Here is a 72,089-nt window from a genome sequence, read left to right on the forward strand (position 1 = left end):
CATTGTAGTGTCCTCTACTTCTTGTTATGATATGCATTGGTATGAGTCCTAATGGATCTATATGATGTGGTCTCTTCTTATGTGCATAATGTTTGTCTTATTGACTACATGTAAATGTCCTACTTTGTATGCATGTAGTGACTATAGTAACATGATTGGTGTGAAGTACATGTTAAGGCTTGTGGTCTCTTGATAGGTTTAGTTAGTATGTGGTAGGCTATGGGGCTTCACATGTACATTGTACTAGTAGACTTAGATTTGGGTTATGAGTAAGGTCTTATAAGAGTCTATGTAAAGTGAAGTTAGTATATCTGCAAATTGACTACGATTTACTGTAATGGTTTTTGTAGTCTTGAATTAAATGTGTCTTATGGTATGTTATTCTTATATGAATGTATGTGTTGAGTTAGGAAGGTTATGTATGAGTACCTTGTGGCCTTAATGTCACGACCCAAATCGGGCCGCGACTGGCACCCACACTTATCCTACTGTGTGAGCGAACCAACCAATCTAACCCCAATCTTTTACTAATAATAACAGAAAATAATGCGGAAGACTTCAAATCATTAATGAAAAGCAATTAAATAACTTCTAAAAACTCAACAACATTTATTATCCCCAAAATCTGGAAGTCATCATCACAAGAACATCTATCCTCAAATTACTAAAGCTAAGAGTATCTAAGAAACTAAACATAAATAATAGCTAGTCTATGCCAGAACTTCAAGGCATTAAGACATGAAGAAGAAGATCCATTCCAAGCTAGAAGCTTTAGCTCACCCTGAAATCTGGTGTGACGAAGATTGGCTAGAGTTGCGGTTGAGTTGAAGATGACGGTACGTTTGCTGCACTCCACAATGAACAAAAAGAAAACATATAAGTACGGGTCAGTACAAAACACAGGTACTGAGTAGGTATCATCGGCCAACTCAAAATAGAAAACACTTTATATTAGATAACATCATAAAATCAACTAATATCCTCAGCATGCAGCATTTACAATTACCATAACCCTTGGTTACAACACCAAGAACATCAATGAGGACTCACGCCTCCTCATCATAATAATTTGGGAATTAGGTTCATTAGATTGTATATATTAACATCTTTCAAGATTCATTATCTTTATTCCTCTTGTGTCGGTACGTGACACTCCGCTCCTCAATATACTATCCTGGTGTCGGAACGTGACACTCCGATCCTCCTTCTATCCTGGTGTCGGAACGTGACACCCGATCCATATTCTATCCTGGTATGGGAACGTGGCACCTGATCCATATACTATCATGGTGTCGGAACGTGACACTCTGATCCTCATATACTATCCTAATACCGGAACGTGGCACCCGATCCATATACTATCCTGGTGTCAGAACGTGACACTCCGATCCTCATATACTATCCTTGTACCGGAACGTGGTACCCGATCCCCTAATCTCACTACTTTCGTTCATCAAGACTTCTTTTATACTAAGGCATCATCATTATACAAAGTAGATTAGGGTTTCTTTTTCAAGATTTAGAATTCAATAGCTTCATCATGCTTATCTCATCACAATTATATAATCACAACATGCAAACACACAATTAAGCATATAGAAGGGTTTACAACACTACCTAATACATATCATTCGCTATTAAGAGTTTACTACGAATAGTATAAAAACCATAACCTACCTCCACCGAAGATTAGAAATCAAGCAAGCAAGTTCCCAAAGCTGCGTTCTTCTCTCTCTCTCTCTCGCTCGATCGTTTCTCCCTCTCTCTCTCTATTATTTTTCTTTTTCTTATTCAAACCCTCTTTCTTTTACCCTAATTAGCATATAATTAAGAATAAAAGATGACAATAAGAACCCACTAATTAACTTAAGGTTACCTCTTTTAACCCCCAAGTGATTAGACTTATTAGAATTAACCCACTAACTTTATAATTAAAGTAGGAATAGTCCAAAATGCCACTTAAAATAATTACAGAAATCCGACCCAGTCTGGGATTACGCATCCTATGACGGGCCGTCGTGCCTGCGACGGTTCGTCCTGCTGTTCCGTCACAGAGTTCAGAGACTCAATTCTCTGAAGAGTCTGTGACGGTCCATCACACCTGTGACGGTCCATCCTGCCGTTTCGTTACAAAGTTCAGAGAGTCGATTTCAGTACCCAATTATCAAAATTTCTAAGTATTTTGAAAAGAGACCGCCTCGACGGTCCGTCGTTCCCATGATGGTCCGTCATGGGATCCGTTGTTTCTGCCTATTTTTCCAGAATCAAAGTCTGCTGCTCAAAACGACAAAACAGGTCGTTACAATATATACCAATTTACCCATCGTTCGTCCTCGAACGATCATAAGAAGAAAAACAAGGGCAACAAGAAGTACCTGAATCTGTAAACAGGTGTGGATATCTTTCTTGTATATCAGTCTCTTTCTTCCAAGTGGATTCTTCAATGGGTCGATTCTTCCATTGAACTTTGATGGATGCAATCTTCCTTGACCTCAGCTTGCGAACTTCTCTATCTAAAATGGCAACAGGTTCCTCCTCATAAGACAAATTTTCATCAAGCAGAACTGAATCGCAACGAATGATGTAGTTTCCATCCCCATGGTATCTTTTCAACATAGACACATGGAATACCGGATGTACTCCGGACAGCCCTGGAGGCAAGGCTAACTCATAAGCCACCTCCCCTATGCGCTTCAGAACTTCAAATGGACCAATATACCTCGGGCTAAGTTTACCTCGCTTACCAAACCGCATCACCCCTTTCATGGGCGAAACTTTCAGCAAGACTTGCTCACCCTCCATAAACTCCAAGTCTCTAACCTTTCGATCTGCATATTCCTTTTGCCTGCTTTGAGCCGCTAAAAGATTTTATTGAATAGATTTCACCTTCTCTAATGAATCCCTCAAAAGGTCAGTACCCCAAGGTCTAACCTCAAATGCATCAAACTAACCAATGGGAGACCTACATCTCCTCCCATACAATGCTTCGAATGGAGCCATATCAATACTGGAGTGATAGCTATTGTTGTATGAGAACTCTGCTAAGGGTAAGAAGTTATCCCAATGACCACCAAATTCTATCACACATGCACGAAGCATATCCTCCAACACTTGAATCGTTCGCTCACACTGACCATCGGTCTGGGGATGGAACGCAGTACTAAGGTCCAACCTAGTACCCAATTCCGCATGCAATGTTTTCCAAAACATAGAAGAAAACTGCGTACCTCTATATGATATAATGGAGAGTGGAACCCATGCAATCGCACCACTTTCGAGATGTAAAGTTTGGCTAACTTCTCTGCATTGTAAGTCACCTTGACCGGAATGAAGTGACCAGACTTAGTTAACCTATCAACAATTACCCAAATGGAGTTATACTTACCCATTGTCTTTGGAAGACCAACTACAAAATCCATTGCAATACTTTCCAACTTCCATTCAGGAATGGGCATTCTCCGAAGTGTTCCTCTGGGCCTCTGGTGTTCATACTTTACTTGCTGACAGTTTGGACATTTGGCAATAAAATCAACAATATCACGCTTCATTCTACTCCACCAAAAGTGTTGCTTTAGTTCACGATACATCTTGGTTGCACCAGGATGTATAGAATACCTTGAACTATGAGCCTCTGTCAGAATAGTGTTGATCAAATCATCGACGCGGGGTACACATACCCTTCCCTTTATTCTCAAAACACCTTCCTCATTGATTTGTGCTTCCTTAGCCTCTCCTCGCAATACTTTATCTTTGATTCTGCTTAGTTTCTCATCCTTAAACTGTTTTCCCTTAATCTTTTCAAGAAAAGAAGATCTTGCCTCCACACAAGCCAACAATCCTCCCTTTTCATTTACTTCTAACCTCATACAGTCATTAGCTAGATTCTGAACCTCTCTAGCCAATGGACGTCTAGAAACTTGCAAGTGAGCTAGACTTCCCATGCTCCCTGCCTTTTTACTTAAGGCGTCTGCCACAACATTAGCCTTTCCCAAATGATACAAGATAGTGATGTCGTAGTCCTTCAGTAGTTCCATCCATCTCCTCTGTCTCAAGTTCAAATCTTTTTGAGTAAAGATATACTGTAGGCTACGATGATTCGTGTATACTTCACACTTAACCCCATATAGATAGTGTCTCCATTGCTTTAAGGCAAACACTACCGCAGCCAATTCCAAATCATGGGTCGGGTAATTGCGTTCATGCACCTTTAATTGCCTTGAAGCATAAGCAATTACATTCTTCTCTTGCATTAGCACCGCACCCAAGCCAGAATAGGATGCATCACAATAGACAATGAAATTCTTACCTTCCACTGGCAAGGTAAGGATTGGTGCGGTAGTTAACAAAGTCTTGAGCTTCTAGAAGCTTTTTTCACATTCATCCGACCATACAAATGGAACATTCTGCTTAGTCAAGTTCGTTAATTGGGAAGCAATGGAAGAGAATCCCTTGACAAATCGACGGTAATAGCTAGCTAAACCAACAAAGCTCCTTATTTCTGACACATTAGTAGGTCTTACCCAATTGTTTACTATCTCAATCTTAGAAGGATCTACCATCACCCCATCCTTCGAAACCACATGCCCCAAGAAGGACACTGAATCTAGCCAAAACTCACACTTGGAGAATTTGGCATAGAGCTTCTTCTCCCTTAACATTTCCAGTACAATTCTCTAATGCTCTTCATGTTCCTTCTTGCTCCCTGAGTATACCAATATATCATCAATGAATACGATCACAAAGAGATCTTGATATGGCTTAAAAATCCTATTGATCAAGCTCATGAAAGCAGCAGGGGCATTCCTAAGACCAAAAGACATTACTACAAATTCATAATGCCCATACCTAGTTCGAAAAGCAGTCTTTGGCACATCCGTTGCCCGTATCTTCAATTGATGATAACTGGATCTCAAGTCAATATTAGAGAAGACACAAGCACCTTGTAACAGATCGAACAAGTCATCAATGCGAGGAATGGGATACTTGTTCTTAATAGTTACCTTGTTAAACTGTCGGTAGTCTATGCACATCCGAAAACTCCCATCCTTCTTCTTCACAAATAACAATGGAGCACCCCAAGGAGATGCACTTGGTCTGATGAAGCCTTTGCTCAACAACTCTTAAAGTTGGGCCTTTAACTCTCGTAACTCCTCGAGGGCCATCCTATAAGGGTGTATAGAAATGGGACGAGTACCCGGTTCAAGATCGATGCAGAAGTTAATATCTCTATCCGGTGGCATACAAGGAAGGTCTGCAGGAAACAGATCTAAAAACTCACAAACTATCGAGATCGACTCAATCGGAGGTACTTGGGTAGCATCATCCCTGAGATGTGCCAAGAACGCTAAACAACCCTTACTAAAAATTTTCTTAGCACGAAGGAAGGAGATGATACGAACCGGATTGGAAGTCTAGTCGCCCTCCCACACTAACGGATCTGTCCCAGGCTTGGCTAACATCACTGTTTTAGCATTACAATCCAAGATCGCAAAATTCGGAGAAAGCCAAGTCATACCCAGAATTACATCAAAATCAACCATTTCTAAGATAACCAAGTCTACATAAGTATTGTTTCCCACAAAATTCACCAAACAAGACCTATATATCCTTTCAACTATTACAGACTCACCCACCGGAGTAGACACACGAATAGGTATGTCAAGCAATTTACAATGTAAATTAAGACCATTAGCAAATGAGGAAGATACATATGAAAATATGGAGCCAGGATCAAATAATACAGAAGTCATGCAATCACAAATCAAAAAATTACCTGTGATAACATCATCCGATGTCTCCGCTTCAGACCGCCTAGGGAAGGCGTAACAATGGGCCCTGTCACCTGTTTGTACGTTGCCCCTAACATGTTGTGTTGTAGTGGCTACACTTTGCCCATCACCCCGGCCGTTTTGGTGACCACCATTACCTCGACCACCGCGTCCTCTAGAATGACGACCTCTTCCATAACCACCTCTCCCTCTAACATTTGGAGGTCTGTAACTTTGTTTTGGACAATACCTCTTAATGTGTCTAGTCTCCCCACATCCATAACACTCTCTGGATTCAAGCATAGGTCTCTCAGAGAAGTGTTGACTGGTCTGGGGTGGACCCCCAACTACAGTCTGTAGTGAAGACTGAATTGGTCGGACAGAGTAACCTCCTGAACCCTGTCCTCTAGAGTAAGAACCATTAAACTCATCTCCCTTTCGAAACCATTTTGATGTAGATGCCATGGTGAAGTCATCTGGCTTCACTCCATCTACCTCTATCACGAAGTCTACCACTTCTTGAAAAGATTTCGCCGTAGCCGCTACCTGTAAGGCTAAAATTCTCAACTCTGATCTCAACCCCTTCACAAAATGGCGAATCCGCTCTTGTGGACTGAAACAAATTTGGGTGGCATACCTGGATAATGCATAATACTTAGCCTCATAAGCAGTAACCGACATCCTACCTTGCTCTAGGCTCAAGAACTCATCTCTTTTCCTATCCTTCAAAGTCCGGGGGATATAGTTCTCCATAAACAAGCTAGAGAATGATGCCCAAGTCATAGGTGGTGCCTCGGTTGGTTGACACTCAACATGTGACCGCCACCACATTTTGGCGTTCCCTTGAAACTGATAAGTCACAAACTCAACACCAAACCGTTCTACTATACCCATCTTGTGTAGTAGCTCATGACAGTCAACCAGAAAATCGTAGGCATCCTTAGATTCAGCACCCTTGAAAACTGGAGGTTTCAATTTCAAGAACTTACTGAAAAGTTCATGCTGATCATTTGTCATTATCGGCCCTGTAGTAAGACGAGGAAACGTGCCTATTTCCAATGAGGCATCCATGTGGGGAGCCACTGTAGCCGCATGTTGTACCTCCGGAACCTGAGGTGCTGGTGCAGAAAACACTGGAGGTGTCTGGCCCTGATCAGATAACCCGCTAAGGTAAGCAAGAACATGATTGATCATCTCTGCGGTAGGTTGGGGTGGCAATCCCTCATTCTGTACTTGCTCAGTTTCCCCTTCCTCACCCTCTCTTACTACTTCTTCAGTCGGTGGAGGAGTCACCGCCCTAGTACTATATGGGACGGGCGCTTGTCCTCTTCCCCTAGAGGACGTCCTCCCACGGCCTCTTGCCGCTACTCTTCCTCGAGCTACAGCCCCAGTGGCTGGCTCAGACGCTTCTTGTCTTGCCGGTGTTGGTGTTGGCACAGTCGTTGCTCTACTTCTAACCATCTGCGAAATAGAGTGAAGATTGTCAGATACCAATTTGTATCACCTAGATACCAATTGGACCCAAGTAATAGCACGAAAGAAAGAATGAATGGAATTTTCCTAAAGTCTTATAGCCTCTCAAAGAAAAGTAAAGGCGTCCCCCTACCGTTCCTTAAGACACTACTAGACTCGTTCTTGTGTGATGACACCAACGAACCTAATTCTCTGATACCAAGTTTGTCACAACCCAAATCGGGCCGCGACTGGCACCCACACTTATCCTACTGTGTGAGCGAACCAACCAATCTAACCCCAATCGTTTACCAATAATAAAAGAAAAGAATGTGGAAGACTTAAACTCATTAATGAAAATCAATTAAATAACTTCTAAAAACTCAACAACATTTATTATCCCCAAAATCTTGAAGTCGTCATCACAAGAAGATCTATCCTCAAATTACTAAAGCTAAGAGTATCTAAGAAACTAAACATAAATAATAGCTAGTCTATGCCAGAACTTCAAGGCATCAAGACATGAAGAAGAAGATCCAGTCCAAGCTAGAAGTTTTAGCTCACCCTGAAATCTGGTGTGACGAAGACTGGCTAGAGTTGCGGTTGAGTTTAAGATGACGGTACGTTTGCTGCACTCCACAATGAACAAAAAGAAAACATACAAGTAGGGGTCAGTACAAAACACAGGTACTGAGTAGGTATCATCGGCCAACTCAAAATAGAAAACAGTATATATCAAATAACATCATAAAATCAACTAATATCCTTAGCATGCAACATTTACAATTACCATAGCCCTTGGTTACAACACCAAGCACATCAATGAGGACTCACGCCTCCTCATCATACTCATTTGGGAATTAGGTTCATTAGATTGAATATATTAACATCTTTCAAGATTCATTATCTTTATTCCTCTCGTGTCAGTACGTGACACTCTGCTCCTCAATATACTATCCTGGTGTCGAAACATGGCACCCGATTCATATTCTATCCTGGTACCGGAACGTGACACCCGATCTATATACTATCCTGGTGTCGGAACGTGACACTGCGATCCTCATATACTATCCTGGTACCGGAACGTGGCACCCGATCTATATACTATCCTTGTGTCGGAACGTGACACTCCGATCCTCATATACTATCCTGGTACTGGAACGTGGCACCCGATCCCGTAATCTCACTACTTTCGTTCATCAAGCCTTGTTTTATACTAAGGCATCATCATTAACAAAGTAGATTAGGGTTTCTTTTTCAAAATTTAGAATTCAATAGCTTCATCATGCTTATCTCATCACAATTATATAATCACAACATGCAAACACACAATTAAGCATATAGAAGGGTTTATAACACTACCCAATACATATCATTCTCTATTAAGAGTTTACTATGAATAGTATAAAAACCATAACCTACCTCCACCGAAGATTAGAAGTCAAGCAAGCAAGTTCCCAAAGCTGCGTTCTTCTCTCTCTCTCGCTCGATCGTTTCTCCCTCTCTCTCTGTTCTTTTATTTTTTCTTATTCAAACCCTCTTTATTTTACCCTAATTAGCATATAATTAAGAATAAAAGATGGCAATAATAACCCACTAATTAACTTAAGGTTACCTCTTTTAACCCCCAAGTGATTAGACTTATTAAAATTAACCCACTAACTTTATAATTAAAGCAGGAATAGTCCAAAACGCCCCGTTACGAAGTTTAGAGAGTCGATTTCAGTACCCAATTATCAAAATTTCTAAGTGTTTTGAAACGAGACCCCCTCGACGGTCCGTCGTGCCCATGACGGTCCGTCGTGGGGTCCGTTATTTCAACCAGTTTTTCCAGAATCAAAGTCTGCTGCTCAAAACGACTAAACAAGTCGTTACACTTAAGGTGATGCATTTCACTAAGTATCACTAGAGGGTTACTAAGGAAGTTAAGAAGTTAAAGAGAAAGAAAGTTTACTGTAAAATGAAGTTGTACACCGTAATTGAAATAATCTTACTGTAAAGTGGTGACTAAAATGTCTTAAATGCAATGTATGATTTTAAGTGATCTTGTGACCATTGAATATGCCTATATGAAGAATGTTAATTGTATGATGCTTGTTGTATAAAAGTTTTAACAAAAAGGCATAATGCATGGTTTCAAAGGAAAATGTCCCTTTTAAATGTTTGTTTTCACATGGTTAACATATTTAGTACATTCTTTTACTAACATCAATCTTCTCAACCTTTTTTCATAAAGTGTAGGTTATGGATGCTTAAAGGATTTCTCTATAGTGAAAGGTATTTGATATGTGTTTCCCAAGCTCTAGGAAAAGGGATCCTTAAGTTCAAGGTTCCTATGTCATTGATTTAAGTAAAGACTTGTAAAAACTTAGTTATGATATATGTTGAAAGGGTCATATCCCTATTATACTCTAATGATGTTGAGTCTAAGTTGGCCAAAAGACATAGAGTCTTTAACTCTGTATTATGATATTTTATATATATTGGAAGTGATGTTTCTAGCATATGTTGTACTATGAAAAGTTACAAAATTTTCTGCTAAATTTACCTATGAAAATGTGATGAATGATAACGACGGGCTTGTACAAGACCTCAAAAAGATCAATGTAACATTCTGGAAAATCAATATATCCAATGAGGAGACCAGTATGCCCTTAGGATAACCTATTAGGGGTACAAAGGCACCCCAATTCCCAATATTGAGAAATATTGGGTATAGTATAGAAAAATTGGCTAAGGGACATTAGCCAATTTTCCATATACAAATAAGAAATATAATTTTTAGGTAGTCACACCCCAATCCAAGATTGATGTTCAATAAATGTACCTGCAATGAAGACCCTAAGATAAATTGAAAACCCATTTAGAATAGTATCACACAAAGTACTAGGCATCCAAGTGTCAAGCCTAGTACCATAGCACATGATCATTTAAATCGATCATGTAAATTAAGCAATTCCCAAGGACATAGATAGGGTCCTTGGGACTATAAGTAAGCATTACCAAATGGACCAGAAATTATAGTGAATTAGGGAAGTACAACCAACCCATGTGCAAGCACATGTGAAAGACATGTGAAGAAGTGGTCAAGGAGAGGACTACCATAAACGAATTCAGTTAGGGTAGTTACGGGGGAACGTGCTCAAGGGACCCCTCCATGTAGGGCCTAACTTCCTAACTAATTATTTATTCTAACCTACTGCCCTAAATAGCTAACTAACCTAGTACCAAACTAAATAAAATAATTAGTGCACCCGACAACCTAGGACCAAAACCGGGTGGACACTTACCTAGTACTAGTTAAAAAGACAAGCTAGTACCTAACCTAGGATGGTTTAAAATGTTAGTTATAATCCTAAAAACTTAGGGATACTTTAGTATTTTCCATACATTACTTAATTAATTAATTTATTAAATTAATTAAATGATTCAAAGGGCTAAATCCGAAAGTAAAAAGGAAATATTCAGATTTTCGTTAAGATAAGAGAGGGATAACCTAATACCTAACCTAGGATGGTCCAAAGAATTAGTTAAGGTCCTAAATACTTAGGGATACTTTAGTAAGTAACCTAGGATACTTAATTTATTAAAGGTTCAAAACCGAATAACAAAGAAGTTTCAAGATTTCGATTGTCACCAGAAAAAGACAACCTAGTATTTAACAATGGATGGTCCAAAGGATTAGTAATGGTTATAACGACGTAAGGGTACTTTAGTTATTACCCTAGCTTACTCATTTAATTAAATTATACATTTAATTAATTAAATTAAAGGGTTCAAAACAAAATTCTTATGCAAAAACTTGTAAAATGCAAGAAACATCTTAGTACTTAACCTAGAAAGGTCCTAAAGGACTGATTATGGTTCAAATGACTTAGGGTTACTTTATTACATACCCTATGTCCTTTAATTAATTAAATACTAATTAAATTAATTAATATTAAGTCAAAATATTGACCTAAACCGTAGTCAATACAAAAATTTCAGATTTTAGGTCAAGTCAACATTCTCCAAGGAGGGATTTTTTAGTAATAGTTAATTAACTTATTTGATTAACTTATTAAGCCCTAAGTTTAATAAGTCATGGTCAATTCCTAAACCTAAAAACCACGTTCAAACTCAAACAAATACATGAGTAAAACTAGAAAACAAGCATGTGAAAAATAGTGAACAAACCACAAAAAAATAGAAAATTTCTTAAACGATTTTCAAGGTTTTATAAGGTTCATTAAAGGTGGTCTTCATATATTATGTTCTACTTAAGGAATGGTTTTATCTCCTGGACTTCTTTATCCAAGAAAACTTTCTTTTGAACGATTCAAAGATCTTGAAATCTAGGGTTGTTTCCCGCCGTTCTTGTCGAACTCCTTTCCCTAGTATCCCTTTTACAATTTCAATGTTGAATAGGTTAGCAATCATGTTGTTGGTATGTGGTGCTTGGTTTTCTTAACATGTATTGTTCTTGAATGATGAGTATTGATTGAACTTATGAACTTGTAATTGTGTGAAGTTGATCTTATCATGATCATTAAGGATTAATAATATGCAAAATTAAGTATGTGATATGTTAAGTGAATATGTGTCTTTGGCTGAATGTTGACTTGCTGTTACTATGATGTAATTAAGATTTTTAAAGCCATCAAATTTTAATATAATCATGTCCAATATTTTCTCAAAATGTAACACTAAAATTCATAAACAAAGAATTGGCTCAAAGACATCTATTAAATCATATCTTGAATAAATTAGCTATCTGGTTCCAATAAAGCTGGCTAACTCTATGTGGTTAAAATTAATATATGCTAACGGATAGGAAATTATATAAATGATTAACAGATTGGCTAAGATTTCATTCATTTGGCAATTTAAATATGAACGTACATAAAAACTGGCTTATGCCAAAAAGAATAAATTTGCTAGTCTAACATCCCAAATCTTGAGCCAATATTTATGATATGACAATTATTGTGTAGTAAGTGTATCAAAAATATATATTGAGAACTTCTAAAGTAATATCAATGAATCCATAACCAAAGGAAGGAAATTCATTGGTCAACTCAAAACATGCCCCACAAGAATGAACTATGAACACATGAAACTCATTGAATGAGATGCTCATCGTCCATAAAGGTGATATGAAGCTACTACACTAAAGTAAGCAATTAAAATGAGTTATAACATAATTAAAAGGGTCTATATTAAGTAATTGACCATAAAGGGGTATTAAAGGAAGTGAGACAAGTTTTACTTACACAAAAGCTAATTTGTTAAAAGAATATTCAAGAATGAAGGTGTTAGAATGTATGAAACTACTCTCATTAACACCTAAGGATGATATGTAAGGAAAATTTATATTCATCAATGTAAATTAAGGATGATATAAAAGAAAAATTCACAAATGACGAGACTAGTCTCTATGTACACTCTAATGAAAGTATTGAGAATGATGTATACTTAATACTCATGATGAGATGAGAAATAATTTATTGATCTATGATGTCCTCATACTAGAATCTAGCTTCCATGACGTATTAGTTGAATCAAACAGAACTTTATACTGAGCATCGATAGGCTAGCTATGAGCGATAATGTCTTCTTTAGGGAAGGGCGGATATTCACGTAACTCTCATGACATGAGACTTTCCGGCATTCTGGGTATTGGTATACTTATATCTCGTAGGTTGAACCTATACTGGCAATATAGGGAACTAGCAGGGTTCGACTCCATATATACACTAGCATATTGAGGTTACTTCGGGCGGTTATCCCACCTCTTTTCTGTTTGGGGAAAACACTGAATTTCATGATGCTAACATGATCTATGTTGGTTAATGTTAAATTTACCTAAGAAATAATGAGTCCAACCTCAAAGGATGAAAAATAATGAAATGAACTATATCGAAGATGTTTGTGCAAGACAATCAGGAGGTGAAGTCAGAGTCAAGTAATTACATTACGTCATTCTTGGTCATTTCACTTCATAATCCCGATGAGAGTATTAAGATTCATCCTTGGTATAGATGGTGATTACATCAGCCTACGAATAAAGGAAATGAGTAATGTGAAGTATGAATGAACAAATGAAGCAAATTCTGTGTTTTCTAAAGAAGGCCCACAGGTTTAGATCCCATATGTTGGGCCCTCACTTGAGATGTCTTAGTGCTACATCATCGATTCCAAAGTCTCATGTTTTTGAAATTTATAATATATAAAACATGAAAGTAATGAAATCAATGGCATGATCAACAGAGAATTGCTTACGAAAGGTAATGAATGTATAGTCTAAAGAATGATTCACTATAATATAGGGAAATCATTGCTTAGTCCTTGGATTACTTACTTCGATTAATTGTAGGTATGGGACTACAATGAATCGTTGCACTTGTAAGTAAAACATAAAGAATTATTGAACTACACAACAAGAAGAAGAAAAAGACTGAAAAATAATCTAAGTGTACAAAGAGTAACTCTCAGCCTAAGAGGATCAAAAATCTCAAATCTTCGCCCAAGTTGTTCCAAAATTATGTTGATGATACTAATGTTTTGCAGTCATATAGAAAATGAGTAATGATCTTTGAATGCATTAAAATACGTCATATTTATACCACTATTCACAACTAACGAATTAGAAAAGTCTAATGACTAGACTTTCCAGAAATGGCATGTTGCTTAGGAAGAGCTTTCATTGATCATGCATATATTTATGTGTATGTGTGAATACACCCATACTTAGTACAAGTGGTGTACTAACCCCCTACTATTCACTATTTTTATAGGTGCAGGTCAGAGGACAGGTTGACGACGCTTGCAACGGTTTGGACTTCAGCATTTATCCAAACCATTTGGTAGGTCCTCATGATTTCTAGGATGCTACAGCTTAAGTCTAGCCTTAGTTTTAGACATAAGTAGTGGTTGTTGTCCCTAGCTTTCTTTCACACTTTCATTTCGATGTTTAGTAATAAGGTCTTGTTTGGCGAACTATTTATGATATATTCATCTTAAGTATTGAATTGATTCTTTATGTTAGACGATTATTCTCATATGTTGAGCTTAGTATATTATGTATCTCGTTAATAATTATATGAAGTCTACGTATACTTCATACATATAAAAAATTTAAATTTTCCATAAATTTAACAAGATGAATGTGATGAATGCAAGATGAGGCTTGTCTTCGACCTCTGAGAGGTCAATGATGCCGGTTGCGATCCGGATTCCAGAATCTTGGTCGTGAAAAACTTGGTATCAGAGCATGAGGTTAAAGTACGTAGGAACTAAATATCAACACAACCACTATAGTTTCTAGATTATGGTTTTGAAGCGTGCCACAATCATGACTTAGAGACTACGCGATGATAGGCAATTTTCCATTCTTCTACTCTTTATCATGCTATCTAGAGCTTTGACACTTTGTGTCATTTCAAGTATCTAACTTCCTTCTTGATTAAACGCGTAGAAGAATACAAACAAAAATTAGGATGGTCAAGTGGTCTAAGGCTCCATGCTCAAGATGTGGACTTCCCAGGAAGGGGCCATAATGGAAATGCCCAACATGGATAAAAGATGTGTGGTGAGTTTGGTTGTTTGCATGGAGGTTAATGAATTATAATGTCTAAAATCCTACTATGAGAATTGATGAGGAGGAGAAGGATAAGTTGACTACATACCAACTCAAGAATATGGCTTAGACATGGATTTGATTCATAAGTGTTATGCTATAATACACTATAGAAACACGGTTGTAAGGCTTTTGTTTCCAAAGAATATGGACTAAAATGAGAAGGGTGTGGTTCAAATCCAACAGGCCAAGGCAGATGCTCATCCTCAACAAAATGTTGTAGCCGAACCCCCCCCCCCAAAGAAATCGGTTCTATGCATTGAAAGGAAGAGAGGAACAAGAGAAGTCCGCGGATGTGGATAATGGTAACTTGCTTGTCTTCTCCGTTCCTATTTATGCATTATTAGATCCAGGATCTACCTTGTCTATGGTATCTACTTTTGTTTCTAATCAATTGGACTTACTTCCTAAGATCTTACATGAACCGTTTCTAGTTAGTACTCCCATAGAAGATAGTGTTAAGGCCGAAGGGGTATGTAGAGAAATAGATGGCATAGTGGCAAGTCCCTTTGAAATTAAGTTGGGCGTCATTAGGTTCAAATCTTAAGGCCAACAAGATGTTATCTAAGAGTTTAGATATATTCTTCCTAAATCTGGTTTATGTTTAAGAAACTCTATGTTTAAGTACCTTAGTGCATTTGGGGTGGTAAGTCCCTAATCGTATGTGTTTTAATAGCACTATGTGAGTGAAAACGCAGTTATGTTTGCATTTTATGTTGCTGTTTTGTGTAACATAGGCATGTTTTCTGTGTTGCATCATTTGTGATATGTATTAAGTTAAGTGTGATTAATAAGGAAATTTCTCACTCTCAAATATGAAGCTTCAGATGAACTTGAATGATATGAATCATCAAAATAACTATGAATCAGATATTAACAAAAGAGAAACATTTAAGCATGACAGAGTAAATTTTGAAACTCACCCTCTTGTTTAAGTGACGTGTAAGTGTCATTCGGGGACGAATGTTCCTAAGGGAAGGATAATGTAACATTCTGGAAAATCATATGTCTAATGAAGATCCCAGTATGCCCTTAGGATAACCTTTTAGGGGTACATAGACACCCCAATGCCCAATATTGAGAAATATTCGGCATAGTATTGAAAAATTGGCTAAGGGATATTAGCCAATTTTCCATATACAAACAAGAAATATACTTTTTGGATTGTCACAACCCAATCTAAGATTGATGTTCAATAAATGCACCTTCAATTAAGACCCTAATCTAAAAGAAAAATCCGTTTAGAATACTTTCACACAAAGTACAAGGCATCCAAGTGTAAAGCCTAGTAACATAGCACATGATCATTTAAAATGATCATGTAAATGAAGCAGTTTCCAAGGACATAGTGAGGGTCCTTGGGACAATAAGTAAACATTCCCAAATGAACCATAAATAATACTTAATTAGGTAAGTACAACCAACCCATGTGCAAGCACATGTGCAAGACATGTGAAGAAGTGGCCAAGGAGGGGACCGCCCTAACTAAATTCGGCTAGGGTAGTTGGGGGGGGGGGGAATGTGCACATGGGACCCCTCCATTTGGGGCCTAACTTCCAAACTATAGACACAAACCTACTGATCTAAATACATGACTAACCTAGTACCAAACGAAATAAACTAATTAGTGAACCCGAAAACCTAGGACAAAAATCGGGGTTACACTAACCGAGTACTAGTTAAAGAGAAAAACTATTACCTAACCTAGGATGGTCAAAAAGGTTAGTTATGGTCATAAAAAATAAGGGGTACTTTATTATTTCCCATATTTTAATTAATTTATAAAATTTATTAATTAATTTAAAAGGGCTAAATCGAAACTAAAAAGGAAATTTTTAAATTTTTGTTAAGACAAAAAAGGGACAACCTAGTACTTAACCTAGGATGGTCCAAAGAGATAGTTAAGGTCCTAACAACTTAGGGTTACTTTAGTAAGTACCCTAGGATACTTAATTAATCAATTTAGCATATTAAGTAATTAATTTAAAGGGTCAAAACCTAAATCACAGAGAAGTTTCAAGATTTCAGTTAGGACAAGAAAAAGACAACCTAGTATTTAACATAGGATGATCCATAGGATTAGTTATTGTTATAAATAATTAAGGATACTTTATCAGTTATACTAGGTTACTTAATTAATTAAATTATCCATTTAATTAATTAAATTAAAGGGATCAAATCGAAATTTTTATGCTAACCTAGTATAATGCAAGAAACATCCTAGTACTTAACTTAGGATGGTCCTAAAGGGTTGATAATGGTACAATGACTTAGGGGTACTTTAGTAGTTACACTAATTACCTAAATTAATTAAATTAAGTATTTAATTAATTAATATAAAGTGAAAATGTTCACCTAAACCATAGTCAACACCGAAATTTCAGATTTTAGATCAAGTCAACATTCTCCTATGTTTAGTCAACTTAGGAGGGTTTTTTTAGTAATAGTTAATTAACATATTAAACCATAATTTTAATAAGTCAAGTTCAATTCCTAATCCTATAAACCACGTTCAAACTTAAACAAATACACGACTAAAAAGAAAACAAGCGTGAGAAAATAAGTGAACAAAATGAAAAAAAAATAGAAAATTTCATAGACGATTTTCAAGGTTTCTTCAATGTTTATTCAAGGTTAGTTCAAGGTGGTCTTAGTAGATTAAGTTCTACTTAAGGTATGGGTTTCTCTCATGGACTTCTTTGTCCAAGATAGCTTTCTTTCGAATGATTCAAATATCTTTAAAAGTAGGGTTGTTTCCCATCTTTCTTGTCGAACTCCAATCCCTAGTATCCTTGTTAAAATTTCAATGTTGAATAGGTTAGAAATAATGTTGCTGGTATGTGGTACTGGCTGTTGTTAACATTAATTGTTCTTGATTGATGAGTATCAATGAAATTATGAACTTGTAATTGCGTAAAGTTAATCTTATCATGATAATTAAGGATCGATAATATGCTAAGTTAAGTAAGTGATGTGTTAAATGAGTATGTGTCTTTGGCTTAATTTTGACTTATTGTGGTTGTGATGTTATGAAGATGTTAAAGTTGTCAAATGTTAATATAATGCTATTCAATGTGTTCTTAAAAATTTACACTAAAATCCATAAACTAAGAATTGGCTGAAAGACATCTATGAAATCATATCTTAAATAAATTGGCTATCTTATTCCAATAAAGTTGGATAACTCTACGTGGTCAAAATGAATATATTATAATGGATAGGATCTTATGTAAATGATTAAAAGATTGTCTTAAAGTTAATGCATATGGTAATTTAAATATGAACATATGTAAAAATCGGTTTATGCCAAAAAGAATGAATTTGCTAGTCTAACATCCCAAATGTTAAGCCAATACTAATGATATGCCAATTCTTGTGTAGTAAGAGCATCAAATATATATTAAGCACTGATAAAATAATATCAATGAATCCATAAACAAGGGCATGACATTCATTGAGACAAATCCCAACATGCCACATAAGAATGAACTATGAACAAATGAAACTCATTGAATGAAGTGCTCATTGTCCATAAATGGTGATATGAAGCTACTACACTAAAGTAAGTAAGTAACGTGAGTTATAACATAATTAGAGAGGTCTAAATTAAGTATCTGACAAGAATGGGGTGTTAGTAAAATTGCGACAAATCTTGCTTACACCAAAGCTAATTTGTTAAAAGAATACTCACTAATGAAGGTGTTATAATGTATGAAACTACTCTCATTAACAACTAAGGGTGATACGTAAGGACAATTCACCTTCATCAATGTAAATAAAGGATGATATGAAAGAACAATTCACATTTCATCAATGCAAAGTAAGAATGACTAGTCATCAATAGAGTAACTAGATCTCAATCTTGAAGCAAGCCTCCATAATGCTTGAGTCAACACTAAAAGTTGATGAAATGAACAGTCACGTAAAAAGGGATGAGTAACTAAGATGTATGTAATGAAATGATGAAACACTATAAGGGTTAAGTAAGAGTGTGAAACACAATAAATGGCCAAGTGCATTGGCATATGATGAAATGAACATTCACGTAAAAGGGATGAGTAATTATGAAAAGCAAATGTGCTAATACTAATGAATGTGGTGACAATATGATAATATGCTAATGTGAAATATGAAAGCAATATCAAATGAGCCTAAGTAAATGTTACAAAAATGTACTCACCTATGAGAGTGTAAAGCAAATGAAGAGACCAATCTGTATATACACTCTAACGAAAGTATTGAGAATGATGTATACTTAATACTAATGATGAGATGAGAAATAACCTATTGAGATATGATGTCCTTATTCTAGAAGCCAGCTTCCATGACGTATCAGTTGAATCAAACTGAACTTTATACTCAGCACAGATAGGCTAGCTGTGAGAGACGATGTCTTCTTTTGGGAAGGGCAGAGGTTCACGTAACTCTCATGAGATGAGATTTTCTGGCATGCTGGGTATTGGTCTCTATCGCCTAGGCTTTGAACCTATACTAGCAATATAGGACCAAAACAATTATTGAACTACACAACAACAAGAAGAAAAAGACTAAAAAATAATCTAAGTGTACAAAGAGTAGCTCTCGGCCTAAGAGGCTCAAAAATCTCAAATCTTCGCCCGAGTTATTCTAAAATTAAGTTGATGATACTAATACTTTGTAATCATATATAAAAGGAGGTGTGTGATTTGAATGCATTTAAATACATCATATTCATACAACAATTCACAACTAAAAAATTTAGAAAGTCTAATGACTAGACTTTCAAAAAATGTCATGTTTCTTAGGAACAACTTTCATTGATCATGCATAGCTTTATGTGTATGTGTGCATACACCAATACTTAGTACAAGTGGTGTACTAACCCCCTACTATTTAATATTTTTATAGGTGTAGGTCAGAGGACAGGTTAACGGCACATGCAGCGGTATGGACTTCAGTGTTTCTCCAAACCATTTGTTAGGTCCTCGTGATTTTGAGAATGCTACAAATTTAATCTTTCCTTAGTTTTAGAAATAGCTAGTGGATTTTGTCCCTAGAGTTTCTTTCACACCTTCATTTTGAAGCTTCGTAATAAGGACGTGTTTGGCAAACTATTTATGATATATTCATCTTCAGTTTTGAATTAATTCTTTATGTTAGATGGTGGTTCTCTTATGTTGAGCTTAGCATATGATGTATCTAGTTAATAATTATATGAAGTCTATGTATACTTCATACATAGGAAAAGTTTTAAATTTTCCGCAAATTTAACTAGATGAATGTGATGAATGCAAGATGAGGCTTCTCTACGACCTGTGAGAGGTCAATGATGCCGGTTGCGATCCGGATTCCAAAATCCGGGTCATGAATGTCAAGTACGCCATGTTACTTCTAGGGGTGCTCCCCAGCCGTGACAAACATGATTTCAGAGTATGAGGTTGTAAAAGTTGTTTTAGTGTCAAAAAGCCCGGTATCACACCATCTAGTATAGTCTCATTCTTCAGTTGTGAGTCGCGACACATCTATGAGAGAGAGGCTATAGCACGATAGATTTTCCCTTCTTCATCATTCTCATGTCGTGCCATAGAACTTACCTCTACAAGATCTCTCCCATATGTTTTCTTGTCCGATGGTCTCTTAGATGTGATTTCTTGGGTTAGATTGTATCTCTATGCTTGAGGGAAACAATGTGAGTTTTGACATGCTTTGATGATGTGATTCCATTTATGGCTATAAATGTGATTTATGAGAAATGACATGTTATGTGAAGATTTAGGTTATGATAAATTTAGAGCTTGTTAAGGAAGTTGTCGTAGTTTAATTGAGCTTCCTTTTTAGATTATATGTTGCTATATGGTTTTTTCATGATGATAGTCTTATGATATGGTTTAGACTTGAAATGCTTTAGGAAGTGTGGTAAATTTTTAAACATGCATGTTGCCCTTATATATTACATGTTAAATGTTTCCCTTTTTGTCACATCCGTGGAGCGCCCCTTCGATGTAACCGGTGGCGTCGTCCTCTTTGAGGACTTAGACTATCCTCTTAGCATACATCATTACATTCATAGGATAAAAACGTGGAAAAACTTAAACCTTTTCATTAATTCTGCATGGAGGTTTGCAAAGACCTCTACATAAACATAATATATTCATATCAAGTATACATAGACCCTTTGTATAGGAAAATTACATAGTCTTCTACTTTTATTGCACATAGTATATATATTACATAAAACATACTCTTTAAAGCATGTCTGATTTAAAAACAATAAAATAAGATTATAACAATTTGGGCATAACTCATACATTAAGGTAGAAGAGCCACATATAGGCTATACAATCCGTACTAAAATGAAATGAGAAAGAATATAAGAGTCTTAAAACAAAAACAACTTCATAATATCGATAGTTGGCATCGCTGTCTAAAATTGAGGACCTACCCACTTGGATGATTGAGAAATTCCAAGTCTTCTACAAAGTCATTTCAAAGAGCCCTCAACGATCGGAACATAAAATTTTGGGGAAAAGGGAGAAAATGGGGTTAGTACACCATTTGTACAAAGTATGAAATCATATTCACATATAATATCAAATTATGCTAAAAGGGAAATTTCATTAAACATGCTATTTTAACATTTCAAAACCTTATGCATAATCAAGCCAATCATACAAATCAAAAAGACATAAATTAAGTCAAAGAAAGTAACATGCTTGTTAACATACTTTAACCCAAAATCTAATACAACCCTATCATGATGTAATTATATCACAAGCCTGAATAAGATTCATCATATAATAATAAAGCAAGACAACTACTCATGGATACTCATAAACTCAACAAGTGCACTGACCAAACAAAGTCCCATAACCTTACTCAATCAAGTAACTCAACAAGAACCATAACCAATATCCAACTTCACATAACATAAGCTTTAAGGGTACATAAAAGCATACTTAAGCAATATAGGTTAAATAAATCTTCATAATAATAACCATAATCATATAATTGTCACGACCTGAATCTAGACCTAAGATGATACCAATATCGTTGACCTCTCAAAGGTCGCAGACAAGCCAAAATATGTTATTCTTACTTCATCTAGGTTGACTTTCGCAGAAAATTTGAAACATTTTGTTGGTTATATGCTTACTTAACTTTCTACTACATACGTAATTGTTTACCATCAAGCATCAAACGTTAGGATCATAAAATGAAATAACCAGTTTATTATAATGATAAAGATGTACTTGCCAAAATGGTACCAATACAATATTTGAACAAAAAGGGGAAAGAAACGCTATTGGAAAATACTCCACTAGATCAATCCTACAACTAAGATAGAATGTAAATGGGGAAGCATCCTCGAAAGCATGAGGGCGTACAAAGTCGGATGAATGCTCGACATTCGGATAACTACACCGTTGATCCTATAGCTCTAGCATCCACCTGTGCTTGCACGTAAAATTTTAAAGTTGTATAGGGTTAGTACACACTTGTACTGAGTATGGGTATATGCAAGCACAAACCAAGGACATGCATGATTTAGAACAACTCTTTTATAACAACATGATTATGGAAAGTCAAGTCAGTGGACTTGCCAAATAAGGATTAGAAAAGTTAGTGAGCTTTCAAAATTTGGATTAGAAAGTTGAGTGAACTTTCCAATTTGGATTAGGAAAGTCATTCCATGAGTGTTACCTGCATCATCATACTTATCATTTTATACACAGCACACAACATTGTACACATAGCATATATCGTAATTCATATAACACATAACGTTGTTCATATCATTTATTTGTATGCCATGAGACCTTGGAATCATGGTCTTGACATTAAGACTTCCCAAAATGAGTGATCAACATATGGTACCTCAACTAGAGAGTCTGCTTTAGAAAACATAGAGTCTGCTTCTTTCTTTCATACGTACTTCATTTCATTTCATTCATGGTCAAGTGTAACACCATCTAAACTTAGGATTTAGTTTAAGTCTTTCATCGGGTTCATTGTGCAATGAGCAAGAATGACCTAATGTCATTACTTGAGTCAAACTCCCCTCTTGATTATCCTATCTTAACACCTTTGGTATCATTCATTTCATTATGTGCATCATTTAAGGCTGGCCTCATTCATTTATTGGGAACTTTTACTTTAACCAACATTTATCATGTGAGCATCATGAAATCAAGTGACCAAAAACATGCTAGTGTACATGGAATTGAACCCCGCCAGATCCCTATATTGGTAGTATAGGTTCGAAGACTAGGATATATAAGGAGACCCATACCCGGCATGCCATACAGTGTCATCGTATGAGAGTTACGTTAACCTCTGCCCTTCCCAAAAGAAGGCATCACAGCTCATAGCTAGTCTATCGGTGCTCAATATAAAGTTCCAATGTGTTCAACTCATACGTCATGGAAGTTGGCTTTTAGTTTGAGGACATCATATCTCAATCGATGATTTCTCATTTCATCATTAGTATTAAGTGTGTTAATCTCATTACTTTCATTAGAGTGTTCATAGAGTCCGGTCTTTTCATTAACTTTACACTCTCATAGGAGAGTACGTTTTGGTAACATTTACTTGGGATCATTTGAGATTTCTCTCATCTTTTCCATCAGCATCATATCATGTTGTCACCACATTAATCAACATTAGCATATTTGCTTTTCATAATTACTCACCCATTTATACGTGAATATTCATTTCATCATATGCCAATGCACTTGGACATTTGTGTGTTTCACACTCTTACTTAACCCTTCTAGGGTTTAATCATTTTATTATATAAAAATCATTTCATCGTATGCCAATGCACTTGGCCATTTAGTTTGTTTTACACTCGTATTTAACCCTTCTAGGGTCACGTCATTTCATTACATACATATTAGGTTCACTTATTTTTAAACGTATCCTAGACTTATGGGTCTATACATACAAGCTATGATGCTTCATTCATAGTTTGTTTAAGTTATTCATATCTTCCTAAGATTATGTAGTAGAAGACTTATGCATCTTGTATGTATGAAAAGATCTCGATTTCGATCTAAGTAGGCAGCATTATTCTTGAAGATTTTATTCATGTATAACTTCTGCATCTATATGAAATTTTGGAAAGCGAACTCAATTTCGAATTTCTTAGACAACACTACATTTTTTTCATTTATTGTATTTTTGTCGACATGACAATTCTACCCTAGATCGAGCCCCAACATCAACGTTTCCTCTTTATCTTTCTCCTTTCAATTACCTCTTACTTGGCCGAGGGGTTGTGGGATCAAACCCCCACAAGCCCTTTTATTTTTTTAATCTATTCCTCCTTGTCTATTTCGAGTTGATTATGAGTTTGTGGTATCAAACCCCCACAGCCTCTCTTTATTTTTCTTTTATTCTCCTCTTGAAATCTTCCTAAGAGGTCGTGGGTTCAATTCCGACACGCCTCCGCCTTTATTTTTCTTTTATTCTCCTCCTTAATATGCATAAGAGGTCGTAGGTTCGATTCCCACCCGCCACTCCCTTTATTATTCTTTTATTCACCTCCTTAATCTACCCAAGAGGTCCTGCGTTTGATTCCCACACGCCTCCCTCTTTAGTTTTCTTTTATTCTCCTCCTTAATCTGCCTAAGAGGTCGTGGGTTTGATTCCCACACACCTCCCCCTTTATTTTTCATTTATTCTCCTCCTTAAATATGATTGAGTGATGGTGGGTTCGAATCACACTCCTCTCATTTCTTATTTTTTTTAAGTTACATTTTTCAACCAATACCATTGTTCGAATCCCCTTCACCACATTTCTTTGTACTTCTTTATTTTCATGGTTTTTATCATGGTAAGGTCACGGGTTCAATCCTCCATGACCTCACTTGTTTTGATTAATTTTTTCAACATTTTGAACCCTCTTTGCTGACAAAAATTCATCACTAGAAGGTGGGAATTTTTTTTTAATTTTCAGCATCCTTTCATCAAGTTACACCTTAGTTCTTAGGGGAATTTCATAGTGCATTTAGAAAGTTTTAGGTGGATTTTCATTGACTCGTTTAGACAAGAGATTATCCCTCAAATCAGCCACATATCAACTCATATGAACATCACATTTACATCAACATGTCTACATGAAATATAAAGAACTATCATGCGATTTAAAGCCTAAACTATGAACATTATCCACCGCAACACACACATATACACGTAGTTACATTTTCAGAAACATCAACATAAGTCACATAATTCCAAACATAAATATAAACACATAAGAATCATGAAAACACGTTTCATCCTAGGTTTTCTACCAGCAAACATAACCAACCTATGATTCAACGGGAGCTAGTGACAGGGACATGCAACGGGGAACAATCCTCGTTTTTGGAATAGATTAATCTTAACCTTAGGGGGTCTCTTGGGAAAGGGACCAAGAGAAAAGAGAACCCATAACTTTTTGAAGTTAAAACCTAGACTTTCTTCCCAAAGAACCCCTCAAAAAAAAGTTCAAGAGCTTCAACACCAACTTGACCGAAAAATTCTCTCTTTGCCTAACATGTTTGATTAGCTGTTTCCTTATAATTTTCGTTGTGAGTTCTTCAAGTGTGATTTTTTTGTGTACTTACTGTTTTTTTACATTATTTGGCAGAGCAAAACGTGAGTGAGAGTGATAGAGAAGTGAGAGAGAGATGAGCGTGGCAGAGAAGAGTTTTCTTAGGCTTAGGTGTCTAGTTTAGTACTTAGTCAAATAAGGTTTTATTTAATTATTAAAAATCTGATTTAATTTTATTTTAAATCATCTAATAACTAATAAATATAAATAAATTACATTATTTTACCAACTTAAATTAAAAATAATTTAATTCATTGCTTCCCCCTAGGTTCAAACCCGGGTGGAGCAAGACTTCACTTCCAGTTCCCAATTTTGGCCCTTTCTCCCCAAAATGACCCTCCACCTTATTAATTAAATAACTAATTATATATTTAGGGTAATTAAGATACTACTCTTGTTCTGGAAAAAGAGCATTTTAGCCCTAGACCCTCCAAACATAAGAGTTCATCTTTTTAAGTCTGGTAAAAACTCCTTCGAGTAAATCTTCGTATTCGAGAGACCTACATGGTTGGACCCAACCTTTCCTAGATCAACTAAATCCACCAGTTAGTTTGCTTGTATTTATCAAGGTTTCCGAGATCTGGTCTACGCGCATCAATCCATGTGAACCCGATCTAATCGTTGGCATTCTAGACACATAAAGCGTTACTTAGCATATCAATTTTAAGGGGTGTTACAATAAAGTCATCTGCATATAATCACTTCATGTTAATATCATTCCTATTCTTTATCATATACATACACAATATCAATCCTCTAAGGATTCCCTCAAGTAAAACTAGTGCAAGGCATAGGTAGAGTCCCATACCACTACCTAGGCTAAGTCAAACCTCTGAAGTCCTCCTAGTTGATTTATACTTTATTACTTCATATTAGATTAGGGAACACTTGCCTTAACCAACATATAAAACAAAGACCTATGTGTGGAATTTGGTGTTATTAAACCTTACACCGATGGAAGGTAGTCTACCGGCCAAAGTAAAACCAAACATAAACATATCTTTCTAGGTGGATCGACTTGCTAGTCTTCCTATGGGGGTAACATAGTTCAATAACAAAGAGATAGGTATAATATATCTTCATACCAGTTGGAAATTTAGGCCTCCTCTCATTGGAATCCATTGGATGAATATCCCTTATTGTGGAGTTAACACCATCTGTGGAACTACAAGGTGAATCTTTCTCTATGGAAAGTCATCACCTCCCACTGTCAAGTTCACTCGGTGCTAAACTAAGTCCCTTTTCGAAATGTCTTTAATGTCGTTATAATTGTCATAGCTTATTTTAGGTCATAGTTCTAACACTTATATATTCATCATCATCATAGATCAATAGGAATTGCATAAGTATAATCCTTAATCACAATCAATATAGTCTTAGCCAAAACCTCACAAATCATAGTAAAGACATTTAAATTCAACATCATTTGAACCCATTAATCCGAATAGAAGGCATACTCCAATAAAACATCATGACTTAACCATAATTAACCATAATTTGATGTAAAGAATAGTGATCATAAGAGTTACCAAGTCTCCTTCGTAATATCAAGGTCTTACCATCAACCCTTAATTCATCCCAATTAGCGAATAACATAATCATAATTCAATTAAAAACATGATGAAAAGTCTATGAGAATCACTACATCACAATTCAATACTAGATAATAGCTTAAAACAAGATCATTAGGTCAATTCACAATATACTTCATAACTTAGATCAACTTCTCAAGAACTATAATAATAAGACTATAATTCATCCTAATCTATTAGTTATTGATTCAATAAAATCATCTAGTATTAATTCAATCATTAAATAAGTCAGTTGAACCAACATTAAACAATTCATATCAAGATCATACCAAACCATCAAGATATATCATAATCAAGTTAGAATACATGTTAAGTTCTTCATATTATCCAAAATAAATAATAAACAAATCAATTCATAACAGAAATTTCGAGATTCGATGAAACACACTTGAAAACTCAACTTCTGAAATTACAATTAAGGAACCCTTTGAGGAAAGGGGTCTTAAAGATGAATTAGATCCCATACCTTAATTTTTGATGAAGAATTTATTGTGAATTCTTCCCTTTACAGTCCCTTAACCCTCCCCTAGGTTTGTCTTCAATGGAGGTCTTCAACTAGAGCGAGAAGGAAGAGAGAAGGAAGAGAATTTGGGTTTGTGAGTTATGAGAGTTTAGGTTAATCTAATTGGGTTGGCGCCTTTATATGGGGAGTTAATTAACATAATAATACGTCCTTTAAACCCAAAATAAACATCTAACCCCTTAATTAATTATTCGGAACTAATTAAAAATGTTCAGCAATTTACAGTGACCATAGACGACACCATGATCGATGGATCATGGGTCAATCGACGACCATTGTGCCCTACGGAGCTGCACATCCTTCGTCTTGGTCACGGACTATGAAAATAAGGCCCCCCATTATTTGTCTAAGTTTTGTTCGACGCATTGCATCGATGCTCCGTCGATCAACACACGCCCCATCGATTTCCTTTCGTGGGTGCACACTACCTTGGGCAGTTTCTTGACCCTAAGAGCAAGGGTCCTCCTAAAGGGAACTTGGTTGGTTCTTGGGTAGTCATACCCAAATATTTTGACCATAAATAAACATAAAAATGTGTTATACACCCTTCCACCAATTTTCATTATTTCCTGACTTCTAAAAGCTAGTCAAACAAGCTAAGGTACACTAGTACCTCCTTGAACTAATTTCCAGACGTCATGAACGTTCTTAGATGTTTTTGTTTCTAGACTTTCTAATTGACATAGATTCATTAAAATGAACCTTAAAACAATTTTTAGACCTTATGAAACTTATGTTAGGCTCTAGAACACGTCTTGGATATTCGAAGTGTTACATATCCCCCCTTTTAGAAATATTCATCCCCGAGTGACACTAAAATCTTTTGAAAGAAGGTACAGACTCAAGGCTAGAATCCCAACCAACAACAATACATAATAACCACAACAATATCACTTACATAAGGCAATTCAAAAAATTTAATTATGACACATAAGACCCAACATTACATTATGAGGAGTATCCTTGTCACAACAATAAGATCTCGACATAGTATTTATGAGTCGATTATATCAAAGTTAAAATTACCAACATGATACATATCATTTCACAAAGACTCACCATATCAAACTGCACAAAATGACTCACAACCAGCCAAAGAGCAAAAGTTCAAGTGCAAATGCACAATTTTAGTGTAAGTTACTATAACAACATAACAAAATGCACATTTGCAAAAAAATTCACCAAAGATCAAAGAATTTCAATCTTTAGTCTTTATTTTTATTAGTAGTAAGAACTACTAACTTTAGATATCAAATAGATGAGGATAACGGGACTTCATGTCGGCCTCGGCCTCCCAGGCTGTACCCTTAACTTAGTGATTCTTTCATAACACTTTTACGGTTGCCACCTCTTTGTTCCTCAACTTCCTTACTTGATTATCAAGGTGTTGAATTTGAAGTTCCTCATAATAGAGGTTATACTTCACACCAAGACCCTCAATAGGAACAATCGACTCAGGATTACCGATACACTTATTAAGCATAGAAACGTGGAAAATCAGATGAACTGAAGCCAATTAACTAGGAAGTTTCAATTCATAGGCAACCTTATCAACCGTTTGCAAGATTTCATAGGGACCCACATAACGAGGACTCAACTTCCCTTTGTTTCCATATCTAACCACCCCTTTCATAGGTGAAATTTTCATGTATACTTTATCACCTTCTTCAAATTCGAAATCCCTTGTCCTATGATCGGCATAAGACTTTTGCCGACTATAGGCCATTTGTAACCGCTTCCTTATGATGTGAAATTTTTCCAAAGTCTTACAAATCAAATAGGGGCCAAGATGGAAGACTCACCACTTATAATCACCCAATAATATATCTACACCACCTACCATACAAGGCTTTATAAGGAACCATAAATATGGATGAATGGAAACTATTATTGTAAGAAAACTCTACCAAAGTCAAGTGCTTATCCAAACTTTCCTTGAAGTAAATGAGACAAGCTCTAAGCATATTCTCAAGGGTTTCAATAGTAAAGCTTGATCATTCATTTAGGGATGAAAAGCGGCATTCAACTTTGACTTTGTACCCAACTCTTCTTGAATGACCTCCAAAATCGAGCCGTGAATTTGCACCCCTATCCGATATGATTGATAATGGAATACCACGGCGACACATAATCTCATCTAAGAAGATCTTAGCATAATCCTCCGTCGAATAAGTAGACTTGACGGGAATAAAATTAGTCGACTTGGTCAACCTATCCACCACCATACATATGGATTAACATTGTTTTTTAGTCTTAGGTAAACCTACCACAAAATCCATATTGATGCCTTCCCACTTCCAACTAGTACTTTGGATTTCTTGAAGTAGACCACCCGACTTTTGATGTTCAGCTTTCACTTGTTGGCAATTTGTACACTTAGCATCTAACTCCGCAATGTCCTTGTTCAAACCTTCCAAAAAATACACTTCCCGAAGGTTGATACATATTTGATGACCCCCGATAAATAGAGTATCGGGATCCATGAGATTCCTCAAGAATCCGATTCCTCAAATCATCTACCTTGGGAACACACAACCTTCCTTGATACCTCAAAACACCATCCCCTCCCAATGAGAATGACTCATTAAACTTACCAATAACCGTTTCCTTCAACTTCATAAATGGTTGATCAAGGTGTTGTTTGGAATTCACCTCAACCACTAAAGATGACTCAGAGTTATGATGGACCATAAAACAACCGTCTGGAGAATCTTCCAACCTTACACCTAATCTTGCCATCCTATGAACATCTCTCACTAGATCTTTTTTCGCTTCCTCTACGTGAGACACACTACCCATGGTCATATGAATTAGAGCATCGACAACCACATCAGCCTTGCCGGGGTGATAGAGAACATTCATGTCATAATCTTTCAACAATTTAACCATCTTTTTCATCGGATATTCAACTCTTTTTTTGGTAAACACACATTGGAGACTCTTGTAGTCGTTATACACATAAACATGAACACCATAAAAGTAATGCCTCCATATTTTCAAGTCAAATACCATAACCTCTGACTCAACGTCATGAGTTGGAAAATTCTTCTCATGCACCTTAAGTTGTCTAGAAGCAAAGGCTATCACTTTCCCTTGTTGCATAAGCACACACCCCAAACCCACTCAGGATGCATCACAATACACAACAAAGCACTTTGTACCCTCCGTTAAAGTCAACACCGGAGCAGAAGTAAGCCTATTTTTCAAGATTTTGAAGCTTTTCTGAGATGCCTACGACCACTCAAACTTCTTACTCTTGTAAGTAAAAGTAGTCAACGGAGATGCAATGGACGCAAAACCATCCACAGACCTCCAATAATAACCAGCTACACCCAAGATACTCCTAATATCGGTTGGAGTCAATGGTCTCGACCAATTTTTCACCGCCTTGATTAACCTCAACTCCCTCACTAAATATGATATGACAAGGAAATGCCACCGACCTCAACTAAAACTCACATTTCCTATACTTTGAAAACAAATGATATTTTTTAAGTACTTGCAACACCACTCTAAAATGGCTCATTTGATCACCCTAATATTTTTAATATACAAAGATGTCATCAATGAAGACAATGACAACTAAATCTAGGTAACTTCGAAACACCTTATTCATTAGGTCCATGAACGTTGTCATAGATTAGTGAAACTAACGGACATTACTTAGAACTCATAGTGATCATATCTTGTCCAAAATACCATCTTTTGTATATCCTCACCTCTCACCCTAAGTTAGTGATATCCCGATATCAAGTCAATCTTAGAAAACTAGCTTGCCCTTTGGAGTTGATCAAACAAGTCATCAATCCGAGGGAGAGGATACTTATTCTTTATAGTGACTTTATTGAGTTGGTGATAATCAATTCACATTCTAAGGGACCAACCTTTCTTCTTCACAAACAAAACCGGAGCACCGCAGGAGAAATACTAGGTCTTATGAAGCCTTTGTATAGTAAACCTTTTAGTTGAGCCTTCAACTCTTTCAGTTTGGTTGGATCCATCTGATAAAAAGGAATTCAAATAGGGTTTGTATGTAGTAGAAAATTTATACCAATATAAATTTTCCATTCGGGAGGAATACTGGAAGATATTTAGGAAAGAACTCCAGAAATACACTTACTACGACAACAGACTCAATTGGAGGAATTACGGAGTCTAAATCTTGGACTCTTACTATGTGATATAAACAACCTTTTGAGATCATTTTCCATGCTTTTAGACAAGGGATGATACAAACTCCAGGAATAGAATGTCCCCTTCCACTCATAAATTGGCTAATTTTTAAAGTTAAACTAGCTTCTTTCTACAATCAATAGAGGCAAATCAAGCATGCTACCAATCCATACCCAAGATGATATCAAAATCAAGCATATCACGTTCTACTAGTTCAACATAAGAAACACTATTGGGTAATATTATAGGACAATTTCTATACACCATTTTTGCAATAACCGAGTCACGCAACGGGGTAGACACTACAAAAGTTTCATGCAAGATATCAGGTAAAATGTAAAACTTTTTAGCTACAAGAGAAGTAATAAATGACAAGGTAGCACCAGGATTGTCACAATTGGAGCACATACCTCATATGAGACCGGTGTTGTCGTCTTCTCAGAGGACTCATACAAGCCCTTAGCATTCGTCATAACATGTGATTAGTAAAAATTGCGGAAATTAAAAAATTTACAATCTACTTGAAGTATACTTATACTTCATATTTATCATTCATAAACCATACGATATTCTAAGAAATTGTCTCACATATATAAAACCATCTAAAGAGTGCAAATCTGGACTTTGCCTACACATAGTCAATATGACACATAGGCCTAAATACAAAAGAATACATAGAAACATGATGGAAATAGGATATTCCCAATATCTACTAAATTCTTCATAAGCTGGAACATAATTGATAGCTTCCCGAACATGAGGACCTACAAGACTTGGAGTCCATGCTTCTTCAAATCGACATTCTTAAACTTCAATGGTCGGAACCTACAGTTGTAGTAATATAAAGTGATGGGGTTAGTATGCCACATGTACTAAGTATGGGTATTTTCATAAAACACTTAAGCACATTCATGAAAAGGGATAATTTATTATATCTTTAAAAAGCTTGCTAAGTGATTTGAATGTCTTTAACGCACATATCATAGAACATATACAGGTCAAGGATTCCATAAAGATAAAGCATTACCATAATTAAAGACCTGTTCTCATACTTATGTTAATTTTTCATATTCAATAGATCATATAGCATAACATACAAAACATTTACCAATGATCCCATCAGCAACCTACAAGTGCAATAGTCATTTGAAGCCACATAATCCCATAGAGTCCCATACGCCTACCTCTACTAAGTTGACTCCTCAAGTCACCCTAGTCAATGTTTATTTATTTGTATTTCATTTTACATGAGTAAACATACGCCTTATACGACATAGACCTTGTGAGCTAAACATAGAATCCGTTGTCATAAAACCCCACACCAAAAAAAAAGTGGTCTACCGGCCAAGGTAGAACCTAATATGACATAGCTTTCTAGGTAGATCCAGTAGCTAGTATCCTATGGTGGCAACATAGTTCAAGAACTAGGAGATGTATTAGAGACCCATAGTTTCCCATTACATGGCAACCTTAATCTCATGAGAGTCATTTTTAACCTAGCTTCCAATTAGGGAAAGGATACCTCTCATATCTAGTTCATCGGTGCTTTGCCTAAGTCCCTTTCTTGAATAACCTTTAAGTTGTCTTTTATCATAAAGTTATCATAGGTCATAGGAGATTAAATCCTTGTATAAACATTATCATGAACTCCTTAAGATTATATTAGAATATCCTTTCATCGTAACCCTTCGTTTGTGAGATTAACATATCATAAATCATCTTGTGTTAAGCATACAAGAGAATATGATAAACATGCATTATCGTATTCTTATCATGATCCCACAAGTAACATGTTCATAGCCAAACATATCCATGTAGCAACAAATATGGTGGAGTAATCACAACTTTAGAAGACTTACCTCTTGCTTACAATAACCTTATTCAAGAACTTACGTTCAACTTACAACATTCATAACCATAATATAGTAAAATACTCAATATCATAATAAAGAACAACTTTTAAAATCATATAAAAGATCAATGCATAATGTCGGGTAAATTATAAGGGTATTTTATGAGTTCATACTAGGGTTAGCTCCAATCCCTAAAATTTCATATTGTTAATTAGTAGAAAAAAATCATACGAAACCATTGTGTATATAAGAACATGATTCACACAAAATTAAAATATAAATAACAACATACTCATCAAATAGTGTTTAAAATACCATAAATAACACTTACTTTTCATTGAAAATCACAAATCTAGGGTTAGGAAGAAAATTCATTCCGTAGAGTAAAAACCATAGTATTTGAAGTTCTCAAAAACTTATCTTTGAAAGGATCTCTTGGGGAAAGGAATCCAAGGAGTGAAAACTTCACCCCTTATATATGAAGAATACAAGAAAATTAAATGAAAATCTTGAGGTCTTCGTCTTCTTCCTTAAGCTCTTCTTATTCTTCAATGGAGTTTGGGGAAGAGAGTGTTCTTGAGAGAATAAGAGAAATTTCGTTTGATCTGTTTTGGGACGTGTAAAAGTGGTCTAAAACTGAACTAATATCAATATATAGTCGTCCTATTAATTAACTAAAAGATCCTTAACTTAAATGGGTCTTTTTTATAAGTTAAATTACCTAAAATATGACTAGCAATTCTAGGAAGTAGTTGCACGTCGCAGGGCCAAATCCGTCATTTTTATTGATATTTTGATTTGAGGCAGTGCGGTGCGTGTCAGACTCGTGTCACGATGTTGCCTCTCAAATCTTGAGGCAGAACACCTCCTTCCAGGCACGCGCTGCACGCTATGCCTCAACTTCTGCGTGCTCGCAGGCTGCCAGGCAGCCTGCCTACCCATGTTTGGTTCCTTCCCAAGGACCCTTATGGTGGTCCTTGGGGTGTCGTTACTGGACGTTTGAACCGTTGGTACAGCATACTACCTATTCAAGGTCACTTTACAAGCTCTGGACTTTATTTGAAATTTCGAAACCTTCACCAAACATAGGGACGTCAACTAGTTCAAATTAGCTTGTTTTCGGACGTCAAGGTCTTTCATAGTCGTTTTTGCTCTAACCTTTTCTAGTCGTTTTTGCTCTAACCTTTTCTAAATTACTTATAACATTAATATAGGTCTGGAAACATCATTCTAAACATTATTTTTTGGATTAATCTCTAGTCTAAGTCAGGACATTTCTGGAGTGTAATAAGGAGAGCATATACATCAATGTAGAAGACATTCAACATGTCAGTCACCATATCGGGTGAAGTCTCTTGCTCACCCCTAAAGTGTATCGCATAGAAGCGATTCTTCTTTGGAGCATCACTAGAACAACTTGCTTGATCTTGACCACCCTTATATTGACACTTCATGTTAGGGAAATCTCTAACCTTGTGGTTACTCTTGACACAACCAAAGCAATTTCCTGTTCCAACCAAGCATTCACCAGGATGACCCTTTCCACACTTGATAAATGTAAACTTCTTATTTAGTGAGTTTCCACTCCTCCACTATTGGGCCCTAGGATTTTGAACCTTATCATAACGAGCCTTGGTGAATTTGGATGAAACTTCATTAGAGAACCTCTTATTTAACCTAGGCTTGTCTTTGATGTCAAGCCTACAGTTTGAAGAACCACCATCAAAATATCATTACCTCTTGGCATATCTACTCTTCTTCTTATCCCTTGCCTCTTTCACTTATAGAGAATGAACAATGAGATGAGAAATGCTCATATTGTCATGTGCATAGCTGAATGACACTGCTGTTGCAAATCATTTGACACCCCATCACAAAATGGCTTATTTAATTTTGACACCCTAGGATCGAAAACCAAAGAAGGAGCATAGTTGGACAATTTAGTGAATTTCAAAGATTATTCAAGCACATTCATAACTCCTTGACGAAGGTTGCTGAACTCCACCACTTTGAATTCCCTCATCTCCCTACGAAATAACCGATCAAGAAATTCCTTCCTGAAGATCTCCCAAGTTAGTGGTCCACCCCCAAAAGACCTATTGTCCCTCCATTGGGCATACCATGTTTAAGACACATCTTTGAGTTGGTAAGTGGCTAACTCGGCCTTCTCACTAGTAGTCAACCCCATAGAATAAAGGATCTTGTAGATTTCATCAATGAACTCTTGGGGGTCTTCTTCAACCTTGGACCCATACAAAGTATGAGGATTCATCCTAGTGAAATCCCTTAGAAGGGATGCGATGGTACCAACTTGTTGATTTGGTCAGGGTACAATCTCTCGATTAGCTTGGGTCTTCATGGATTGGGCTTGTGTAGTGACGGCTTGGGCCATTTTGAAGAGAGTGGCCCTTATGTTCTCATCCGTAAAGGAGGAGGATTCACCAAAGCTTGGTCATCATTATCTCTTCTTCAAGAGGAGGGACTTGATCACCACGGGGTTGAACTCCTGCATTAGCAATATCCTTCTCTAGTCTTCATGCCACATTCCTTCGAGTATTCATTACCTACAACCAAAAAGAAAGTTTTAGGTGAAAGCACACAATAAGTATACTCTAGAGGCACGATATTGGTTTTGCAAGAAAGAGAGAGTTTGCTAAGCATCTCATAGATTCCTATTCATAAGTGTGGCATGCTTCACAATTATTACTACGAATCTACATAGACTTGGCTGAGAGAAACACCGACATCAAAGATATTGAAACTCATGCTCTGAAACCAAGCTTGTGACATTCGGGGAGCACCCCCTAGATGAAAGATGTGTCATCGTCCCCTTTGAAAACTAAGACTAGACTCTTAGCATACATAATTACATTCACATGTTAAAATAGCGGAAAAGTTTAAAAATTTTCATAACTTGTACATGGAGATTTACATAGACCTCTACATACACATAATATATTCATATCGAGTAGACATAGACTCTTCATATAGGAAGATTCCATAGTCTTCTACTTTTATTGAACATAGTGTGTGTGTGTGTGTATGTGTGTGTGTGTGTATATATCTAATAAAATTATAGAAATTTGGTCATAGACCATGCATTAATTTAAAAGAGTCACATATAAGCTATACAATCTGTACTCAAATTAAAAGAGAAAGAATATAAGAGTCTTAAAACTAAAACAACTTCATAAGCTCGATATTTGGCATTTCCCTCAAAAAGTGAGGGCCTACTAACTTGGATGATTAAAAATTCTATGTCTTCTTCAAAGTCGTCTCAAAGAGCACTCAACGACCGCAACCTAAATTGTTGCAAAAGGGAGAAAATGGAGTTAGTGCACCACTTGTACTAAGTATGAAATTATATGCACATATAAGATCAAATCATGCTAAAAAGGTACATTTCATTAAAACATGCCATTTTACCTTTTTGAAGCCTTATAAATAGTGAAGCAAACCATACCAATCAACAAGACATACGCATTATGTCAAAGAACATAACATGCTTGTCAACATAATTTAACCCATAATCTAATACCACCCTATCATCAAGTAATTACATCACAAGCATGAATAAGAGTCATGACATCATAATAAAGCAAGACAGTTACACATAGATACTCATAAAGTAAGCAAGTGCAATGACCAAGCAAAGCCCCATAACCTTACTCAATGAAATAACTCAACAAGAACCATAACCAATATCTAAGTTCTCATAACATAACCTTTAAGGATACATAACATCATACTTTAGCAATCTAGGCCAAATACATGTTCATAATAATAACCATCATCATATAATGTCATTTGCATATACACCCATCATGTTACCATAATTTGTATTCAATATAAAATACATAAATAATATCACTCCTCAAAGGCTTCCCTCAAGGCAAACTATTTCAAGGCATAGATATAGTCCCATACCACTAGCTAGGCTAAGTCAAACCTCTTAAGTCAGCCTAGATGATTTATACTTTATTACATCATTTTAGTTTAGTGAACAATTGCCTTAACCGTCATAGACAACAAGATCTAAGTGTGAAATCCGGTGTTGTGAAACCTTATACCGATGGAAGGTGGTTTACCGGCAAAAGTAAAACCAAACATTCAAATGTAGCTTTCTAGGTGGATCCAGCTAGTCTTCCTATGGGGGAAACATAGTTCAAGAACTAAGAGATAGGTATAATCCATCTACATACCATTTGAAAATTGGGCCTCCTCTCATAGGAATCCATTGGATAAATATCTCTCATTGGACAGTCAACTCCACATGTGGAACTATAGGGTGAATGTTCCTCTATGAGAAATCATCACCTCCCATTGTCATGTTCAATCGGTACTAAGCTAAGTCCATTTTTTAAATGTCTTTAATACCTTTATTAATCATCATAGCTTGTTGTAGGTCATAGGGTCTAACCCTTGTATATTAATCAGCATCATCATAGCTCAATAGGAATTGCATGAGTATAATCCTTTCATCACAATCCATATAAGTGAGGTTAGCTCATTTACAAGTTACTTCATAATAAGGCACATTGGTAAATCATTCACCATCCATATAACATTTACATCTTCGAGAACACCTCAAAAATCATAGTCAAGACATTTCAATTCAATATCATTCAAACCCTATCAATCCTAATACTAGGCATACTCCAACAAAACATCATGGCTTAATCACATCAAGGTCTTATAATCAACCCTTACTTCAACCCAATTAGGGAATAACATCATCATAATTTAATAACCAACATGATAAAAATCCTATAAAAATCACTACATCATAATTCAATACTAGATCATAACTTTAACCAAGATACTTAGGTCAATTCACAACATATTTCATAACCTAGATCAAATTCTCAAGAACTAGCACAGTAAGACTATATTCATCCTAATGTATTCATGATTGATTCAATAACATAATATAGTAGTAATTCAATCAATAACTAAGTCAATGGAACCAACATTTAACATCTCATATAAAGATCAAAACCTAGGGTTAAGGGGTAACAGTCATCTTCTACAAACTAGACAAAACCATCAAGATATATTATAATCAAGTTAGGATACATGATAAAATTTCATATTATACAAAATAAACCATTAACAAATCAATTCATAACATAAATTTCGAGATTGGATGAAACTCACTTGATAACTCAACTTTTGAAATTACTTTGAAGGAACCCTGTTAGGAAAGAGGTGTCAAAGGTAAATTAGATCTCGTACCTTAATGATTAATTAATAATTGATTGTGAATTCATCCCTTTACAGCCCCTAAATGCTCCACTAGTTTTGTCTTCAATGGAGTTATTCAACTAGAGAGAGAAAGAAGAGAGAAGGAAGAGAATTTGGGTTTGTGAGTTATGAGAGTTTAGGTTAATCTAATGGGTTTGGGGCTTTTGTATGGGGACTTAATAAATTTATTTAGACTCACCTTAACCACTAATTAACTACCTAACCCCTTAATTAATTATTTGGAACTAATTAAAAACGTGCAGGATTTTACAGTGACTATGGACGACACCAGAATCGACAGATCGTGGTTCAATTAACGTTCATTGTGCCCTTCCGTGTTGCACATCCATCGTCTTAGTTAGAGACTACGAAAATGAGTCCATACAATGATTTGGTTAAGTTTTGGTCGACGGATGGCATGTACCCCCCATCGATCAACACACGCCCCATCGATTCCCTTTCGTGGGTGCAGACTTCCTTGGGCAGTTTCATGACCCCAAATGCTATGGTCCTTCTCAAGGTCCCTTGGTAGGTCCTTGGGGAGTCGTGCCTAGACATTTAGACCATAAATCAACTTGAACACATGTTAGAGACCCTTTCACCAATTTTCATCATTTCCCAACTTCTAATAGCTACTCAAATAGGTTAAGGCACACTACTACCTCCTTGAATTAATTTCTGAATGTCATGGACGTTCTTGGACGTTTTGGTTTCTATATCCGCCTCCTTCTCCCAAGTGGCTTCTTCAACCGGTCGATTCTTCCATTGCACCTTGATGGATGCAATCTCTCTTGACCTCAACTTGCGAACTTCTCTATCTAAGATAGCAACAGGTTCCTCCTCATAAGACAAGTTCTCATCAAGCAAGACTGAATCCCAACGGATAATGTAATTTCCATCTTCATGATATTTTTTCAACATAGTCACATGGATTACCGGATGCACTCCGGACAGCCCTAGAGGCAAGGCTAACTCATAAGCCACCTCTCCTACTCGCTTAAGTACTTCAAATGGTCCAATAAACCTTGGACTTAGCTTACCCCTTTTACTAAACCGCATCACCCCTTTCATTGGTGAAACTTTCAACAAGACTTGTTCACCCTCCATGAACTCTAAGTCTCTAACCTTTCGATCTGCATATTCTTTTTGTCTACTTTGCGCCGCTAGAAGCTTTTCTTGAATAGACTTCACTTTCTCTATCGAATCCCTCAAAAGGTCAGTACCCCAAGGCCTAACCTCAAACGCATCAAACCAACCAATGGGAGACCTATATCTCCTACCATACAATGCTTCAAATGGAGCCATATCAATGCTTGAGTGATAGCTATTATTGTATGAAAACTCCGCTAAGAGTAGGAAGCTATCCCAATGAGCACAAAACTCTATCACACATGCACGAAGCATATCTTCCAACACTTGAATCGTTCTCTCAGACTGACCATCGGTCTGAGGATGGAACACAGTACTAAGGTCCAACCTAGTACCCAATTCCGCATGCAATGTTTTCCAAAACTTAGAAGTAAACTGCGTACCTCTATCTGATATGATGGATAGTGGAACCCCATGCAATCGAATGATTTCTGAGATATGGATCTTGGCAAATTTCTCGGCATTGTAAGTCACTTTAACCGGAATAAAATGAGCAGATTTAGTTAACCTATCAACAATCACCCAAATGGAGTCATACTTACCCATTGTCCTTGGAAGACCAACCACAAAGTCCATTGCAATTCTCTCCCATTTCCATTCAGGAATGGGCATTCTCTGAAGTGTTCCTCCGGACCTCTGGTGTTCATACTTTACTTGTTGATAGTTTGGACATTTGGCAATAAAATCCACAATGTCACGCTTCATTCTACTCCACCAAAAGTGTTGCGTTAGGTCACGGTACATCTTGGTTGCACCCGGATGTATCGAATACCTTGAACTATGAGCATCTGTCAGAATAGTGTTGATCAAATCATCGACGCGGGGTACACATACCCTTCACTTGATCCTCAAAACACCTTCCTCATCGATTTGTGCTTCCTTAGCCTCTCCTCGCAATACCTTATCTTGAATTCTGCACAGTTTCTCATCATCAGACTGTCTTCCCTTAATCTTGTCAAGGAAGAAAGATCTTGCCTCCACAGAAGCCAACAATCCTCCCCTCTCATTTACTTCTAATCTCATCAAGTCATTAGCTAGAGTTTGAACCTCTCTAGCCAATGGGCGTCTTGAAGCTTGCAAGTGAGCTAGACTTCCCATGCTTCCCGCCTTCCTACTTAAAGCATCCGCTACAACATTCGCCTTCCCCAGATGATACAAGATAGTGATATCGTAGTCCTTTAGTAACTCCATCCATCTCCTCTGTCTTAAGTTCAAATCTTTCTGAGTAAAGACATACTGAAGGCTACGATGCTCCGTATAGATCTCACACTTAACCCCATATAAATAGTGTCTCCATTATTTTGATGCAAAACTACCGCAGCCAATTCCAAATCATGAGTGGGATAGCTACGTTCATGCACTTTTAATTGTCTTGAAGCATAAGCAATCACACTCTTGTCTTTCATTAGTACTGCACCCAAACCAGAATAGGATGCATCACAATAAACAATGAAGTTCTTACCCTCTACTGGCAAGGTAAGGATAGGTGCGGTAGTCAACAAAGTCTTGAGCTTCTGAAAGCTTTCCTCACATTCGTCCTACCATACAAATGGAACATTCTGGTTAGTCAAGTTCGTCAATTGGGAAGCAATAGAAGAGAATCCCTTGATGAATCGGCGGTAGTAGCTAGCTAACCCAACAAAGCTCCTTATTTCTGACACATTAGTAGGTCTTACCCAATTCTTCACTATCTCAATCTTAGAAGGATCCACCATCACTCCATCCTTAGAAACCACGTGTCCCAAGAAGGACACTACATCTATCCAAAACTCACAATTAGAGAACTTGGCATAAAGCTTTTTCTCCCTCAACATTTCCAATACCATTCTCAAATGCTCTTCATGTTCCTTCTTGCTCTTTGAGTATACCAATATATCATCAATAAATACGATCACGAAGAGGTCCAAATATGGCTTAAAAATCCCGTTCATCAAGCTCACGAACACAGCAGGGGCATTTGTAAGACCAAAAGACATCACTACAAATTCGTAATGCCCATACCTCATTCGAAAAGCAGTCTTTGGCACATCCGTTGCCCGTATTTTCAATTGATGATAACCGGATCTCAAGTCAATCTTAGAGACGACACAAGCACCTTGTAACTGATCGAACAAGTCATCAATGCGAGGAAGAGGATACTTGTTCTTTATGGTTACCTTATTCAGTTGTCTGTAGTCTATGCAAATTCGAAAACTGTCATCCTTCTTCTTTACAAACATAACCGGAGCACCCCAAGGAGATGAACTTGGTCTAATGAAGCCTTTGTTCAATAACTCTTGAAGTTGTGCCTTTAACTCTCTTAACTCTGCGGGAGCCATTCTATAAGGGGGTATAGAAATGGGGCGTGTGCCCGGTTCGAGATCAATACAGAAGTCAATATCCCTATCCTGTGGCATACCAGGAAGATCTGCAGGGAACACATCCAGAAACTCACGAACTACTGAAACTGACTCAATCGAAGGTACTTGGGTAGTGTCATCCTTGAGATGTTCCAAGAAAGCTAAACACCCTTTACTAACCATTTTCTTAGCACGAAGAAAGGAGATGATACGTACCGGATTGGAAGTGTAGTCACCCTCCCACACTAACGGGTCTGTCCCAGGCTTGGCTAACGTCAATGTTTTAGCATTACAATCCAAGATTGCAAATTGCGGAGAAAGCCAAGTCATACCCAGAATCACATCAAAATCATCCATTTCTAAGATAACCAAATCTACATAAGTGTTGCTCCCCACAATGTTTACCAAACAAGACCTATATACCTTTTCAACTACCACAGACTCACCCACCGGAGTAGAGACACGAATAGGCATATCAAGTAATTCACAATGTAAATTTAGACCATTAGCAAATGAGGAAGATACATAAGAAAACGTGGATCCAGGATCAAACAATACAGAAGCCATGCAATCACAAACCAAAAGATTACCTGTGATGACAGCATCAGATGCCTCCGCTTCAGACCGCCCAGGGAAAGCGTAACAATGGGCCCTATCGTTCATCTATCTGTTGCCCCTACCTTGTTGTGATGTAGTGGCTCCAGTTTGCCCATCACCTCGGCCGTTTTGGTGACCACCACGTCCTCAAGAATAACGGCCTCTGCCATGACCACCTCTACCTCTAACATTTGGAGGTCTGTAACTCTGTTTTGTACAATATCTCCTAATATGTCCAATCTCCCAACATCCATAGCACTCTATGGGTTCATGCATAGGTCTCTCAGAGAAGTGTTGACCGGTTGGAGGTGGACTCCCAACTACAGTCTGTAGTGAAGACTGAATGGGTCGAACTGTGTAACTTCCTGAACCCTGTCCTTTAGTGTAAGAACCATTAAACTCACCTCCCTTTCGAAACCTTTTTGATGTCGATGTTGTGGTGAAGTCGCCTGGCTTTACTCCTTCCACTTCTATCACAAAGTCTACCACTTCTTGGAAGGATTTTGCCGTTGCCGCTATCTGTAAGGCCGAAATCCGCAATTCTGACCTCAACCCCTTCACAAACCGGCGAATCCGCTCTTGAGGACTGAAACAGAGTTGAGTGGCATATCTGGATAGTGCACAAAACTTAGCCTCATAAGCATTAACCGACATCCTACCTTGCTCTAGGCTCAAGAACTGATCCCTTTTCCTATCCCTCAAAGTCCGGGGGATATACTTCTCCATAAACAAACTAGAGAATGAGGCCCAAGTCATAGGTGGTGCCTCTATTGGTTGACACTCAATATGTGACCGCCACCACATTTTGGCGTTCCCTTGAAACTGATAAGTCTCAAACTCCTCACCAAACCGTTCTACTATACCCATCTTGTGTAGTAGCTCGTGACAGTCAACCAGAAAACCATAAGCATCCTCCGATTCAGCACCCTTAAAGACCGGAGGTTTCAATTTCAAGAACTTACTGAAAATTTCATGCTGATCATTTATCATTATAGGCCCAGTAGTCAGACGTGGAAATGTGCCTATGTCCAATAGAACATCCATGCGGGGAGCCATAGTAGCCGCATGTTGTACTTCTAAAACCGGAGGTGTTGGCGCAGAAAACACTAGAGGTGCCTGACCTTGATCAGATAACCCGCTAAGATAAGCCAGAACCTGATTGATCATCTCTGGGGTAGGTTGGGGTGGCATTTCCTCATTTTGCACTTGTTCAGTTTTCCCATCCTCCCCTTCTCTTATTACTTCCTCAGTCGGTGGAGGAGTCACTGCCCTAGTATCAGATGGGCTAGGTGTTCGTCCTCTTCCCCTAGAGGAAGTCCTCCCACGACCTCTTCCACGGCCCCTCACCGCTGTTCTTCCTCGAGCCACAGCCCCAGTGGCTGGCTCAGTTCTTTCTTGTCTGGCCGGTGTTGGTGTTGACATAGTCGTTGCTCTTGTTCTAACCGTCTGCGAAAGAGAGTGAAGATGGTCAGATACCAATTCGTATCGCCTAGATACCAATTGGACTCAAGTAGTAGCACGAAAGAAAGAATGAAAGAGTGAAATTTTCCTAAAGTCTTATAGCCTCTCAAGGAAAAGTAAAGGCGTCCCCCTACCGTTCCTTAAGACTCTACTAGACCTGTTCTTGTGTGATGAGACCAACTAACCTAATGCTCTGATACCAAGTTTTGTCACGACCCAAATCCGGGCCGCGACTGGCACCCACACTTACCCTCCTATGTGAGCGAACCAACCAATCTAAACCTTAACATTTCAAGGTAATATCAACATAAAGTAATGCGGAAGACTTAAACTCATTAATAAAATCAATAACTATTATTATCCCCAAAATCTGGAAGTCATCATTACAAGAACATCTATAATCAAATTACTAAACTAAGAGTATTCTAAGAAGCTAAAAATACATAAGAAGCTAGTCCATGCTGGAAGTTCAAGGCTTCAGGACTTGAAGAAGAAGATCCAGTCCAAGCTAGAAGCATTAGCTCACCCTGAATTTCCGATGTAGTAAGACTGGCTTGAGTTACTGTTGAGTCGAAGATGACGACACGTTTGCTGCACTCCACAAATAAATAAGTAGAAAACAATAAAAGTAGGGGTCAGTACAAAACACGGGTACTGAGTAGATATCATCGGCCAACTCAAAATAGAAAACAGTATGTATTAAGCAATATCATAAAATCAACTAATATCCTTAGCATGCAGCATTTACAGTTACCATAACCCTTGGTTACAACACCAAGCACATCAATGAGGACTCACACCTCCTCATCATACTCATTTGGGAATTTAGTTCATTAGATTGGATATATTAACATATTTCAAGATTCATTATCTTTATTCCCCTCGTGTCGGTACGTGACACTCCGCTCCTCAATATACTATCCTGGTGTCGAAACGTGATACTCCGATCCTCATTCTATCCTAGTACCGGAACGTGGCACCCGATCCATATTCTATCCTGGTGTCGGAACGTGACACTCCGATCCTCATATACTATCTTGGTACCGGAACGTGGCACCCGATCCATATTCTATCCTTGTGTCGGAACGTGACACTCTGATCCTCATATACTATCCTGGTACCGGAACGTGGCACCCGATCCATATTCTATCCTGGTGTCGGAACGTGACACCCAATCCATATTCTATCCTTGCACCGGAACGTGGCACCCGATCCCCTAATCTCACTACTTTCATTCATCAAGCCTTCTTTTATACCAAGGCATCATCATTAACAAAGTAGATTAGGGTTTCTTTTCAAGATTTGGGATTCAATAGCTTCATCACGCTTATTTATTCATAATTACATAATCACATCATTCATGCAAGCATACAATTAAGCATATAGAAGGGTTTACAATACTACTAACACATATCATTCACTATTAAGAGTTTACTACGAATAGCATGAAAACCATAACCTACCTCCACCGAAGAATTGAATCAAGCAAGAATTTTCCCAAAGCTTGGTGTTTTCCTCTTCTTCTCGATCGTTTCTCTCTCTCCCTTCTTGTTCTTTCTATTTTCTTATTCAAACCCTCTTTCCTTTACCCTAATTAGTATATAATTAAGAATAAAAGATGGAAATAATACTCCACTAATTAACTTAGGGTTACCTTTTTTAACCCCCAAGAATTTGAGTTATTAATATAAACCCACGAACTTTATAATTAAGGCAAGAATAGTCAAAAACGTCCCTTAAAACTTAACCAGAAATCCGACCAGACTGGGATTTCGCAGACTGTGACGGCCCGTCACGCCTGCGACGGTCCGTCCTGCTGCCCGTCACAGAGTTCAGAGACTTGATTTTGGGTGAATGGCCTTTGACGGTCCGTCACACCTGTGACGGTCCGTCCTGCCACTTCGTTACAAAGTTCAGAGAGTCGATTTTCAGTACCCAATTTCAGATTTTCTATGTGTTTTGAAACGAGACCCTGCGACGGTCCGTCGTGCCCATGACGGATCGTCGTTTGGTCCGTCTCCTCAGCCTGTTTTTCCAGAATTGAAGTTTGTTGCTCAAAACGACTAAAAAGGTCCTTACAGTATTGATCCGTTGGCGGTGGTTGTTTAGTAAAGTAATTCACCGCATTAACTTTCTCTCCACCTCCAATGACATATTTACCAACCCAAGCTTAGTTTTCATTTGAGACAACTCTTCAGGAATCTCATATGTGGTCGGACAATGTGTAGCTTGCACTGCAGAGGTGTTTCTCCCAGTATTCAACTTCCTAGTAATACATGCCTTATTGTTACGAGAGATTTTCTCAATTTTTTCAGCGATCTCTGTAGATGTGCACTCACCATAAGAACCATCCGCTATAGTATCAAGAACCACCTTATTATTATTATTATTTTGCCTTCGATAGAAGTACTCTTTCAGCGACATATCATCAATGCGGTATTCTGGGACACCTCTCACGTAAGCAGTAAATTTGTCCCAAGATCTACTCCCCGACTCCCCAAGTAGTCCGACAAAGTTGTTAACTGTATCTTTGCGGTTGAGGTTTTTGGAGAATAGGTAGAACCGTGCTTGGAACACATTCCTCAGTTAATCCCATGTATAGATTGAATTATAGGTCAACTCAATAAACCATGTTGCAACCTCTCTCATCAGTTAAAGAGGGAACACTCTCTATTGAATGATGTTCATATTCAAGTATGGCCTTCCTACTTAACTATTGCACACCTACCTCAGTTTGGCGATGTGAGCATGTTGACCCTCCGATGGTATTCTATAAAACAAACCTCTTGCGGTGAGCATCTACATTAAGGTACTAGTTACCAAGAATGTGTGACCTTGCTGTAGAGGAGGTAGGACAATAGACCATCAGAATCAATGATGTTAATGTTGCCCCTATAGAAATCCTTTAGGGAGTGGGATAGGAGGCTTCATCCTCGAAGCCTCATCAACTAAATTTTTCTTAATAACTTGATTATACGCATCAACTTGTGGTGTGGAATGACGAATGATGTCATCACCATGACTAGGTGGGTTTTGTAGATTATTCACTTATAAGTGTATTGTTCAATTCAAGATCAAATGAAAGTATTGGTTCTTCTCGGCTCCATGTACTTGGCATATACTAGAGCTAGACCTGAAAGAAACAAAAACAACATAAAAACGAAAAATTAAGAAATTGTTGACTAAAATTCATTAATGTTATTAAAGTTAATCTAAAATCCACTTTCCGCAGCAGCGACACCAAAATTTTATAGGGTCAAATTACACTTCCTTGAAGAAATATAATTGGTCGTTTTAAGTAAAGAACCCAACTATTAGGTTGGGGTCGATCCCCCGAGAAAAATTGGTTAGACTTAACTTCAATATACTATTACTTATATTTAGTCAAGTCTTTTCCTAAAACGAGTAAATACAGGTGGTGTTTTGTGAAACAAAAGTCTTAGTACTTCTAAATCAAACAAGTAAAAATAGTAAATCTTTTGTGTTTATCAAGTTGTAAGAGAAACTAGGGTATAAGTTTTCCCCATAGGTTCATAACACTGTAATCCTAGCTATAATAATTCTTCCCTAGTGTTTTGCATACAAAATGATAAGTTAGGTATCTCTAAATCCTTGGTCCGACATATAGAGAATTTAACCCCATACCTTTGTTTGGTTACGTTTGTGTAAGTTTACTAACCCTTACATCAACATCATATTAAGCATCGTATTCGATGAATGAGTTAGTTGTTAATTTATACCGATCGAGACTAGTCTAATAGATAGTATCTCACTAAATTTATGTTGATAATTCTGTTCGTATTAACTACCCCATTGGTCTGGCAAGTAGCAATAACGTGAGTTTTAACGTGTGCACTCGTTACAAAGATTTCTAAGAGAAAGAATTTTCAATACATACAATAACCTATTTGAGAATTGTTATTAAGCTAGGTTTACTTTGTTAATCACCTTTGGTTCCCACAACCCTAGTTGTGGTTTTAGTTACCCATACATTGAAGAACATAATTTATCTTTTATAAACAATACATCATGAACTTACTTTGAAAAATTCAAAAAAAATCAAGAAATTCAACTTGAAACCACATAAATATCTTGAAAACTAAATCTGGAAATTTGAATTAATGCAAATGTTGCAAAAACAAATCTCCAAGAACAAAACGAACAAAGTAGTAATTGAATCCAACCCCAAAAACGAGGTTTCACATCCTATTTATAAAAACATCGCTCTGAATTAAATGGAATTCTAATATGGAAAGTGGTCCAAAAAACACATCTTCAATCAACGACCCCCATAGATAATCTGTCAATCAAAACATGGAGCGTCGACTACCTCCATAAGTCTAGAATTAGCATTTTAAATTGCATCTTTTCTAATCCAATTGACGGACAAACACACGGCCCATCGATTCACCTATGCCCCGTTTATGCTTCTTATCATTCCATTCTTAGATTTTCTTAAACATCAGGTACTAGGACTTTCTCTGATATGATCTATGATTCAACAGGATAGTTTGTCGATCAACCGACAGATCGTCGATCCTTCTGTAGCCCCACACTTGGTCAGAATCCCCCGAGTTGCTTCCAGATGCCTGAACCTTCTATCGATGGTCACCATCTACGATAAGTGGATGGGTTTACGGGCCGTCAATGGCCTTCATGGGTCAACTTTGCATTAAATCTCCACAACCTTCTTCATTTTTGTTTTGTACACCTTTCCTTGAAAACAAAGATAAGACATATTAAAATTACTACAAAAAGGCTCTAGACACATACCAATCTTAACGAAAAAGTATGGATAGATCTGTGAAACCATGGTACATTAGCTATTGAATTCTGCCCATCTCAAAAGGATTATAGGTGAAGGATCATATAAGGTTTAGGTTTCTTCAAGGATTTTCCAATGAACAAGTAAGGCTCAAAGTGTGTTCAAGAGAATTTCACACGCTTACTGATAGGCCAGAGAAGATTTATAAGTCAGAGTTTTCCTACACTCACTGAATATTGCCTAAGATAATTTCAAGAGGACACCTTTGTAAATCGATTAGACTAACGGGGAAAAATCTAGGTTTGTTTCATGCATTTTTCAATAAGATGCTAATAGTTCACATATTGTCTATGTAACTTCATTCGTTCTCGTTGTAGCCGCACATTAATGTTTTTTCGATTGATATCACTCTTCAGGTCATCAGTATTGACCGAAACTGTGACTTAAATTTATATAAGAAAATCTACTTTCTACACAAGGGATTGCACTTTTCAAGAGTGAAAATTTTTCAAAAGGGTCAAAGTTATTATGAAATAAGGACCCCAAATAAGAGACATAAGCTTAAATAATTTTCAAAGATGCAAGTACAATTCTTAAAAATACATAACGCAGATAAATGTCAAAACACAATTTCAAAAAGCAATTAAGATATGCACAAGAAAGATAAGACTCACCTCACCACAAATAAAAAACATTAGTCCTCAAATGAAAATATCCTTAATTTTAAAAGAGATAAAAAAAATGGGACAAGTGAGAAAGAGATCATATATATGAAACTTCTTCACCTATTGGAGTATAAACTCCCGAAGTGTCAACTTGAAATGTCACAACTCTTCCTGAAGGGATACTTTTTGAGTTCTGCCACTATTTTCAGCTACTCTTGCCTCAACAACAATGTGGGTTTCTATCATTTTATTCCACTCATGAGCTTCCCTGAAGGCATGTACAACATTAATGAAACCTCAAGCACATGAAGGTAGATTAGGGTCGACTCAAATTCATATATTATCCCTAGATTCCTTGGTGTATTTACTCTGACTGGCTAGCTCCGCTCTCTTTTCCTCGTCTTCAAAATCTCATGCTCTTATATGCCTGGGTAGATCATTTCTTGTACGAGTTTTAGTCTAGCCATTTCTCCAAAAACATCCATGACAAGTTAGGTAGTAATGTAGAAAGGGGGATAGGAAGGTTCTTAATGTATAGTCACTTCACCAAGCTTATTGGTAACATGTTCATTCTCATAAAGTCTTCATAAAAAAAGTCCAAATGATATGATGGTGCAAACAAAGGGCGAAGAAAAAATCTTTCAGATAATTGCAGCATGGAATTTATAGCTCGATCTGAATGCAAAAAATTACTAATCATACAATATATAAAGCATTTATTAAAGACGAAGATGTTATGGTAAATTGTTAAATAGTTCGGCGAGTTGCACTCAGCTCGTCAAACAGCTCAATGTGCCTATTTTCACTCAACTATTTCAAATTTGACCCTGCAACCCCTGATAATGCAATCCAAATCTTTTCTACATCAATTTTAATGAAGACCTATAGCATTTCTACTATCCATGAACAATAACAATTAAGCTTAAATCATTATCTAATGGGATTTTACAAACTACATAGAAAATATAGAGTAATTATCAACAATATATCCTATCCCATCAAATCAAAGACTTGGCAAAGATTTGACACAATCAATTGTTTTCTAAATGTGTACAAGTTTCGATAATACAACTGAGGAGTTCGATTACTAAACATTGGTGATGAATAAGATTGTAATGACGTGCTAGGTAGCAGTGTGATCCCAATTTGAGCACAATACAATATTTAAAAAATAATGAATATACAAGGAATATAACTACTAGAGTGAGAGTTTGAGTTTTTAAAAGAATAAAGTGAAAGGGAAGGTTTGAAATAGTACTTTTAAGCCTAGTGCATGTGACCGTCCGTCTTCTGCCAAGTTGGAAATATTACTTATTTTTCTTAATGTCTCAGTGAAGCGCCGAGTATCTATATTATCACCAAATATAACAATATTCCAGTCTCTTACGAAAGTTGCATCGCTGGCCTTTGTCGAGATCACCCACTAGGTTTTCGAGTCGCCGACAAAAAATTTTACTCCATCGAGTTTTATAGACTCAACCTTTGAGGTGCATTTAGTCAAACGACAGGGAATGAGTATTTGTGCCGAATCTGTTGGTGTTTCACCAAAAGGACATGTTCCCCATCACTTTGCATTACTTCAAGAACTTTTCGTTCTTTTACCTGCACAATTGACACACACTTATTTTACTAAGATATCAAAAACAAATCAAGTAAATGGTAATAGGTTACCTCCCAAACATCAGTTGAGCTAACATCAATGCATGACACAAGTTGCTTGTTTATGCTTCTTTTTGGTGGTTTCCACACCATAATCATATAGGTCTCAACTTTCTTGCGAGTGGAGCAGTAGAAACTCATGGACAATAATATTTTCAAGCACTTGGACAACTGTGAAATGAGACTAAATCACCCTTTCCTCTAGTGCTTCTCCTGTTAAGTGAATTTAGGAGAATGGTTGAAAGCAGTTCCTCAATGCGTTATGCCTCGTGATCTTTGATATTTTTTTGCTCGTGATAGGGGATGTACTTATCTTTTTTCTTGCACATAGCTTCAACCTTTGACATTATTTTGGCTATTTCATTTATCTGGGTTATCACCGTAGCAATTACGAAGTCTTGTTCCACCTCTACGTTAATCATAGCTAAGTTGGAGCAATAGTACTGCTGCTGCGTATGTTATTTTCGCTAAGCCACATTGAATAATACTATTAACCATCATCTTAGTTCAGGGGCTGAGACCAAGAAGCAATCAGTTAGTACCATATCTAGAGGTCATTATTTGGACATTCACTATTAGCCCTTTAAGTCTGATCGAAGATTTGTAAATCCTTTCACCTTCCATTCATGTGAAGGTTAGGATTATATCTCTCACAATCATTACCTCTAGTTTATGCCATTCCATATAACACTAGCACTCATGCTTTCTATGTATCTTAAACAACAACCAAAACTGAAATAAACATTAATGTAGTGGAAACTACACTATGAAGAACTAAAAACTATACGTAACTATATTTTCACGTGATACACCTCCCCGAGAGTGACTCCATTTTGATTCTTTTTATTTGATTATTTATTTTTACCTTGTGATCCACAACACTAGCCTAGAGTCTAACGTTTACGAACTGAACCTAGTGTACTAACCAAACCTAGAGTTGGGGTTGCTTCCCAAGAGAATGGTATTGAAAATAGTAGCTACTTTGAATTTTGTTCTAAATAGTGATAACTTAAATATTTTAAAATATTAAAACAAAAAAAATTTAATTTGTGACATAAAAGTGTCAAATATAAAAAAGGGAATTTGTCAAAAGAAGTAAAATATAAAAAAATTCAAAAAAAGAAAAAAGAAGAATAAGAGAAACAAGTATGAGAGAGTGTTCTTGTGGTGTGATCGCTATATATAAAGATTAAAGTTTTGGGCACATTCTTTCGTTAGCTAATCTCGCAGGATCATGGTGGCTAGGATAAGCTTTAGGTGAAAATAAGTTCCCTCTCATGCAACTTACCCCATATGAAATGGGTTCCCGTTGGACACTCACTCGTCTAAACTATCCAACCTACGCCCTTATGCACAGTAGCTCTTTCAAATGGAGTGCTTCTATATGGGACTAAGGCTCACCCATTCGGGCTGAACCCATGCCGACTCACTTCTTACGAGATCTAACTAGTGGTATTAGTTTCACAACTTCTCTTAAGCAAGCCAAAAAAAAACATACGTGGTTTTGTATTTATAACTACACACCCATTAGATTAGACCAAAACCACTAGGTGAAATCACCATCAAAATGCAATCTAAGCTACAATGAAGAACGACCCTACTAATTAATCAACCCATAATTGCGAAATCACACTCAAAGAATGGTGTTTTTAGGCATACATCAAGAAATAATCAAATATACTTAAAATGATAAAGGAATCAAGTGGGTATAAAAGATTTAACCTTAAAAGTGGGAAAGAAAGGTAAATGGATAAGACCCAGTACATAAATTGGAAGAATAACTTCTTTTTTCAAGCTTTCGTAAAAGCCCTCTTTATACTTGAGAGAAAATATAAGAACAAAGTTTTTTTTAAAAAAATATCAAGTTTAATTGTTTCACTCTCTTATTATTTTAATTTTAATAGTAAATGAGTTTAATATTTATAGACTTCACTTGTCCGAGTGAATCTTTTCGGCATAGTTAATCGTGATTCACCAAGTTATTTTGCAAATAACCCTTCGTTAAGTTCATTTCTGCTTGAAAGATACCTTCCATGTCTATGTGTTCTAGATCAATGGGTGGAAATCTTCGGTTTTGCGTACCTGATCGGCGAGAATCCGTCTACTCCTTTTCATATTCTATTCATCCAATTCCTTCAGGGTTCACTTGTAGTAAGAGAGGGCAGAACTTTACTACATGGAGATCTCTGACTGTGCGTGGGAATGCGCACCTCTGCATCTTCAACTCTTTTTCTCCATTGTTCTTTCATTTGCGCCTAAGTGTCCATGACTGAACCAAATCCTAAAGTTATTGAAACTTAGGAATTTCATCAGATATCGAGACAAAATAAACAATTGAGGACATTATTTGCATTAAAATAAGGCCCTAAATGTGTCCAATTTTAGGACTTATCTGCAATATGAATATGTTCCACAATAATATTTATTCAGGCCCCACGACCAACAGGAGGTTGATGAGCAGGACTGTAGGTTTCTTTTTTCTTTCTTCTACATCATCCTTTTTTCCCGTTCCTTTATTTATTTTTCTTATTATTACTACTTGGTTTAAATTCTATGCTTGCAAAACATCAATTATCAAAGAACATTTTTGTATCTTACTTTGTGCACCTTAAAGATTGGAAAAAGAAAATACGCATTGTCTTCTTCATCATTATCATTGTCGCCTCATTTCCATATTCATCAAGATTGATTAGTGGAGTACTTGTGATGAACATTGGAAACAAATGTTTTGAATTGTTTAAAACTTCACCTTTTGTTACCAATTCATTCAATGGTTCCTATTAGCCATTCATCCCATCAAATTGCTCAATATTTTTGTTTTAGATTGAGATACTATTATTCTTTAAGAACTAAGTAACATAAGAAATACTTTCAACCTTTAACAAGTGGTCATAGGAGTTGGTACATTTTTCATTCTTGAACCTAATGTAATTTTAGATGCCAAGATTTATGCTAGTTGTCATTATTGTGTTTACATGTATCATAGTAGTCTTTAATATTTTAGTTCTTCAGTTTGTAACTATATGGAATGATTTCAATCTCACCCTATAATAATCTGAATTGCAAGTTGAACTAGTAAGTTGTAGAGCCTTTCGTAATTGGTTTTGAGTGTACTATAATTATTAAAGACTCGTAAAAATGATTTCCCTAATTAGAACAGAATTTTTAAGGGTTATTTTCTAAGTACGACTTCCCAAGGACCACACAAGGGGACCCTGAAGAGGACCCTAACAATGCCCTAAAAGTTTTGAAAACATTATGGTCCATGAGTATTCATCCAGTAATGGTTAGTGGAACCACGACCCATGCATTGAGTTCATTGATCAAGTCTTGAAACTTCAAGACTCATTTCTTGACCACGAGACAATTCCACACTTTGTGAACCTATCCACAGTCTGTTGATGGGATCTGTAAATGATGTCAAATTTTAGAGTTCTAGTTTTAAGTAGGGGTTTGGGAATAAAATTTGTGACTAATTAAGGTCTAAGGGAGATCAATTAATTAGTTAAATAACCAACTATGAATAACTAATAATAACCTAAACTAATCACTTGTACTCATTCATCTAACGAACCCACCTTTCTCTAAAATATTTCTCTCTAGAAGCATAGAGAAAAACGAGAAGCGGGAAGCAACTAGGTTGAATTTACCATTGATTCAAGCTTTTTTATTAGGGATTTGACTAGTGTTATGTTAAAAATATTCATCTATGAGTTCTTCCATCCATAGAGCCCCCATAGTTTCCCCAATTGTGAAATCAAAACACAATTCTAGCAAGGGTTGTGCTTGCATTGTTCGCAGGGTTAAGGTCTAATTCCAATTAAGTGGATGTAATAACTCGTACCCTAGATAGACCAAAACATAGATTTTCTACAAGTGCAGGGGCTATCTACGGAGGCCAACTATGGACCGCAGTGAGGACCACAATCCGGGGACTAGATCCATCGATCTTGGTCAATAGAAGACGGCCAGGACATACGAACCGTAGGTAAGACCATGATCTGTGGACCAGGTCGATCGATCTTGGTCCAAAGATGATGGACAAGACCTACGGTAACGTAGGTACCTCAGTCTGTGGACAAGGTTTGTCGATCTTGGTCCATTGACAACTGAAAGATCCTAAACTACGAAGGAACACGACGGACCAAGTCCATTTATCATGGTCCATAAATCCATTCTATGTACCAAACGACGAAGGAATATGAAGTATTGTAGATGCGACCAGTCCGTGGACCAGGTCCGTCAATCAAGGTCCATGAACCCACTCTCTAAACTAAACAACGAATGAACATGATTTACCATGGATAGAACAATGGTCGCTGGACCAGGTCAGTCGATCTCGGTCAACAGAAGATATTCAAAACCAACCATAGTTAGGACCACAATCAATCGTTCAATCGAATAGCAATTAATTAAGGGGTCTTTTGGTCTTTTCCTATTTCACTTAACCACTAAGCTACATCATTTAGACCCTAAATTATGAGGTGTTAGTTAGATTAATCCAAGAAATATACAAGAACTTATGTAATTCAAAATCATAAATCCAAACTTAGAAAATTAGAAGAGAGAACGGAGAAAAAGGTCAAGAACCCTAGTTCAAGAATGCAACATGCTTCCACATGTTCCAGCCTTGAAACCTAAATATTTCTTCATGGATTTCATCAACAGATATGTGGGATTTAACTATTGGGTTCCTTTCACCCATTGTGTCCTTAGATTTTAGCCAGATTCTTGATTTCCATATAATGATTAGACCAGGGTTTGTAGAGTTTCCACAGAACTTTTTGAATAAATTAGTATGTTTTTCAAGTAAGATCTACATGTTATTATTCTCTTTATCACACGAATTTCCGAAACCTAGCAATGTATTTCTTTAGTTCTTAAATTACACATGCTAGGTCAGATATTTAAGTTACTCAAGATGTACCTTCCTCAGTTATATATATATAATTACAAGATTAATTGTTGCATTTTTCAGTTTTCATGTTATGTTTTGAGGTACACATTATTTATAGAAACTTAGTCATAATCATTTAATTACATAATTTATTGGAAGTAGCATAATACAGATTTAAACTATGTTTCAGCGCACCCAATCAGTCTCAGAACTACTGACCAAGTAGGTTGTAAGTCCCCTCTTTGGGCAATATGTTTAGTGATCACACTAGCATGGCTTTATACCTCTAGCAGGGTAGATGGGGTCCTCTCGATGGGGTGTATACATTGGAATCCACATTTAGCTCATGTGGTTTTATTATTAGTTATTAGTAGATCCCATTGTTATTAGTAGATCCCATTGTTCAGTAAGACTATAATGATTTACCCATATTTAGAGTATAGTATTATTCAGTCTTAGCATGTAAGAAATTTGGTCATTGCATCTAGTTAGCTCAGAATTCAGTATATCATATTCATATTATTATACTTGCTTTTGTGCTTGTTTAGTTATGTTTAATTGAGCTTTACTCTATCCTACGCAGTACCTTCAAGTAGTGATGCATACATGCGCTACATCTTCTCGTGATGTAAGTTCAGGTTCTCAGCATCCAGATCACACATAGATCGACTCCTGATATCCAATAAACAGATTCAGTGGGGAGTCCTCATTCTCGCAGGAAAGTTGCCTTGAGCTTCTTTTATGTCCTTTAGTCATTTAGTTTCAGTCTTTTTTAGATTTTGTTGGGGCATGTCCTATCATTTCTAGTTAGTTTAAAGGCTATTTGTAGACATAGTTAGTTACAGATTAGTATTGAGTTAATGTCTTCTTTGTATTTAACTCATTTTTTTCAAATATCCAGTTATAGAATATGGATATTCCCCATGCTTTAAGTTTAAATGATGACTTCGCTTTTGCATTTTGTTTATTATCTTTAATATTCTCATGATCATTCCATTAGGGTTACCTTGGTATATCACTTGTGGTCCTAGGTTCCGTATCCATTATTCGGGGGTATCTCAATATATGAAAAAATCTTGTCATCAGAGCATTAGGTTTAAGTGCCCTACGATCACTAAATAGAATCTTTTCATGGGTGTAAAGTTCACCACATCTAATGAGAGGGGGGCTACATAGTGTTTTAGGTGAACTTCACTTTCTTTTTACTTTTATCATGCATAAGGTATGATCTAATTTTATTCCAACTCGAATTTCTACATTACAGATCATGCCTCCTCTTAGAGCTTATGAATGGAATGCGAATGCAGGCAATGCAAATGCAATTCCTCTAGTACGAATAAGGAAGTTCTAATGCAGAGTTCCGGAGTGCTAATCAAGCTTCTGGCTCAAAGTATGAAAACCTTGAAAAATTAGAAAGTTCAATTTCCAACTAATACTGGTGCATCAATGGTAGCTAGTATTCGACATTTGTTTAAGGAGAATCCACCTAAGTTTAAGGGTCCTAGGTTGTGTGAGGAGACACAAAAGTTCAATAATGAGGTCAAGAAAATATTTGAAGCGATACAAGTAACTGGTAGTGATGTAGTTAAATTAGCATCCTACCAACTTAAGGATTTGAATCACACATGGTTCACTGAGTTTAAAAATAACATAGACTACTTTGTTCGATGTAGCTCAATATAACACTAAACTTCAACATAAATCAAGAAATTCTCTCAGAACCTTTATTAGTCTCTACCCTAGTTGGTTACCTATTTATAGCTAGACAGGTATACAGAAATTTCCCTACCCCAGTTGGTTACCTATTTATAGCTAGACAGGTATACAAAAATTGCCATATAACAATCTTCATATTCTCTCATAAAGTCACCCCAGCAGATCTTGTAGAGTTAGAAATGGTAGACATTGATATCATTCTAGGCATGGATAGGTTACATTCATGTTATGCCTAAGTTGATTGTAGAACAAGGATTGTTCATTCTCAGTTTCCACATTAACAAACTCTTTGAATGGAAGGGTAGTAGCTAAGCGCCCATGGGTCTATTCATTTTTTACCTTAAAGCCAGAAAGATAATATCTAATGGTTATCTCTATCATCTAGTCTGTGTTAAGGATTCTAGATCTAAATCTCCAACTCTTCCGTCAGTTCCAATAGTTAATGAGTTTCCAGAAGATCTTCCGGAGGTCCTCCCAAAAGGGAAATCGACATTTGAATTGTTCTCCTTCTAGATACCCATTCTATTTTTGTTCCTCTTTAAAGAATGGCCCCATCAGAGCTTCAAGAATTGAAAGAGTAGTTGAAAGACCTTCTAGATAAGGGCTTCATCAGACATAGTATTTGACTATTGGGTGCAAAGTGATTTAGTATAGAAGAAAGATGGTTCTCTCAGAATGTGCTTTGACTTAAAACAATTGAACAAGGTCACAATCACGAATATGTATTCTATCACAAGGATTTATCACTTGCTTTACCAACTTCATAGTGCTATCCATATCTAAAAGATAGACCTCTAATGAGGTTATCATCAGCTTAGAGTTAGAGTTTATGACATTCCAAAGACATCCTTCTAAACCCGGTATGGTCATTATGAATTTGTAGTTATGTCGTTTGTACTAACCAATGCTCATGCAAATTTAATGGATTTGATGAACAGAGTGTTCAAAAAGTACTTTGACTTGTTTGTTATCGTCTTTATTGGTGATATCCTTATTTACTTTACGAATGAGGAGGAACATGGTAGTATTTGCAATTGCTTTACGGACTCTTAAGGTTCGCCACTTATTTGCTAAGTTTAGTAAAAGTGAGTTCTAGTTGCAATCTGTTGCTTTTCTTGGTCTTATAGTACCTAGCGAAGGGATCTGAGTGGAGTCACATAAGATAAAAGCAGTGAAACAATGGCCAATCGTACCTCTACTACAAATATCAGAAGTTTCATAGGTTTAGCAGGTTATTATAGAAGGTTTGTTGAAGGTTTCTTATCCATAGCCTCACCATTTACTAAGTTAACTGAGAAGATGGTCAAGATTTAATGGTAAGATAATTGTGAGAAAAGCATTGCAGAATTGTAAACTAGATTGACTACATCTTTTGTCTTGACTCTACAAGAGGGTGCATATTGTTTTGTGATCAATTGTGATGCAAACGGAGTTGTCCTAGGTTGTGTGTTGATGCAATGAGATAAGGTTGTAGCGTGTTCTTTTAGACAACCTAAGGTGCATGAGAAAAACTATCCAACTAATGAACTCAAGCTTGCAGCACTTGTGTTTGCACTAATGATCTGGACACATTAATTGGAAGGTATTCACGTGGATGTGTTCACTGATCATAAGATCTTTCAATATATTTTAACCCACAAAAAGTTTAATCTTAACTAGAGGAGATGGCTCGAGTTCCTTAAAAATTATGATATGAGTGTGCATTATTATCCTAGTAGGCAAATGTAGTAGCAGATGCTCTTATTAGATTATCTATGGGTAGTGTAGCCCATGTTGAGAAAGCAACGAAGGATCTAGTGAAGGATGTTCACATTCTTGATCACATAGGAGCTTTCCTTATGAGTATATCTGATTGTGTTATAACAGTTAAGAGTATGTAAGAATCTTCTTTGGTAATGGAGGTTAAGTAAAAGCTAGACAGTGATCCAATCTTGCTTGAACTTAAGAGTGAAGCCCACAAGCAGAGAGTGGAGGTTTTCTCTCAAGTGGGATATGGTGTACTTCACTACAAGGGTAAACTGTGTGTTCCTGATGTGGGTGATTTTAGAAAGTGTATCCCTGCAGAAGCCCATAACTCTAGATATTGTTTTCATCCAAGTTCCACTAATATGTCCCGCGATATGCGGGAAGTCTATAGGTTGAATGGCATGCAGAGGGATATAGCAGATTTTGTGTGCTAGTGCCCATATTGCAAGAAAGTCAAGGTAGAACATAAGAATACATGAGGTAGGACTGAAAAGATCAATATTCCTACATTGAAGTGGGATGTGATCAACATGGATTTCATTACAGGGCTACCTGTACTCGCATATAGCATGACTCCACTTGGGTGATAGTTAATAGGATGACTAATTCTTTTGTTTTTTAGGCAATCACGAGTACAAACTCGTCAGAAGACTATGCCAAGCTTTACATTAATGAAATTGTGAGGTTGCATGGAAGTCTTTTGTCTATCATCTCATATACAAGACTTTAGTTTACCTATCATTTCTATAAGTCTGAAGGGTCTTGGTACTCCAGTTAACCTTAGAACATCATTTCATCCACAGACGGATGGACATGAGAAGTGTACCGTTCAGACCCTAGTGGATATGTTAACAGCTTGTGTGATCGATTTGAAGGGTAGTTGGTATGATCACATCCCTCTTATTGAGTTCGCCTAATTCAATAGCTACCATTCAAGCATTTAGATGGTCCCTGATGAGGCTTTTAATGGGCATACATGTGGATCTCCCGTTTGTTGGTTTGAAGTAGGTTAAGCAGATTTGATAGGGCTAGATTCAGTCCTTTATGCAATGGAGAAAGTGAAACTTATTAAAGAGAGACTTAAGACATTCTCCAATCGTCAGAAATCTTACGAATATGTAAGGAAAAGGGAACGAGATTTCCAAGTTAATAATTGTTTTTTCTTGAAGTATCACCTATGAAAGGATTAATGAGATTTGGAAAGAAAATAAAACTCATTCCTAGATTTGTAGGCCCTTACAAGATCTTGAAAAGGGTTGGAAAGGTTATATATGAGTTAGAGTTGCCAGTAGAATTAGGAGCAATGCATCTGGTCTTCCAGATCTCACTCTTGAATAAGTGATTACAATTCTATCCCTATATTTCATCTATTTTAGACTTACTTTAAGGAAGATTGTTTTCAAGGAGGAGAAAATGTAGCAACTCATACCCTAGATACACTAAAATTTAGATTTTCCAGAAGTACACGTGCCATCAAAAAGGCCACTTGCGGACCGTAGTGAGGACCACGACCCGAGGACCAAGTCCTTCGATCTTGGTCCACAGACGACGGCCTGGACCAATGGACCATAGGTAGGACCACGATCCGTGAAACATGTCTATCAATAATGGTTAACAGAAAAGACAAAGACCCTGAATTAGGAACAAATAGGACAGACCATAGGTGGGACCACGCTAACCATGTTCGTTTATCACTGTCCATAAACCCATTCTCTAAACCAAATGATAAATGAACATGACAGACCGTAAGTGGGAACACGGTACTTGGACCAGGTCCATCGATCAGGGTCCATAAACCCACTCTCTGAACCAAATGATGAACGAACATGATAGACCTCAAATAGGACAAAAGTCCATGGAATAGGTGCTTCTATATTGATCCATATACGAAGGTTAGAACGCAAGGGTCGTAGTTAAGACCACTGTCTATGGACTAGGTTGATTGGTCACTACGATAGTAGTTAATTTAGAGGTCTTTTTGTCTTTTTCTATTTCGTTTAACCCCAAAGCTACATCATTTTGACCCTACATTATGAGGTTTTATTAAGTTTAAGCCTAGAAACATAACAAGAACTTACCTTAGTAAAAATCATAAATCAAAATTTAGAAAATAAGAAGTAAGAAAGGAGAAAAAGGTCAATAACCCTAGTTCAAGAACGCAACAAGGTTCCATCAGTTGTAACCCCAAAATCTAAATATATCTCGCGGATTTCATCACTAGGTATGTGGTATTTCACTAGTGGGTTCCTTTCACCCATTGGGTCCCTAGTTTTCAACCAAATTCTTGATTCTCATATCATGATTAGAACTAGGGTTTATAGAACTTCAACATAACTTCATGAATAATTAGTATATGTTCCAAATCAGATTTTATGTTATTATTCAAGTTTATCGCACGAATTTCAGAACCCTAACAATGTATTTCTTTAGTTTTTGAATTACACATGCTAGGTAAAATATTTCAGTTACTTCAGATATAAATGCCTCAGTTATAAATATATAATTACCAGATTAATTGTTGCATTCTCAGTTTGCATATTCAATTTTGAGCTACCAAGTACTTACATAAACCCAGTCATAATCATTTAATTACATAATTCATCGGGAGTAGCATAATACCATGTTGGACTAGGGTTCAGCGTACCCAATTAGTCCCAGAACTACTAGCGAAGTAGGTTGTAAGTCCCCTCTTTGGACAATAAGTTAAGTGAGCACGCCAGCATGCCTTTATACCTCTTGCAGGGTGCATTGTGTCCTCTCATTGGGGCGTATGCATCGGACTCCACATTTATATCATTTGGTTTTATTATCGGTTATTAGTAGCTCCCACAATTTAGATAGACTTTACTGCATTGACTATATTAACAGTCTAGTACTATTTAGTCTTAGAATGTTATAAATTTTGTCATTGCATCTAGGTAGCTCAGAATTCAGTATATCATGTTCATCTTATTATGCTTGTTTTTGTGCTTGTTAATTTATGTTTTATTTAATTTTTACTCTACTCTACATGCTCAGTGTCTTCAAGTATTGACGCATATGTGCGCTACATATATTTTTGATGTGGTTTCATGTTATCACATCCATATCACATATAGATCGATTCACGATATCCAATTCAGCAGATTCAGTGATGAGTTCTTAATCTCCGAGGACAATAATCATGTGTTTCTTCTCAGTATTTTAGTCACTTAGTTTAAGTTTTTGCTAGGCATAGCAGGGGACTACCGAAGCATTTCTAGTCAGTTTAGAGGCTATTTTCACACATACTTAGTTTCAACATAGTATTAAGTTAATGACTTCATTGTATTACACTCATTGTTTTCAAATATCTATGTTATAAAATATGGGTAGTCCATATCCTTTTTGTTTAAATTATGACTTAGATTCCACATTCAATTTTATTATCTTTAGTATGCTCATGATCATGTCATCAAGGTTATCTTAGGATCACTTATCGTCCTATCTTTCGTGTCCACGACTCGAGGGTAGCTCAGGGCGTGACACTAGATATCAACAAGTTATTATTGCTATATCACTTTTTAGTTATATAATTATAATTTCATGTGATTTCTATGGTATACCCTAATCTTAATTGTTGAATGTGATCTTTGGGGATTTATGCTATTAGAGGCAATATTGAAGGTTCAAAGGTGATCTTCCTACATAAATGTCTTTTATATTAATTGATTATAGTTAGGATCATGTAATCATGAATTGAACGAGAAAATATTCAATATGAAGGATCTTGACTTATAAAGTTAGAGTTGAACCATTATGATTTAAATATGCGTAGAATCACTTAGCTATAAAGAATGTTCTTGAATAACTTGTAATTAGACATGAATTATGATAGAATAAAGTTAATCTTTAAAGTAGGGCTTGTAGCCATCATATTACAGATTTTGAGATAAAATCAACAATGATATGATCTTGATTTGCAGAGTCTAGGTTGACTTACGAACCTAAAATGAATCAAAGCATTTTAGACTAGATTAGTTTGAAGTTGTGATATATGATCCATTCACATTTAGTTTCACTTGGAAAGACAAAACCAAGATAGGATAGCTTGGGATTGAGGATTTACACTTTCCTATGGATAACTTGGCTTAACAATGTAGGTTGTCTGTCAAGGGTAGCATGATTTTGATGTAGTCATGGTAACCTAGGATTGAAGATTTATACTCTCCTATCGGTTGGTTGAACTAGTTTTGTTAGAATGCTTTGATCATAGCTAGACTTGGTCTAGCCTACACCATTTCATGGTAGATTTAGGACTGAGGACTTACTCTTCTAATGGTATCTTAGGATTAATACCCATTGTCTCATCACAATAGTATCAAAAACAAGAGATCTACACCCCCCCTCATCGAATGTCTCTAATATAATTGCCCACATACTTGGTCTATCAAACTCCACATTCATTGAAGTCAACACACTTAATAATAACAAAACGTATAATTTCATCGATCGTCTACCTTACTCTCAAATCATCATTAGTATCAAAGTATGCTTATCAAATACATGTTCAAACTATGGCTATCTCTTTCTATTTAAGCGTTTCTTGACAGATACGAGTCCCCAATAAGGCCTATAGCACTAATTTAAAATGTGATAGTACCTTTTCATTGATACAAAACTATTAAATCACACCCAAAGTCAACTCTACACCACTTTCACATACCATGCTTAAGGTACCATTTTAAATTATTATATATATCATGCCAACACTTGGGAAAATTCTTTGTCACTTAAACTATTCTGTATACTATAAGCTCATAACCTCTATTAACCATCAAATGTCCATGTAACACACCATAAAATTCTATGAAGTCCGATCAGTAGAGTAGTATTAACCCAACTTTATTCTTAATAACCATGTAGAATTATATCTCACCTTTTACATCATTGTTAAGTCTTCTATCCTAATTTGAGCAATCTAACCTCATTGTAAAATACTAAAATTTTCATACCTCATTATTTGTCACCTAAACCAAAACTCTTTTTTTTTGAAGTCGATGATAAACTCCTAGTAAGTCTGTACCGAACTATTTCACATCTCACAATTATATCTAAACTGATAGGCAAAAATTAAAACAACCATCAACTACACCCCATGGATTTATACGAGAGGTCTTATTCTTTCACTCTTCTCAAATTTTTTTCATGGTGCAAATTCTAAATATCTCGCTCCTTCAATATATCAAACTCTTGTTTATCTAGCTTGCTTACCGATCTCATGTTTTACTAATAATCCATGACATTTTACTTCACACTCTAAATCAAACCTCTGAGGGTAAACCCTTCCTTAGATCCTTTTACAATCAAAAGTAACAACTTTATGGTCCAAAGAATGCATAAATTCTTTCACGTGCTCAATAACGATGCAATCAATCATTTTTCATCTTACTATTCATAACTTGACAAAATATACCACCAAAAATTCAGACTTATAACAAAAAAAATAATTTGAATTATAAGTCCAATTGTGTAACACAATGCCCTTAATTATCTACATTTGCTTATACTTTGATGATTTTTACGAATCACCTTATCTTAGATTATCATTGATTGCCGCTACACCAACCATACCATGTGCTTCACTAAAAATCCAACCCTACTCATTTCTAAATTCAACATTACAACTGAACCTATCATCACACTCAAGTTGAACGTCTGTACACTCCTCTCTTAAGTTATATTCAACAGCTTTTGACCAAGCTGATTAACCTGTTATGCTATTACCTTAACCAAAACAAAATAGATGAAATCACGCAATTTTGAACCCAATTCCCGATTCCTTCGAAAATAGATTCTTAGTTCTTACAATCAGAGAAAATAATTCTGCTCTCACTTATTTTTCTTAAGGCTACACATCCCACAAGTTTTATCTTATTTTAGTTATGATTCCAGCTCCATTAAATTAGATTCGAGTGTGCCCTAAATATCCTAAAATTTATCATACAACCACATTACTCCAATTTATATGCACTTTCTTGCTAAATCGTCCAATTTACTTCACAAAAGTATATCCAGTAGGACTTTCTTTCCCTGTAAGTTTGTTATTTTAGTATCAACCTACCTTTTTAAGCTTAAGATAGAATCGTTAGTACTCATTCAGAACCCTCAAGATACATTTCACAACCTTAATGTATTAATATTATACCAAATATCCACCACTAAAATTTATCTTTAAAATAATGCTCAACCACTAAAATTTTCCTTCAAAATAATGCTCAAACGAAGTTCTTGTAGTAATAAACTATTTGGTTTCTCAAATGTGAATGCAACACTAAATATTATTATCTGACCATGTCGTACAACTTGTAACTCCATTAGTAATTAGTATTCATACTTGACAATCGACGTACTTGTTTCCACATAACCCTAGTACTGCCACACCGTGAAAGTCTATTAGATAGCTCACTAGAACACATCATACCTTTCCATATTATCGTACCCAAATAGCCCACATATTTCTACCCATTTGAATAATTGCAAAACATTATCGAATATGTCCTCTTTCTAGACCAAACAATTTGTTTTACTTATTAGATCAATTCAATATAAAAAATAACACACTTCCTAACTCTAACCAAGTAAGCATTGATGACTTTCTCTAATATAGCCTCACTAGATGAAGTCATAGTAGTGTCTTTATTAATCGACCCTCGACATGAGACTACCACAACATTTTGCGATCGAGAAAATATATCTATTTCTAAGGACTTTTTTTTCTTTTCTGTTGTTGCTATTTCAACTTCAAACACTCTACTAGTACCCATATTTGAAATAAAGTGATGAAGTTCAGATACAAATTTCTATCACCTAGATACCAATTGGATTCAAGTAGTAGCACGAAAGAAAGAAAAAAATGAGCTTTCCTAAAGTCCTATAGCTTCTCGAAGAAAAGTAAAGGCGTCCCCTTACCATTCTGCAAGACTCTACTAGACTTGTCCTTGTGTGATGAGATCAACGAACCTAACGCTCTGATACAAAGTTTGTCACGACTCAAAAGGGGTAGTGAATGGCACCCACACTTACCTCCTTAGGTGGGCGAACCAACACATCGAAACCCCAACATATACCAATAGTTCAACTATAAACAATATAAATAATGCGGAAGCTCCAAAAGATACTAAGCAACCAATTTAAATAAGTTTCTAAAGTTTAATACTTATCATCTCAAAATCTTATAGTCATCACATCAAGTACATCTAATCCCCAATACTATGTCTAAGAATATCGAATACACTAAAATAAAGAATAAAATGGTATTTGTCCGAAAGTATAGGACATCATGTCGTGACCGAGAGAATCCAACACGAGCTTGGATGGATAGCTAACCCTGTAACTTGATATGCCAGAGGCTGGCTAGAGCTGAGGGAAATAAGAAGTCATAAGTACACTCGCTGCATTTCATAAAAGGAAAACCAAGAAGAAAACAAGTAGGACTCAGTACGAGGCAACATGTAAAAATAAGTATCATCGGTCAACCCAAAATAGTAACTAATATACAAAGAATAATAGTATGAACTCAACTATAGCACTTAACATGTGATAAGCAACAAACAACATGAACAAGTGTCAATAACAATAAAGTAAGCACGTATTAAGTCAACGATATCAAGATCGCACATGAGGACTCATGCCTCCGAACCAAACCATTTTGGGAGTTGAGTTCTTTGAGATTGAATATCTTTCATTAATTCAACATATTTTTCCTTTAATATTATCGTGTCGGAACGTGACACTCCAATCCAAAAATACCGTGTCGGAACGTGACACTCCAATCCAAGAATACCGTGTCAGAACGTGACACTCCGATCCAAAAATACCGTGTCGAAACGTGACACTCCGATCCAATTATACTATTAATTTAACCTTTATTATCACCGCTTTCAATTCATTGTTATATTATTTTCATCAAGCCTTCTTTATTCAATGAATCACTTCGATAGATAGGATTAGAGAATATAAATTCTACGGTCTCAGGATTTCAGACCAATCACAAACCACACAACCAAATCACACAATCACACAGTAAAGTACGTAGAGAACTTCACAATGTCATTCAAGGCATATCAATCACTATTAAGAGTTATCTATCAAATAGCATAAACCATAACCTACCTCCACCGAAGAACCGAATCCAAGCAAGCTCCAATACTTTTCCTTTCCCCAAAGCTTTCGAAACTTTCCAATCTATCAATTATATATACATAACTTGTATGTTTAAAAGCCTATAATCACTCATGTTATTCTATATTTATCTTAGACCCGAAAATTCACCTAATTCTATGATCAATTTCCTATGTTCAAATCAAAGGATAAGCCTTAATTCCTCCCATTAGCATAATTTTCATGTACTTTATATAATGTACTACAACTTAAATTTAATTACGTATTAAAATATGTTAAAACTTGAACCATTACGAACTACAAAATTTTACATGTCCAATAGAATCTATTACATTCTCTTTTATACAATTTATTGTAATCTATACAACATATAATTTATAAAACTAATTATATCAAACAACCTATCACTATTTGGGTATAAAAAATGACTCATATACTAATATTCAAACCCATGTGATTGGCCAGCAAGTTTCAACCAAATTTATTTATAACATTAACAACTAACGTCAATACATTCGCCAATCATTGTAAGCTCTAATACTTTAAAATAATAATTTTCTACACTACATATTCTAATCATTAACTTCTAATTCTTGGCCAAATTTCATGCCATAATTATTCCTACCAGTAATTACAATAACTAGGAGAATTAGGTTCATGCTCTTTCAATTCAATATCATACCAATTTGTTTACACATTAATGATTAATGGCTGCCTAACTTTTTCAATCAACAATTTGTACTTAAACCTATTTCGTAGCAATTTAGCATACACCTGAACATTTATTGTTTTACAAGGACTAATATATTATTTCCACCAATCTGCATGATACGAATTCATAAATAAACTTACCGCTAAACGAATCCACTCTTAATCTTCAATGTAGCTGCACAGGTAAGCCGTCTTTCTTACTATTCTTCTTTTTTCCTCTTTTCTTTTCGTCTACAGATTATTTGTTACCCTAATTATTATACTCATATAATTATAATAGTGATAAAAGTTACCCACTATTAATTATAATATTATTTCTTAACCATTAACTAAATAAATTAGTAGAACTACCCTACTAATTTCATAATTATAATTATGAATAGTCCAAAACACCCACTTAAATCTATCAGAAAGTACTTTCTAACATAAAAATTTCTAGATCCCAAACCGACTACATGGGTTGTTACAGATTGTTTGTATATTAAGAACATGCGGAACATATCAGGAAAGGTATGGATAATTTGTCTTAGCGTTTAAAGCTTGTCTGTAGGTAGATGATTGTTGTAATTCTATGGATTTTTTATGTACGCTGTTGTTGCTTCATTATAATACTTGTATATGTACGAACATTTCATAGTTAATCTCACCTGTTGTAAATGAGATAGATGAATGTTCAGTAGCTTGAAACCATGACTTAAATCAATAATCTTGAAGATATACTTATGTTTGTGATTTTGGTGTTAATGAGATCGGATTGCCATGTTTCGGCATAACTAACTTTGATCGAATCTACACATTTCTGCATACTAACAACTAGGGGTTGGGTTGCGTGACAAGACCAATGATGTGATAGTAAATGTGAAATGCATTGTTGATTCTTCATGTTGACGATGTTTTATATTTTTATATATATGTGTGTGATTATAATATTGTATGACTTGGTTATGTTGGAATAGTGGGAAAGTACTTGATCTACTAGTACATTGTTGTTGTATACTGATACATCAATTGCTCTTATTTGATTGATTACAGGGCATATTTAAGTGGCTTTTAACATACCTCACTTAGAAGATTTGTTATCATTGCTTCAAATTCAAGGGTGAGCTAATTCTTTTGGGCTTCTCTTTTGTCCCTATACATAATTTTTGGACATAGATATTTGGTCTAGTTAGATGACTAGTTCATTAGTTTGGGGATGTGTCCCTTCTTATTTAGACTTGCATTATTTATTTAGATATTCTGGTATATTGACTTTCAGATTTTAGGTTTATATTCCACATTGTTTATTGTCAGATCAATTGTTGATTTTTGTGAGTACTTCATGAATTAGTTATTTAATTTATTTTTATGGTATGTTTAGTTGCTTGATTTGAATTTAAGTAATGGTTCTCCTACTGTAGGGTTAGTGTGAGTGTCAATGACGATTGTCTATATCATGATTAATTTTATACCTGAGCTTATGTTTGTTGATATCAATGTACCGAACCAAGTCTATTAGAGTCACAGGAAGGCCTTTACTTTTGTTTGAGAGACTCTATACTTAAGGAAATCTCTTTATTGTTATGTTTTCTCCTATCGTGCTATGATTTTATTCCAATTGGTATCTTTCAATTTAAATTCTATCAAACCTCCTTCATTTTTCTGTCCGCAAATGGTTAATACTAGGTATAATGATGTTAGGCCTGCAGCTCCTGCTCTAGTTGAAGAATCTCCATAGAGAGGTCGTGATCGATGCAGAGGTATAGGAAGATCTAGAACTGGAGGCCGTGGAAGAGTAGCTTCATTTGTGAATGAGGAACAAATCAATAATGTTACTATTAATGAGAACCTCATGCGCATAATGAGGATATATAGGTTGAAGTGGTTGAGGAATAGACGAGAGAAGGAGATGCCAGCCGAGAATGCGGTTGTTTCCCCATTCTTCCATTGTTTGCTCAAAAAATTGTGGCGTTCTTCAATGGGTAGGCTGGTCCTAGAGTGCTCCATCTGTTCTAGCAACTCAAGATCTTTCTAATCCCTCTATTGCTAGCACTGTGCCTTAGACGGGTGTACATCTAGATACTGATGCTTTTTTATATCCTTTGTTTTTTGTTTTATTATGACATAGAAGGCGCATAATATGTTGACTACATTTCTCAAGCTTAAGACTCCGATATTTCCTTATTTTGAGACTGAATATACTTATAATTTTATCTTAGACTATTATGAGAGGCTGCATATATTGGGTATTGTTCAGCAAGATGGGGTTGATTTCTTATATTTCAAAATTTAAGGTGAGGCCATACAGTGGTGGAGAACTTATATGGGCAAATATTCTACTTTACCTTCACTTACTTGGACAATAATGCAATCTCCGTTTCTAGAAAAGTATGTGCTTAGAACTTTGACAGGTCACAAGAAGGAAGTATTTATGTACTTAGAGCAAGGTGGTATGTTAGTCATTGCTTATGAGGCCAAGTCCATGCTTTATCTAGATATGCTACGCACTAGGTTACTACTGAGGACAAGAGGATCCACTATCTTATTAGAGAGTTAAATTCTATGTCGCAAGTAATATATGTTCATGTGACTTCTGCAAGGAGGAGTTTTAATGAGGTGACAAACTATGTTATGAAAGTGGAGGGGGTAAGTCAAAATAGACAAGCTAAGGCTTGAGCGAAAAAGGAAAAAACATTAGGTAAATTTCAAGGATCTGGAAGTCCAACACATACATGGAAACAAATTCACTGTGCTATCCCCGCCCCTACATGTAACTACTAAGGAACTACATGTAATAATTTTTAGGATCGTCAGAGTGTTGCGCCATTAATGAGTGTTAGACCATATTTTTATCATGCTTACTACAATTGTGGTGAACATGTGTATGTTAGGAGATATTTTCCCCACAAAACTCTGTTAAATTCAATGCAAAAGTAACACTTTAGAGCAGTGATGCCTGCGAGGAATGGTAATAACTGTAGAAGATGTCTAGAAGGTGGGCGAAGAGGTAATTAGTGAGGCTGTTGAGGTAAAGGAAATGGTAATGGTAATTGAGGTAGAATTAACACAAAACCAAGTATCTAAGTGGCTTCTCGATATGATAGATCTCAATGTTATGCTTTTCTAAGAAAAACTGAGGCGAAGGCGTGTGATTTGGTGATCACATGTATTATTCTTGTTTTTAACTAGATGACTAATGTGTTATTTGATCTGGGTTCTGCTTATTATTATGTATCTTTGCGATTTTCCTCCGACTTTAATATGATTTGTGATGATCCATAGTAAGTCATGTATATCTTGCTTGTCCTATTTTGTTGATGGGTTTATCATACTTGGGTTGTTTGGTGATATTGGATATAATTTATGTTGACATAATAGTATTCATGACTTCGTTGTCCCCCTATTTTGTTTTGCTTAATCGTAATACTAAGTTAAAAGAAAAAATTATAATGGGAATGGGTGTT

This window comes from Solanum lycopersicum, chromosome 8 (assembly GCF_036512215.1).
Source record: "Solanum lycopersicum chromosome 8, SLM_r2.1".
NCBI lineage: Eukaryota > Viridiplantae > Streptophyta > Magnoliopsida > Solanales > Solanaceae > Solanum > Solanum lycopersicum.